The sequence below is a fragment of the Microcaecilia unicolor genome, chromosome 14 (assembly GCF_901765095.1).
Source record: "Microcaecilia unicolor chromosome 14, aMicUni1.1, whole genome shotgun sequence".
Lineage (NCBI taxonomy): Eukaryota > Metazoa > Chordata > Amphibia > Gymnophiona > Siphonopidae > Microcaecilia > Microcaecilia unicolor.
The window spans coordinates 3,786,765-3,858,853 of NC_044044.1; the positions used below are offsets into that span (position 1 = coordinate 3,786,765).

The 72,089-nt window shown below is 43.0% G+C and overlaps 2 protein-coding genes across 2 annotated transcripts; both read right to left on the minus strand.

The window, feature by feature from the left end:
* Nucleotides 1-7,972: 7,972 nt before the first annotated feature.
* Nucleotides 7,973-33,620, minus strand: LOC115458160 (extracellular calcium-sensing receptor-like). The gene is made up of 5 exons (XM_030188015.1): nucleotides 33,442-33,620; nucleotides 28,765-29,059; nucleotides 22,507-23,313; nucleotides 11,885-12,008; nucleotides 7,973-8,889 (listed from the first exon to the last, which is right to left on the minus strand). The coding sequence occupies exons 1-5, from the start codon at nucleotides 33,618-33,620 to the stop codon at nucleotides 7,973-7,975; spliced, it is 2,322 nt and encodes a 773-aa protein (XP_030043875.1).
* Nucleotides 33,621-48,908: 15,288 nt separating this feature from the next.
* LOC115458162 (olfactory receptor 5P3-like) lies at nucleotides 48,909-49,499 on the minus strand. The gene has a single exon (XM_030188016.1). The coding sequence runs from the start codon at nucleotides 49,497-49,499 to the stop codon at nucleotides 48,909-48,911; it is 591 nt and encodes a 196-aa protein (XP_030043876.1).
* Between the last annotated feature and the right edge of the window lie 22,590 nt (nucleotides 49,500-72,089).

Here is a 72,089-nt window from a genome sequence, read left to right on the forward strand (position 1 = left end):
GGAGGGGTGGGAAGCAGAGGGAAGGAGCAGGAGATGAATGGGACTGGGAGGGGTGGGAAGCAGAGGGAAGGAGCAGGAGATGAATGGGACTGGGAGGGGTGGGGAGCAGAGGGAAGGAGCAGGAGATGAATGGGACTGGGAGGGGTGGGAAGCAGAGGGAAGGAGCAGGAGATGAATGGGACTGGGAGGGGTGGGAAGCAGAGGGAAGGAGCAACAGATGGATGGGACTGGGAGGGGTGGGAAGCAGAGGGAAGGAGCAGGAGATGAATGGGACTGGGAGGGGTGGGAAGCAGAGGGAAGGAGCAACAGATGGATGGGACTGGGAGGGATGGGACTGGGAGGGGTGGGAAGCAGAGGGAAGGAGCAGGAGATGAATGGGACTGGGAGGGGTGGGAAGCAGAGGGAAGGAGCAGGAGATGAATGGGACTGGGAGGGGTGGGAAGCAGAGGGAAGGAGCAAGAGATGGATGGGACTGGGAGGGGTGGGAAGCAGAGGGAAGGAGCAGAAGATGGATGGGACTGGGAGGGGTGTGAAGCAGAGGGAAGGAGCAAGAGATGGATGGGACTGGGAGGGGTGGGAAGCAGAGGGAAGGAGCAAGAGATGGATGGGACTGGGAGGGGTGGGAAGCAGAGGGAAGGAGCAGGAGATGAATGGGACTGGGAGGGGTGGGAAGCAGAGGGAAGGAGCAAGAGATGGATGGGACTGGGAGGGGTGGGAAGCAGAGGGAAGGAGCAGGAGATGGATGGGACTGGGAGGGGTGGGAAGCAGAGGGAAGGAGCAGGAGATGGATGGGACTGCGAGGGGTGGGGAGCAGAGGGAAGCCTACTGGAAAGAAGACACTGAATAAAACAGAAGACACTGGGACCAAAGCGAATAGAAAAACTAAATGATCAGACAACAAAGGTAGATAAAAGTATTTTATTCATAATTTATTAATTGAAATGTCAGCTTTTTGAAATGTGCATCTGTGATATTTTGCCTGTAAATTCAATTCCTTCCTCCACATTAGCATATTCATTTGCATATGTATATATGCAAATGATATGCTAATATGCTCCGCCCATTCTTTGCCCCCCCAATTGAAACAGTCAAACTACGCCTATGCATAAAAGAGACCATTATAGCCAAAAGATTGTCCCTCAAAGAATGGAAAAAGGACCCCAAATGAAGAAAATAAGAAGCAACATAAGCACTGGCAAGTCAGATGGAAAGCATTAATAAAGAATGCTGAAAGAGAATATGAAGAGAAACTTGCTGCAGAAGCTAAAACTCACAAATGCAAAGTGATGCACATTGGAAAGAATAATCAGAACCATAGTTACCTGATGCTAGGGTCCACCTTGGGGGTCAGCACTCAAGAAAAAGATCTGGGTGTCATTGTAGATAATATGCTGAAATATTCTGCTCAGTGTGTGGTGGTGACCAAAAAAGCAAACAAGATGCTAGGAATTATTAGGAAAGGGATGGTGAATAAGATCGAAAATACTATAATGCCTTTGCATTATCATTCCATGGTGCGTCTGCACCTTGAGTACTGCATTCAGTTCTGGTTGCCATATCTCAAAAAAGATATAGTGGAATTAGAAAAGGTTCAAAGAAGAGTGACCAAAATGATAAAGGGGATGGAACTCCTCTTATATGAGGAAAGGTTAAAGAGGTTAGGGTTCTTCAGCTTGGAAAATAGATGGCTGAGGGGAGATATGATTGAGGTCTACAAAATCCTGAGTGGTGTAGAATGAATAGATTGATTTTTTACTCATTCTAAAAATACAAAGACTAGGGGACACTTAATGAAGTTACATAGAAATACTTTTAAAACAAAAAGGAGGAAATATTTTTTCACTCAACAAATATTTAAGCTCTGGAACTCTTTGCCGGAGGATATGGTAACAACAGTTAGCATATCTGGGTTTTAAAAAGGTTTGGACAAATTCCTGGAGGAAAAGTTCATATTCTGGTATTGAGACAGACATGGGAAGTATCTGCTTGCCCTGAGATTTGTAGTATGGAGTGTTGACACGATTTGGGTTTCTGCCAGGAACTTTTGACCTGGCTTGGCCACTGTTTGGATCCTGCCCACAGTGCTGAAAGATCTCAGATAAGTCTGCTTTGGTAGTAATTGTTTTTGGGCACTGTTTGTTTTTTTGAGTATTTCTGGTGCATTATTTGGTTTTCTGGGTACAGCTTTAGATAGATTTCCAGATAGATTTTACAGGAAACCTGGCTCACCCCCGACGACTCTGCCTCAGTCGCGGCCCTATGCCATGGACGTTATCTTTTCTCCCACTCTTCCCGCCCAGTTGGCCGCGGAGGAGGCGTCAGTTTACTACTTTTGCCCTCTTGAAGTTTTCAACCCCTCCTCCTATCGCAGTCTCACTGCTTCTCATCCTTTGAAGTTCACTCCATCCGTCTATTCTACCCGCTGCCACTCAGAGTTGCAGTCATCTACTGCCCCCCAGATAAGTCCCTCCCTTCCTTCCTTACCGACTTCGATGCCTGGCTCTCCATTTTTCTTGAACCCTCATCCCCGTCCCTCGTTCTTAGAGACTTTAACATACACGCTGATGACCCATCCGACTCTTATGCCTCTCAGTTCCTCACTCCTCCTTCAACCTCCAACTGAGCTCCACCACCCCTACTCACCAAACTGGCCATTGTCTTGACCTCATCCTCTCCTCTACCTGCTCACCCTCCAATTTCTGTGCCTCAGCTCTTCCTCTCTCAGACCATCACCTGATCACCTTCACACTTCATCACCCTCCCCCTCAGTCCCGCCTAACACTTACCACTACTTCCAGGAATCTCCAGGCTGTCGACCCCCCCATCCTATCCTCTAGTATCTCTAATCTCCTCCCTTCCATCATGTCCTCCGAGTCTGTCGACGAGGCCGTCTCCGCTTACAATGCCACTCTCTCCTCTGCTCTGGACACCCTTGCACCATCCATCTCCCATCCCACAAGGCATTCTAATCCCCAGCCCTGGCTGACCCCTTGCATCCGATACCTTCGCTCCTGCGCCCGATCGGCTGAACACCTCTGGAGGAAATCTCGCACCCATACCGATTTCATTCATTATAAATTCATGCTATCCTCCTTCCAGTCCTCCCTATTCCTTGCCAAACAGGACTGTTACACCCAATTGACTAATTCCCTCAGCTCTAACCCTCGTCATCTCTTCGCCACCCTTAACTCCCTCCTCAAAGTCCCCTCTGCTCCCCCCCCCCCACTCAATCGCTGGCTGACTACTTCCACGACAAGGTGCAGAAGATCAACCTCGAATTCGCCACCAAGCCACCTCCTCCTCTCCACCCTATAACCCACTCCCTCAACCAACCAACCCAGACCTCTTTCTCCTCTTTTCCTGATATCACCGAAGAGGAAACCGCCCACCTTCTTTCCTCCTCGAAATGTACCACCTGTTCCTCTGACCCCATCCCCACCAACTTACTAAACACCATCTCTCCTACTGTCACCCACCCCCCCATCTGTCATATCCTCAACCTGTCCCTGACACCTTCAAGCATGCTGTAGTCACACCACTCCTCAAAAAACCATCACTAGACCCTACCTGTCCCTCCAACTACCGCCCCATTTTCCTCCTACCCTTCCTTTCCAAGATACTTGAACGCGCCGTTCACAGCCGTTGCCTTCTCTCCTCTCATGCCATCCTCGATCCGCTTCAATCTGGCTTTCGCCCTCTACACTCGACAGAAACGGCATTATCTAAAGTCTGTAATAACCTGTTCCTTGCCAAATCCAAAGGTTACTACTCCATTCTCATCCTCCTCGACCTATCCGCTGCTTTTGACACTGTCAATCACAGTTTATTTCTTGCCACACTGTCATAGGCGCCCCATATAAGAGGCTTGGGGAGGCTAAGCCTCCCAAGCCAAATCGTGGACTTCCTTGGCTGCTGGCCAAGGTGGGGCGCAGGGGGAGCGGTCGCTCCCCCAAACAGATGACCGGTCTCTGCCTGCCGCCCTCGCCGCTGCAGCTCTCACCTATCAACATGGTCACTCTGTGAAGCGTTCTCCCTTGCTCCGACGCTGGCGATTCACATAGAAGCCAGTCCTAATCTGCCTGTGTTGGAGCCTCTCCCTCAGACGTGTCCCACCTCTGCGGAAGTCAGGAAGTTGTATTAGAGGAGGTGGGACGCATCTGAGGGAGAGGCTCCGACGCAGGCAGATTAGGGCTGGCTTTTATGTGAATCGCCAGCGTCGGAGCGAGGGAGAACGCGGATGGGTGAGAGCGGATGGAAAAGACAGGACTCCAGGGGGGTGGGGGTGGGGAGTGAAAGCTACGGATGGCTGGGGGGGCAGGGGAGAGAAGAGTCACTGGTGGGCAGGGAGGGCTCAGGGCAGGGGGGAGAGGAGGGCTGCTGGACATGGGTGGATGGAGGGGAGGGGAGGGCAGGGGAGAGGAGCGTTGCTGAACATAGGTGGATGGAGGGGAGGGCAGGGGGAGAGGAGGGTTGCTGGACATGGGTGGGTGGATGGAGGGGAGGGTTGCTGCGTAAGTGGGTGGATGGAAGGGAGGGGAGGGCAGGGGAGAGAAGGGTTGCTGGACATGGGTGGGCAGATGGAGAGGAGGGTTGCATTACATGGAGGAGAGGGAAGGGAGAGAGAAGAAGAAATGCTGGACATGGATGGAGGGGGAGGGAGGAGTGAGGAAGGAGATGAGATGAGGGAAAAGGAAGAGAGTAGAAAAACTGCACATGGAGGAAGGAAATAGGCAGAAGCTGCAAGACCGAGCTTATTGTCTTTCCACCCAGACCCACCTCTCCTCTCCCGCCACTCTGTATCTCAGTTGATAACATCCTCATCCTCCCCGTCTCATCTGCCCGCAACCTCGGAGTCATCTTCGACTCCTCCCTTTCCTTCTCTGCGCATATCCAGCAGATAGCCAAGGCCTGTCGTTTCTTTCTCTATAACATCAGCAAAATTTGCCCTTTCCTCTCTGAGCACACCACCCGAACTCTCGTCCACTCTCTCATTACCTCTCGCCTTGACTACTGCAACCTACTCCTCGCTGGCCTCCCACTTAGCCATCTATCCCCCTTCAATCCATTCAGAACTGTGCTGCGTGTCTTATCTTGAGTCTGGACCAATATGCTCGTATCACACCTCTCCTCAAGTCACTTCACTGGCTTCCAATCAGGTACCGCATGCAGTTCAAGCTTCTCCTACTAACCTAGAAATGCACTCGATCTACAGCCCCTCATTACCTCTCTACCCTCATCTCTCTTACGTTCCTACCCGAAACCTCCGCTCACAGGACAAATCCCTCCTCTCAGCACCCTTCTCCACCACCGCCAACTCCAGGCTCCGCCCTTTCTGCCACCCCTCACCCTATGCTTGGAATAAACTCCCTGAGCCCATACGCCAAGCCTCCTCCCTGCCCATCTTCAAATCCTTGCTCAAAGCCCACCTCTTCAATGTTGCCTTCGGCACCTTACCTTTTACCTCTACTCAGGAAATCTAGACTGCCCAGCTTGACATTTCGTCCTTTAGATTGTAAGCTCCTTTGAGCCAGTGGCGTAGCCAAAGGTGGGCCTGGGTGGGCCAGGGCCCATCCACTTAGGACTCAGGCCCACCCAACAGCACCACACATTTAGTACTAGCTAGTGGGGATCCCAAGCTCTGCCAGCTGAAGACGCCCCCTGATGATGCCAAAAACAGTGCTCTCTAGCAGTCTAAGTTTGCAAAGCTGCTGATACCGGCCTCAGCACATGCCTGCTGCACACTGCCATTTTCCCGCAAGCTGAGATATCTTTTTTAAGTTGGTGGGGGGGGGGGGGGGGAGAACTCTTGATGCCCATCCACTTCTTGACTAGGCCCACCCAAAATTTGCTGTCTGGCTTTGAGCAAGGACTATCCTTCTTTTTAAACTGTACAGTGCTGCGAACCCTAGTAGCGCTTTAGAAATGTTAAGTAGTAGTAGGATACTGGGCTAGATGGACCATTGGTCTGACCCAGTAGCTACTGTTATGTTCTTATATATGTTCTTCCCCTGAAACAGCCATGTGGTAAATTTCACTTACTGCTCAGTCTTTTCTTTTCAGCATTTTTGCAATTTGCCGATAACTCATAGGAGAGGAGGTTATAAAGACCCCTGAAGCAGGCCATTGTGCCGAAACACGGCCGTGTCGGGTCGCTGTTTATGCACATGTAATTTTTTAAGTGAATTTTTTAAGTGAATAAATATAAAACAGTTGGTATCCTCATCCATTCTCCTCACTTTTTTGTTTCATCTTCACGGTGTCGTGAGGATTTTTTACCTCCTTTTTTGCCTTCGCTTCCCCTGAAACAGCCATGTGGTAAATTTCACTTACTGCTCAGTCATTTCTTTTCCAAAACAAGAGACAGTGTTTTACCTGCTGCGGTAAAAGGGGACCTCAGCACACGACAAAAATACATTACAGCAGTTTGGTAAAAGGGACCCTAAAAGATTTGTTGTCTGAGGTAAATGTCAGAAAAGTAGTGCACAGATTTATTATGTCATTGTTTGACTATTTAAAGAAACTACTACTGCCACTCCTTTTTCATAAAAGATGCTGGTGTAGGATTATGATCAAAAAATAAATGAAATATAATTCAAAAAACAGCCTCAGATGCCCAGGGAACCTATGCATAGGACTCCACTGAATTGGCTAACATCACAGGCCCTGCCACCTTCCGAAAAAGACCACAATCATCAAAAAAAACTCCTATAAGGAGAAAACATATTGTGGCCAAAAAAACCGGAACGTGAGTCATGTATCAATTATCCAATTTTGATCAAACCACCCCCACCAAACATCTATGATTAGTGATGGAACTGTGAAAAACACAACAGTCCACTCACTAAACTATACACTTTAACTGACCGCTAACGGAACAAGATTAAATAACTGCACAGTTCTTAATTCTCAACATCTAGTGCTTGTTGTAAAACGTCACTAATCACAATATAACAAGCAAATGTTATCTTAAAACTTATCTGAATGATTCTGAGTCATATTTTCTGTTTCTTGCAGGAGTGGCGGTAGTAGTTTCTTTAGATACTTTTTCTCTCCTTGCAGTTGTTTAGATAGTGAGATTTCAGACGTATTGTTTGACTATTGCAATTCTTTACTTCTAGGAGTTCCAGTCAATTTGCAGAAACCTTTACAGTTAGCACAGAATGCTATAGCTAGCCTTCTGTCTAATACTTCGAAATATGAACATATTTCCCAGATGCTTCAAAGATTTCATTAGTTACCTATTGGATCACACATATATATACTTTAAAGCTTTGGTCCTGATTTTCAAAGCAATGAACGATGAAGTCCCCCTACCTTGGGCAACAAAGTTGACTTTTATTCTTTCATGCTTTTATTCAACAGTGTACAGTCCATCCTGAGCATTATGCTCTGCAGAGAAACTTTGACTAGATGTTCCATCTTTCAGATATATCAGACTAGATTATTACTAAGTTGTTTTCTAATCTATCTATCTATAGATATATGGGAAAGTAGAATGCAAAGGAAATGTATTATTATGATAGAAGCAAAAAAATTAGTCAGATTAGAAATACAGTTCTATCTCCTCCCACTTTTTGCAGAATCATACATATTTATGCAGGTTAAGGGCTGGTTAAAATACATGATCACATGACAGGTTATCACATAACATATCATATGACATTTCTGTTACAGGTGTCAAACCGTCATCTGTAATCTCTCTAGCTGGAGTTCTGCTGCTCCTAACCACATTGATTTCCATTAGATAATACGACAGTTAGGGACTATCTCTATCATTGCAAATCTCACATAACATGCTCTCCACACTTATACACACTTTGCACCAGTCCATGACCTTTCAGGAAATATTTACCTTCTTTTGAAAATTTGCCTCACTGTTTTCAGGCTATCATGAAAGCATTCAGATTTCAAATTTCAATCACTTTCTACAATATTGACCAGGAACACAAGATCATGATAATGAAATCCTTTTTCATGTGGCATTTTTAGGATACTTTCTTCCTATTAAGTGCTCCCTCATGTTCAGGCCAGGCCTGAGCAGAATAATGTAGCACTTGGGAGTGAATATACATCCCAGCAATCCAGCACTGGAAGCCAGGATGGCAAATATCTCCACAGCCACCATGTATTTGCCTTTGGTGCTCAGGTATGATGGAATGAAGGACACCCAAACACTGCAGAACACCAGCATGCTGAAAGTGATATTCTGAGCCTCATTAAAACTATCTGGAACCTTCCTTACTAGGAAAGCCACAATGAAACTAAGAAGAGCCAAAACGCCCATGTACCCGACCACAATATAAAATGCAACAGTGCACCCCTCATTGCACTGTAGAATCATCTTGCCAGTTACAGACTGTGTGTCATATTCAGGAAATGGAGGAGACATGATCAGCCATATAGTGCATATCACAATTTCACCAGAGGTGCAGAGAAGGACTAGATAGATTGACACTCTTGTCCCAACCCACTTTCTTAACTTGCTGCTGGGCTTGTTGGCACGGAAGGCAATGACAACTGTGACAGTTTTTGCCATCACAGACGAAACAGCAATGGTAAATATCATCCCCAAAGCAGATTGCCTGAGAAGACAGGTCACTGCTCCGGGCTGACCAATGAATACCAATGTGCAGAGGAAAGATAACATGAGGGAGATTAGGAGGATGTAACTGAGATTTCGGTTATTGGCTTTCACTACTGGTGTGTCCCGATATTTAATAAAGATTCCCAGCACTAGGCCAGTGATAATGAATAAGAGACAAGAAATAGAAGACAAAGCTGCACCGAAGGGATCATCGTAGGACAGGAAATCAATGACTCTCGGTAGACACTCATCCTTCTTCTCACTGGGCCACTGATCTTCAGGGCATTTTATGCAGTTCAGTGCATCTATGGAACATAACATATCTTAAGGATTAAATTGTAAACATTTCATTATCAACAAATCTAAACTTTTAAAAAGAAGGAAACAATAGTTCACATAGATAGGTCTAGCAGACAGGCTCTATGTACTCTTCCCCTACTTCTATAAAATAGTCCACACAAATAAAGGCTTAGCATGCACATTTGCTTGAGTTGTTACAGCATAAGGGTATTTGTGCACATAAATGAATAATTAGCTGACAATTGACATTAATGGCAAATAGGCTATTTTGATGTTAATTGGTGCTAATTTGCAGTTATGCTTGTAACTGTCTTCAGTCGCTATTCTATAAACTGCACATACAAATCTAGTGCATACATCTGCAGGGGGGCATTGATGTGGGAGGATCAGGGGTGCGCCCTACATTAGCATGTGCAGGTGATAGAACACTAGCATTTACGCACCCAACTGCCCACATGGTATAAGTGCTCACGCCTAAAGATGAGCACATAGATGCCCTTATGCATTATTCTAGAATGGCAATTATGCCTGCAATTGCTGTTATAGAATTTCCATAAGTACATAAGTATTGCCATACTGGGAAAGACCAAAGGTCCATCAAGCCCAGCATCCTGCTTCCAATGGTGGCTAATCCAGGTCATAAATACCTTGGAAGGTTCCAAAAAAGTACAAAACATTTTATACTGCTTATCCCAGAAATAGTGGATTTCCCCCAAGTCCATTTAATAATGGTCTATTGACTTTTTCTTTAGGAAGCCGTCCAAACCTTTTTTAAACTCCGCTAAGCTAACCGCCTTTATCACATTTTCTGGCAACGAATTCCTGAGTTTAATTACACATTGAGCGAAGAAACTTTTTCTCTGATTCATTTTAAATTTACTACATTGTAGCTTCATCGCATGCCCCCTAGTCCTAGTATTCCGCTTAGCATGCTCTTACAGGGCACCTAATTGTACCGTGTTTCCCCGAAAATAAGACAGTGTCTTATATTAATTTTTGCTCCCAAAGATGCGCTAGGTCTTATTTTCAGGGGATGTCTTATTCGGGAGTAGTAGGGGGACTGTGGCAGTCGGGAACAGTATTGAAGTGGGGGACGGTATCCTGCAGGAGTAGGCCGTGGCTTACAGTGACCGCAGGACTCGAGCGGAGCAGAGCCGCCCTGGCCGGGCTGAGAATGGAGGAGGGGTATGAACTAGGGAAGGTAATGGAATGTGGGGCTGGGCTGCTCTGGCTGAGGGTCTCGGGAGGTTGTGAGAGGGCTTAGGGCGCAGGATCATCCCTACCGTATTACAAACATTAAAACAAATTCTACAGTAGCTCCGTTCCCCGTTGGTGGCGCTTTATGCGCTCCTCCTGTACATTTGCTACACTTTCCATCCTTCTAGTCTGACTTAGCCCTTGGGCGATAGAGCAGCGCCAAAAGGGCTCGGTTACTCATTTTCTTTTCTTTTATTATTTCTGCAAGGGGGATGTTTCTTTTCTTTCCAGGCTCACTTACCGGTAGTTGATCTTCACAAAAGCGTGAAGGAGGATGGTAGGAGTCCGCTGGACGATAGATTTTCCACCTCAGTCTTGTTTCTTGCATTTCTTTTATGTTATTTCGTCTTTGGGTTGCAGCGAAAAAAATTAAGGTTTCTGTGTCCATGTCCCATCGGGGCCAAACAAAAACTTTGCTAGGTCTTACTTTCAGGGGAGGCCTTATATTTAGCAATTCAGCAAAACCTCTACTAGGTCTTATTTTCAGGGGATGTCTTATTTTCGGGGAAACAGGGTAGGTGTCCTTTTGAAAATTTACCCCCATCTGGAAAGGCAGAGGAATAGATTATGGGGGAAGTTGTACCTTATTGGACATTGAAGAGGAGAAGAAGGTTCCTGGATGTGAAATAAATGGGTTATCCTATATACTCAGCCAGCGGTGGCTCTACCATTACGCCAACTGAGGCGGGGGCCTCAGGTGGCAAGCTTCACAGAGTAGCATCTTGCCACTGCCACCAGCCACCCCCCTCCACTGGCTGTGGTATGGTTTCTCCCCCTTCCTTCCTCATCCCCCTTAGCCTGGTGGTTAGTGCAGCAGACTTTGATCCTGGGGAACTGGGTTTGATTCCCACTGCAGCTCCCTGTGACCATGGGCAAATCAGTTAACCCTCCATTGCCCCAGGTACAAAATAAGTACCTGTATATATGCAAATCACTTTGAATGTAGTTGCAAAATACCACAGAAAGGCAGTATATCAAGTCCCATTTCCCTTTCCCTTCCCCAAGTCTACCTTCTTCTATAAATGGCGCTCAAAATTACATGTGCAAAGTTGAATGCTTACCCAATTTGAGCACACAATTTAATTGAGTAATAAACCAATTAATACCAATAATTGGATGTTAACAATTAATTACTGGTGTTAATTAGCAACTTATTGTTTTTAAGTGCACATCTTGCTAGGTGCTATTCCATAAAGCCATATACTGAAAATTTACATCCACAACTGCAAAGCAGGTATGGCCATGAGAGGGGTATTGGTGGGCCAGGAGCATTCACTAAAGATTTGCACAGTCTTTTAGAATTTGGGGGATCAACATTAATTTAAGTGTGAGGATTTACACCAGGTTTCAATTGGTGCAAATCCTCACACCCAAATTGTGGCATGGATCCCAGTGCTAAGCGCTATTCTATAAATTGCACCCAACTCAGAGCACATCTAGAGAATACTAATCGGTGCTCAATTTTTTGGTGTCGAAAGGTGGGCACCATTCACTGAATCTAGTCCACTAAGAGGGGCATAATCGAAAGGGACACCCAAGTTAATGCTACATTGTTTCACAAGCTAAGTGATCGTAGCCAGGAAACTCCCTTTATTGCATAAACTTGAATCATTAAATATGATGTAGGATACAGGAAGTATTCAGCATCTTGCTATATCTATGTTTCCAGTACCCATAGGTGTATATCTGATTCACATTAAATATAGGTATTTCATATATAAAACACTGATGTGTTTTGTCTACCTGTGGTATTAGAATACTCCCCTTCAGAGCAGGGGACACAGTCAAAGCAGCAGACCGGCTTCTCATGATCAATAACTTTCCTGTATCCAGGTGTACAGCTCTCAGAGCACACAGAGCGGAGGACCTGAGGAGACGAAGAAATACAGAAATAGAGTCATATTCTCCAATCAGCAGTTCTCTCTCTCTCTTCGATGACATGCTAAAATTTCCCCCAGTAAATAGAGCATTTCTGAGCTATCACACAGCAGCTACATAAGAACTAATTTAAAGACAGATTTTATACTGGGAAGGTTTTCTTCCTCTGCCTTTTCTAACCTGCTCTGTTCCCACATTATAAACCCTACTATAAACAGAATAGATAGTGTCAGGCCTGGTTAGAGGGAGTTTTCCATTTGATGGCTGTAAGGTTCACAAAGAGTTGCTTGTCCTTTGGAGCTGAGGGCTTGAAACGTCCGACATGGATCCAGGCGGTTGTCAAATTAGGGAAATGAAAATACTGTGTGATATCATAGTGAACTGTAGCATGTCCTTTGTCATCAAAGAAGATCTCACCTCCCTCTGGAGTTTTAAAGTGAACCTTTTTAAGGTACTGGTTGAGCTAGAAAGATAAGTCATAATTAGAATATTGTTTTTCTTGTTTGCTTAAGTATAAATCCTTGATATGTTGTCCTAAAAAATGTGAATAATTGCACCCCTTTGCGTGTTTGCTACCTTATTTCTTTTAAATCCAGGCAAATCTTTAATACCATATAGCATAATGTAGATAGATCTGGCGAGTCCTCTAAGAGTGTAAAATGCTGCGCTATTCGTGTACTATTTTTTTAGAGAGAGCGTGTCATGGGCGGAGAATAGGCATAGTGGCATTAACTAGGTAGTGCACTCATATTAGCACTTGCTAATTGGTTAACATAGACAATGCAGGAGCCTTTAGTGCCACCAAAATAGGAGACATTAAGGGCTTCCACAGTCATTTTTTTTCAATCACTGCCTGACAATGCAAATATTAGCATAAGGCCAGAAAAAAAAATAACTTAGCACTCCGTATGCCCATTTCTTAGGGCAGCTTAGTAGAATGGTGCCTTAATCGTAACTGTAAGAGGGTATTCACACTGGTAGAGCATGGATGTGTCATGGGCATGTTGCCTAGTGATGTGCACAAATTATACTGATACTATCAGTTGTGCATGCTTAGGAAGGCCCTCTCACTCCTGATTTGAAATCTCAATAAGAGGAGTGTGGTAGCCGTGTTAGTCCACTCTTAAGGTTATCAATAGAAATCAAACAAAATAAAACATGGAAAAGAAAATAAGAAGATACCTTTTTTTATTGGACATAACTTAATACATTTCTTGATTAGCTTTCGAAGGTTGCCCTTCTTCCTCAGATCGGAAATAAGCAAGTGTGCTAGCTGACAGTGTATATAAGTGAAAACATTCAAGCATTACTATGACAGTCTGACAGGGTGGGTAGGAAGTATGCATGGGGACATCAAAGCATATCATTGATATTCTAACAGGTGTCAGACTGTCATAGTAATGCTTGAATGTTTTCATTTATATACACTGTCAGCTAGCACATTTGCTTATTTCCGATCTGAGGAAGAAGGGCAACCTTCGAAAGCTAATCAAGAAATGTATTAAGTTATGTCCAATAAAAAAGGTATCATCTTATTTTCTTTTCCATGTTTTATTTTGTTTGATTTCTATTGAAATCTCAATAAGAAACATTGCCTCAATTTCAGCATGCCAAAGAAGATTTACGTTTGTATTCTATAAGAGATTTATAGAACAGTTATGGTATCTAGATTTTGCACCAGTTTATAGAGGGGAGGGGGAGTTGTTTTTGCTTTTATTATTGATTTTGTTGTTTTTAAGTATCACACAGGTTCAGATCAATATTTCGAGGATCCCAGTATCCTGTGTCAAACAGTGAATAATTTCGGTTAACTGGATGTATTGAACAGACCCATTCCCCTCTGCTGACCTACAGAAGAGATGGGAATCCCAATGCTTGCCAGACTTGTAATTCTTAATGGACCTCACTTCAAGAAATAATACAAATGTTTTTAAAATCTAACTTTACTTACCACATAGTGTGCTGAAGCATCCAGCGATCATTTTGTCATGTGCACGCCCTATCCATCTACTAAAAAATTTATTTTTTTAGTGCTGAGGCGAGTATTGGGGCAGAGAGTGGGCGTGTTCTATCCTAATCAGTTAGCACCGTTACATTGCCACGTGCTAACCAAATAGGTTATGCTTCACGTATGAGACTTATCGCCTACATAATGAGCTCACACGCTAATCGCCACACACGAATGATAAAATTAGCACATGGCTATTAATAATAAAATAGAAGAAACAGCCATTTTACCCCTGCGTAAAATGGCCTTAGTGTGTGGGAATGACCTGCATAAGGATGCTCTAGTGTCAGTTCTTACTGCAGTTTGGTAAGAGGACCCCATAGATAAGGTCATTATAAATAGACATACAATATAATGAATGCTAATGTCAATCTTCTGAAGGATCATATGTTCTATGACAAGAGTTATAAGTACTTCAGTATTGCCATACTGAGACAGACCAAAGGAACATCAAGCCCAGCATTCTGTTTCCAACAGTGGCCAATCCAGGTCACAATACCTGGCTGGCAAGATCCCCAAAAAGTACAAAATATTTTTTACTGCTTATCCCAGAAATATTGGGTTTTCCCCAAGTCCATTTAAAAATGGTCTATGGACTTTTCCTTTAGGAAGCCATCCAAACCTTTCTTAAACTCCTCTAAACCGTTACCACATTCTCTGGCAATGAATTCCAGAGTTTAATTACACGTTGAGTGAAGAAAGATTTTCTCAGATTCATTTTAAATTTACTACATTGTAGCTTCATTGCATGCCCCCTAGTTCTAGTATTTTTGGAAATTGTAAAAAGACGCTTCACATCTACCCGTTCAACTCCACTCATTATTTTATAGACATCTATCATTTCTAGCCTTAACTGCTTTTTCTCTAAGCTGAAGAGCCCTACCCGCTTTAGTCTTTCCTCATAGGGAAGTTGTCCCATCCCCTTTATCATTTTCAACGCCCCTCTCTGTACCTTTTCTAATTCCACTATATCTTTTTTTAGATGCGGCGACCAGAATTGAACACAATATTCGAGGTGCGGTCGCACCATGGAGCGATACAACGGCATTATAATGTCCTCATTTTTGTTTTCCATTCCTTTCCTAATAATACCTAACATTTTATTTGCTTTATTAGCTGCAGCAGCACACTGAGCAGGTTTCAACGTATCATTAACAATGACACCTAGATCCCTTTCTTTATCAGTGACTCCTAATGTGGAACCTTGCATGACGTAGCTATAATTCGGGTTCCTCTTTCCCACATGCATCACTTTGCACTTGCTCACATTAAACGTCATCTGCCATTCAGATACGTCTAGTCTCCCAGTCTGTTAAAGTCCTCTTGTAATTTTTCACAATCCTCCTGCGATTTAATGACTTTGAATAACTACGTGTCATCAGCAAATTTAATTACCTCACTAGTTACTCTTATATCTAGGTCATTTATAAAAATGTTAAAAAGCAGTGGTCCCATCATAGACCCCTGGGGAATCTCACCAACTACCCTTCTCCATTGAGGATACTGACCATTTAACCCTACCCTCTGATTTTTAATCAACAGTAGAACACTACCTCCTATCCCCTGACTCTCCAATTTCCTCCAGAGTCTTTCATGAGATACTTTGTCAAACGCCTTCTGAAAATCCAGATACACAATATCAACCAGCTTACCTTTATCCACATGTTTGTTCACCCCTTCAAAGAAATGTATTAGATTGGTGAGGCAAGATTTCCCTTCACCAAATCCATGTTGACTTTCCAACTTATTTTCGAAGGAGATCACCGGCCATCTTCCGACACAAATCGGGAGATGTCCGGCGATCTCCTGAACCCGGCCAAATCGGTATAATGGAAAGCCAATTTTGACCTGTGCCAACTACTTTCCGTCGCGTAGCCGGCCAAACTTCAAGGCAGGGTACAGAAGGCGGGATGGGGTGGGACGGGGCGGGACGGGGGCGTGGTTACAAGATGGCCGGTTTCGCCCAATAATGGAAAAAAGATGGCCGGCTCTGATGAACATTTCACCGGCTTCACTTGGTCCATTTATTTTTAGGACCAAGTCTGAAAAAAGTGCCCCAATTGACCAGATGACCACCGGAGGAAAGTGGGGATCACCTCCCCTTACTCCCCCAGTGGTCACCAACCCTCTCCCTCCCTAAAAAAATAAAAACAATTTTTTTTGACAGCCTCTAGGCCAGCCTCAAATGTCATACCCAGCTCCTTGACAGCAGTATGCAGGTCCCTGGAGCAGTATTTAGTGGGTGCAGTGCACTTCAGGCAGGTGGATACAGGCTCATCCCCCCCTACCTGTTACACTTGTGGTGGTAAATGTTGAGCCCTCCAAACCCCCCCAAAACCCACCGTACCCATATCTAGGTGCCCCCTTCACCCTTTAGGGCTATGGTAATGGTGTAGAGTTGTGGCAAGTGGGTTTTGGGGGGGGGGATTTGGGGGGCTCAGCACATAAGGTAAGGGAGATATGCACCTGGGAGCAATTTTTTAAGTCCACTGCAGTGCCCCCTAGGGTGCCTGGTTGGTGTCCTGGCATGTAAGGGGTGCCAGTGCACTACAAATGCTGGCTCCTCCCATGGCCAAATGCCTTGCATTTGGCCGGATTTGAGATTGCCAGCATTAGTTTCCATTATCGCCGGAAACCGATGCCGGCCATCTCTAAAGCCAGCCCAAATGCTGACATTTGGCCGGCTCCAACCGTAATATCGAAACAAAAGATAGCCGGCTATCTTTTTTGATAATACGGTTCTGCCACTACTTTACGGCACTGGCCATATAGATGGCCAGCGCCGTTCGATTATGCCCCTCCACTTCTCATTAATCCATGCTTTTGAATTTGCTCTGTAATTTTTATAATAGCCTTTACCATTTTGTCCGGCACTGACGTCAGACTAACCAGTCTATATTTTCCCAGATCTCCTCTGGAACCTTTTTTCAAAAAATCAAGGTTACATTGGCCACCCTGCAATCTTCTGGTACCACGCTCGATTTTAAGGATAGATTACATATTACTAACAATAGCTCCACAAGTTCATTTTCAGTTCTATCAGTACTCTGGGATGAATGCCATCTGGTCCAGGAGATTTGCTACTCTTCAACTGCCCCATTACATCCTCCAGGTTTATAGAGAATTCATTCAGTTTTTCCGACTCATCTGCTTCGAATACCATTTCTGGCACTGGTATCTCGCCCAAATCTTCCTCGGTGAAGACCGAAGCAAAGAATTCATTTGATCTCTCTGCTATGGCTTTGTCTTCCCTGATCACTCCTTTTACTCCTCAGTCATCCAACGGTCCAATCAATTCTTTTGTTGGCTTCCTGCTTTTAATATACCTAAAAAAATTTTTACTATGTGTTTTTGCCTCCGACTCAATCTTTTTTTCGAAGTCCCTCTTAGCCTTCCTTATCAGAGCTTTGCATTTGACTTGACATTCCTTATGCCATTTCTTATTATGTTCAGTTGGTTCCTTCTTCCATTTTCTGAAGGATTTTCTTTTAGCTCTAATAGCTTCCTTCACCTCACTTTTTAACCATGCCGGCTGTAGTCTGGTCTTCCGTTCTCCTTTTTTAATACTCGGAATATATTTGGCCTGGGCTTCCAGGATGGTGTTTTTGAACAGCATCCACGCCTGATGTAAAGTTTTGACCCTCTCAGTCGCTCCTCTAAGTTTTTTTTCACCGTTCTCATTTTATCATAGTCTCCTTATTTAAAGTTAAACACTAACGTATTTGATTTCCTCCTATGTATACTTACTTCAAAGCTAATATCAAATCCGATCATATTATGATCACTGTTATCAAGCGGCCCCAGCACCATTATCTCCCACACCAGATTATGCACTCCACTAAGGACTAGGTGTAGGATTTTTCCTTCTCTCGTCGGCTCCTTTACCAGCTGCTTCATAAAGCAGTCCTTGATTTCGGCAAGGAATTTTACCTCATTAGTGTGCCCTAATGTTTCATTTGCCCAATCAATATCATGGTAATTGAGATCACCTATTATTATTGTGTTGCCCAGTTTGTTTGTGTCCCTAATTTCCTTTAACATTTCTGCATCCGTCTGTTCATCCTGGCCAAGCATACGGTAGTACACTCCTATCACTATCCTTTTCCCCTTTACACATGGAATTTCAATCCATAGTGATTCTAAGATGTGTTTTGTTTTCTGCAGAATTTTCAATCTATTTGATTCAAGGCTCTCGTTAATACAATGCTACCCCTCCACCAATTCGATCCACCCTATCACTACGATATAATTTGTACCCCGGTATGACAGTGTCCCCTTGGTTATCCTCTTTTCACCAGGTTTCAGAGATGCCTATTATATTTAATTTTTCATTTAGTGCAATGTATTCTAACTCTCCCATCTTAGGCTTCTGGCATTCGCATATAGACATTTCAAACTATGCTTGTTGTATTTACATCATGCTCAGTACTTGACAGTATTAATTTGCAATCTTTTGTCTGATTTTTATTTTTATTTAAGGACACCTGATCTACTAGGGTCTCTTTTGCAACCTCACTATCGGGATACCGTATCTTCCCTGTTTTGGTGATCTCTTTGAAAGATACCTTATCCCGAACCATGCGCTTTTGAGCGATTGTTGGCCTTCCCCCAGTTTCTAGTTTAAAAGCTGCTCTATCTCCTTTTTAAATGCAGATGCCAGCAGCCTGGTCCCATCCTGGTTAAGATGGAGTACATCCTTTTGGAATAGACTCCCCCTTCCCCAGAATGCTGCCCAGTTCCTAACAAATCTAAAACCCTCCTTCCCGCACTATCGTCTCATCCACACATTGAGACTCTGGAGCTCTGCCTGTCTCTTGGGCCCTGCGCGTGGAATGGGTAGCACTTCAGAAAATGCAACCCTAGAGGTTCTGGATTTGAGTATTTTACCTAAGGGCCTAAATTTGGCTTCCAGAAGCTCTTTCCCACTTTTTCCTATGTCATTGGTACCCACATGTACCAACACAGCCAGCTCCTCCCTAGCACTATCTAAAATCCTATCTAGGTGACCTTTCCCCTTTGTTTGGCCTTTGAAGGGATTCTCCACTTGGTCTCTCAGCTGTCTGCCTCTTTCCCCTCCTGCCTCTCTGAAAAGGCATCTTTTTTCTTCCTCACAGGCTGAACCCTCTGTTATACATCATTTTTTCCTATCATTGGGCTTACATTATCTGTCCCGTGTAATGGCAAAAGCCCAAACATTTTTAAGGGGCCCTTTTACTAAAGCTTGGCATTTGCTAAGAAGTCTGTTTTATACCTATGAGCTTCTTATCATTTAGCATATGATAATTTCGTCAGTGTGTGCTAAGCTTTAGTAAAAGGGCCCCTAAATTTTCTAATGGTGCCCTGATGCAATATGTCTTCTGAGGTACAAGAAGAGCTACATTTCTGTGTGATCCTATTTGATCAACAAACTACTCTCTCTGTGACAGACCCAATCACCTCCCTGGAGTGGAAATGACTGTGAGAATCCAGTTATAGTCATTATCTCTTGCTGTCTACTTCAGGGGCTCAAGCTAGAATTATCAGACTTACCTAGGGATGCACAGGTGTAGAAGACATCTATCTATCTATCTATCTATCTATCTATCTATCTATCTATCTATCTATCTATCTATCTATCTATCTATCTATCTATCTATCTATCTATCTATCTATCTATCTATCTATCTATCTATAGAGAAAGATAGATGCATTTGTCTGTACACCTGTGCACCCCTAGGTAAGTGTTATTTTTGTTTCAGTCACTAAACCATCAATAGTGCACACTGTTTTGCAATATTAAGAGTTATTTCAAAATAGTGAACACTGATTTAAAATAGTGTGTACTACTATGGAGAAATAATGCACATTATTGTGATTTAAAAAAATCATTAAAAGACTTAGGGCATGTTAATATTTTAGATCTCATTTCAGAACTAATACTGTATATACTCTGAAGATAAACCGAGATAACAGTGAAGGGCGACTAAAATGGTAGCAGGGATGGGACGACTTCCCTATGAAGAAAGACTAAGGAGGCTAGGGCGTTTCAGCTTGGAGAAGAGACGGCTGAGGGGAGACATGATAGAGGTATATAAAATAATGAGTGGAGTGGAACAGGTGGATGTGAAGCGTCTGTTCACGCTTTCCAATAATACTAGGACTAGGGGGCATGCGATGAAACTACAGTGTAGTAAATTTAAAACAAATCGGAGAAAATATTTCTACACCCAAGGCGTAATTAAACTCTGGAATTCATTGCCGGAGAATGTAGTGAAGGCGGTTAGCTTAACAGAGTTTTAAAAGGGGTTAGACGGTTTCCTAAAGAACAAGTCCATAAACCACTACTAAATGGACTTGGGAAAAATCCACAATTCCAGGAATAACATGTATAGAATGTTTGTACGTTTGGGAAGCTCACCAGGTGCCCTTGGCCTGGATTGGCCGCTGTCATGGACAGGATGCTGGGCTCGATGGACCCTTGGTCTTTTCCCAGTGTGGCATTACTTATGTACTTATTTGTCCCCTAAAAAATGGTGGGGGGGAATGTTAACTCAAATATAAACCGAGAGTTTATATTCAAGCATTCCTTCCTTCTTTCCCTCCCTCATGGGTTCCAGTTGTTCCCTTCTTTTCTCTTCCCTCCCTCCCCATGGTGTCCCTCCTCTGCCAGCACCACCAAATCAAAAGAGTTTCCATTTCCTCCCTCCCTCTTCTCATACCTCTCAACTGAGGAAGCTCCCCTCCCAGATCCATCCTTAGGCCCACTCCCGGGCCTATCATATTGTCCTGGTGGTCTAGTGGACAGTCATGGCAAGGGTGATCTCAACTCACTCCTGCCCATGCTGTCTTCCTCAGTCAAAATGTCTCCCATGACTTCCAGCAGCAGTCTCGCAAAATTGCTGCAGAAGATGGTGGCAGCCATTTTGAGATTGGAGCTGGCACAGGAAGGAATGTCCTGTCTGTACTGACTCTAATTACAATATGGCTGCCATGACTTCCTGTGGGAGAAATGCCAGACACTATGGTGGAAAGCTCAAATTTAAACTGTGATGCAAATTTGGGGAGTTTATTTAAGCCAAAAAATATCTGTTTATATCCAAGTATATACAGTACATCCATAGACTCATTCATACTTGCATCTTTTACTGCATCTTAATACTCCCACAGCTCAGTCCCTCCCAGTTCGCCATGGCTCCTTTCATCTTTTAGACATGGAGGTCAAAAAGACAGCTGTGTTCCCCAGAGCCACAGACTCCCCCATGCCCCTTCCACCAATGTGGAGAAAATGAATGGAAACAAAGCTCCAGATTAAATACAGTTTCTTCTCTATTCTCTAAGACTATTTGCAGTTTCTATATTTGATTTTCATCCTTTATTCAACCTTTACAAAATTTAAAATTCTTTTTTAGTCTTCATTTACAGCCAAGCTGAGATATTGAATTGCAATTTTCCATATGGATTTATATGAATATTATAGATTGCTTTATATTATGTACATCAAAAATCTACAATATTTAGGCTAAAATTCTATATATGGAGCCAAAACATTGGCACTGATAAAATTTTGTGCTATACTATACAGTGGTGTAGCAAGGGCAGCTGACACCCGGGGCAGGTCGTCGATGCGCACCCCCCCCCCCCCCCGGTGCAGCACGACGCACCCCCCCCCCCCCCCCCCGGTGCAGCACGACGCACCCTCCCCCCTCCGGAGCGCACCCCCACTCCGGAATGCACCATCCCCTCTGGAATGCACCCCCCCTTCTGGAGCACATACTTACTTTGAAAGCGGGGCGGGAGGGCCGAACCGCCCCGAGTGCATGTCGCTGGGAGCTGCGTCGGCTCTGCTGGCTCCCTGCTCTCTCTGCCCCGGAACAGGAAGTAACCTGTTCTGGGGCAGAGAGAGCAGCGAAGCCGACACCCCCCCAGCAGCGTGCACCCGGGGCGGACCGCCCTACCGCCCCTCTTCCTACGCCAGTGATACTATATTCTATAAATGGTGCTCAGAGTTGGGCACCATTTATAGAATAGCACTTAGTACAAGGATCCGTGCTGATGTTTGGGCATAACAATTTACACCAAGTGAAACCAGGTGTAAATCTTCACGCCTAAATTTGGTGTGTATCTCTGTTATTCTGTATTATGGTGTGCAAATTGCAGGAGCGCCCCTGATCCACCCATACTCCTCTTCTAATTCTGGTGCCTAAAGATGCATGTGCAAATTTAAATTAATGCCAATTAGCACCAATAATTGTATACTAACACCTAATTACCAGCACTAATTGGCTCATTTTGCATGTGGAAATTAGGTACAAATAAGTACCTGTATACAATATGTAAGCCGCATTGAGCCTGTCATGAGTGGGAAAGCGCGGGGTACAAATGTAACAACAACAACAAAAAATTACTTATGCAATTTTGGGCACTATATATAGCAAAAATTAATTTTTCTGTAAGGAACAAAACTATTACACTTGCAAGAAAAGTTGAACCTGCCGATTACCTGCCATGGCTTATATTCCATTTTAAGACTATTTCCAAGTTGGGACTTGGACATGTACAAGTTGTGTAAAGCATGAGCAAGGGCATAGATCATGTTATACAGACTGTAAGAGAGCTCAAAATGATCCATATCAAATAGTGAAGCATCAATGTTAGGTAGTGTCTCCAATCTTGTGCAGTTTTCATTGCCATTGAATAAATCACATTCAAATACAGGTCTCCTCAAAGGTAAGAAAGATGGTTTCAAGAATGTAGAGGAGTTGATATTTTGGAGGAAATCTTTAAAACCTGGAATATCTCCTTTTGGGATAGTAAGCCTTAGAGAGCCATTCAATGCATTACATATCAAAGGTGTGACTAAAAGAGCCTTGCTCTTAATAGAAGAGGTCTCCATAGAGAAGATAAACAGTTTTGTATCAATATTTTTATAGGAGATTAAACAGAATGTTTCTATTATGATGATCTTGGTAGTGTGGATAATAATAACATTGGCCTTTGATTTGTAGATCTTGTTCAAAATCTGTTCACTTCTTTTCTCTAGTTTTTCAGAAGAGGAACTCATAATATCTGGAATTGATTCCAAAAAATCTACACAGCCCCCACTCCTGATAATCTCCATCTTTAGTTCCTCACAGTACATTATTTCATTCTCATCAGTTGAGGTGATCATCCCCACCCAACTCCATCCAAAGTGTCTGAGAAGTGGAGTCAAACCATGGTAATGAGAATAATCACTTGGAAAACTGTGATAAAAGTATGGGAACTCAGCATGTTCATTCAGTGATGTTTCTGTCAATCCATAACTGATCTAGGATGGAAAAGGTAAAAGGATTTCATCTTTTCAGATTTTAGCACTTATTTGAGAGACTTTCGGGCTTATTTTTGAAAGAGAAGGCAGCCCATCTTTCGACATAAATCGGAAGATGGACGTCCTTCTCCCAGCGTTGTCCAAATCGGTATAATCGAAAGGGATGGCCAAAGTTCAAGGGGGAGTATTGGAGGCATAGCGAAGGCGGGACTTGGCCGTGCCTAACACTTGGACATCCTCTACCCATAATCGAAAGAAACAAGGACGTCCCTGACGAACACTTGGATGACTTTATCTGGACGTGTTTTTATTATGACCAAGGCACAAAAAGGTGCCTGAAATGACCAGATGACCACCGGAGAGAATCAGGGATGACCTCCTCTTACTCCCACATTGGTCACTAACCCCCTCCCACCCTCAAAAAATATCTTTCAAAATATTGATTGCCAGTCTCAGATGTCATACTCAGCTCCATCACAGCAGTGTGCAGGTCCCTGGAGCAGTTTCAGCGGGTGCGGTGCACTTCAGGCAGGCGGACCCAGGCCCATCCCCCCCTACCTGTTACGTTTGTGGAGGAAACAGTGAGCCCTCCAAAACCCACTAGAAACCCACTGTACCCACATCTAGGTGCCCCCTTCACCCGTAAGGGCTATGGTAGTGGTGTACAGTTGTGGGTAGTGGGTTTTGTGTTTTTTTGCGGGGGCTCAGCACACAAAGTAAGGGAACTATGTACCTGGGAGCAATTTATGAAGTCCACTGCAGTGCCCCCTAGGGTGCCCGGTTGGTGTCCTGGAATGTCAGGGGGACCAGTGCACTACAAATGCTGGCTCCTCCCATGACCAAATGGCTTGCGTTTGGTCATTTCTGAGATGGATGTCCTTGGTTTCGATTATCGCCGAAAATTAGAAATGACCAAGTCTAGGGATGACCAAATTTCATGATTTGGACGTCCCTGACTGTATTATCGAAATGAAAGATGGATGTCCATCTTGTTTCGAAAATACGGGTTTCCCAACCCCTGGATTGGGATGTTTGCAAGGACGTCCTCATCAAAACTTGGACGTCCCTTTTGAAAATGCCCCTCCACTGGACTCATTTTTGAAAGAGAAAAACATCCAAAAAGCATCATAAACCACCATTTGGATGTTTTTCTTCTAAAAAAGTCCAAATTGGTATGTTCAAAACTTATTTTGTAGACGTTTACCTATGCAATTCGTTTGCAGTGCAACCAAATCACAAGATGGCATGTCGGGGGCATTTTGAAGGTGGGATGTTTTTCGGCCGTAATGAAACAGAACAAAAATGTCCCTGAATCCCTGGAGTAGTGGAGTGGTCAGTGGAGTGCACAATGAGGGACCCAGGTCTCTATCTCCCTCTACCTGTCACACTTGTGATGGAAACTGTGACCCCTCCCAAACTCACCAAATTCCCTACTGTACCTATATATAGGTGCCCCTTCACCCATAAGGGCTATTATAGTGGTATACAGTGAGGGACAGTGTGCTTTGGGTAGGTCTTGGAGGCTCAGGGAAGCAATTTTATGAAGTGCACAGAAATGCCCATTGCTCTCCTGGGATGTCTGGGGACCAGTTTATTATAAATGTTGGTTCCTCCTTTATCCCAATAGCATGAATATCTACGTTTTGTACTTACTTGGGTTTTTTTTTCCCCGAAAATGTACCAAAAAACAAAACATCCAAAGCATGAAACCTTGTTTGAAACAGTATTTAAAAGAAAAAAAAAGATATTTTTTTTCTTTTTCAAAAATGACCTCCTTTCCTATTTGGATTTTGGATAGATATTTTGTACAAAACGTCCAAAATCGGACTTACCTTGGAAGGGAGATTCTCAGAGGGGATTTTTCGATATGACATCCACGTCCATTTGTAGGAGTTTCAGTGAAAATATCTAAAATATTCAATCTGAACATAACAGTTTTCAAACTGGAAAAACATATTTTTTGTTGCAAAAATCACTAATGTACAGGCATTTTTGTGCTCAGTACGTATTTTTGAAGGTACCATTTTCGAAAACAAAATGTTCCAGAGAAAAACAGAAAAAAGAAACAGTAGGGATGGCTGTGTGGCACCATTTCTAGTAAACTGGCCACACAGATATCACAGCAGAACAGAGGGGCAGCCTAGTGGTCAGTGCAGTGAAGTTCACATAAAGGGACCCAAGGTAAAAATCCCACCTTAACACCCTTATTTTGTATTGTGAGCCCTCCAGGAACACCTACTGTACTTAACTATACACCACTACAAAAGCCCTCAGGTCTATAGGTGTATCTATAGGTACAGTTGGTATTTTGTGGGTTTTGGAAGGCTCATAATTTCCACCACAACTGTGCTAGTTAGACTGGGTCCCTTTCTCTACAGTCCACTGCAGTGACCACTGGTCTACTCCTGGGACCAACTTGTTGCTCTAATAGGAATGGCCATAATATCTGAAGCTGTCACAGAGCCTGGTATCTACTGTTACATCTTTTTTTTGGGAGTGAGGGGTCAGTGACCAATGGGGGATTATGGAAGCTGGAGGAGTAAGCTATTTGTTAGTACAGTGGTCTGAGAACTCTGGGCAAGTCTCTTTATTAAAAAACTTGTATTCCATGTAATCCAAATGTTCTCCGCAGATAACAATACATACATTCATAATATCAAACTAACAATATACAATGACACGTACACAGGCCTCATACATATTATTCACATAAATTAGGCATTAACAAATTTTAGCATATTCAGTACCCTGAGTACATAATTTCTGTCCAATTGTCTCACTTCTCTCATCTCACCATATGCCTGTATAAACAGATAAGTCTTTAAATCCCTCCTAAACTGCTTTACATCCTGAAATTTTCTTAATCTCAATGGCAAGTTATTCCACATTCTACATAAAAAATGGATTATCTAAATTCATTCAGTCTCATTGAATGGTGTGATGGTACATCAAGTGTTTAACTGATCAGGAGATCTTAAAGATCTCAGGGATTGATATACATTTAACTTCATAGCCAGCACTTTTGAGACCTGACCCATTACCATCTTAAAGACTAAGCATAAAATCTGAAACTTGATACAAAACTCTATAGGGAGTCAACGTAAACTCTTCAGCACTGGTGATATATGTTCATATCAATTGTAACCAGCTGACTCTTGCAATAGAATTTTGTGCAATCTGTAGGGCCTTAAGGTACCAGGTATAAAATAAGTACCTGTATATAATATGTAAAGCGCTTTGATTCTAACCACAGAAAGTCAGTATATCAAATATCACCCCCCTTTCCTCTTTCATACCTTAATCCCTCCAGTGCTCAGTTGGTCAGTTAAGGCACCTTTTTGTGACTTAGTTGTGATTGAACCAGGTCTAGATAAAAAAAAATGCCCCAGTTTTTGCCCTAGATATTTTTATCTTCTTCTATTATCCCAGGAAAATTTCAAAATTCTGGGCCCATCCAAATCCCACCTAAAACATACCCCAAACACACTCCCAACATAATCAGTCTGAAATCTGTGTTTCAAAAATCGCAACTTGGATATTTCCTGTGAAAATCATCCATCTGGCCCTTTGTGCAGCTTTAGAGACATTTTTCTTTTTTGAAAATGAGCGCCTATTTATTAATTTCCTTCAATAAATGCGATCCAATTCAGTGCTATAGAAAAACAATGCTTTCTTCCAATATAATACTATCTGGCTGATATTGAACTGGGATGGTCAGAGTTGAGGCAAAATGTGGACTTTGGATACAATAGAACCCAATAGTCAGTACCGGTAGGTTGATGCGAGCTGGCAGTGATATTCTGTTAGCGACCCCTTTCAGACTACGATAGCAAATTGGATAACATTGGGAATGTGTTTTTACTTTCCTATCAGTTTCACTATCTGGTTAATGGTCTGAATATGGCAGCTAACTGGATAATCTCCAGCAGTGGCGTTCCTAGCGTCGACGACACCCGGGGCGGATCGCCGATGCGCCCCCCCCCGGTGAAATGACACCCCCCAGGTGCACACCGCTAGGGGGGGTGCCGTGGTGTGCGCCTGTCGGCTGTGAGTTCGAATCGCTACGCTAAATTCTCTCGTTCGCTGCAGCTCCCTCCCTCTGCCCCGGAACAGGAAGTAACCTGTTCCGGGGCAGAGGGGGGGAGCTGCAGCAAACGAGAGAATTTAGCGTAGCAATTCAAACTCGCAGCTGACAGGTGCACGCCGCGGCACCCCCCAGCGGCATGCACCCGGGACGGACCGCACCCACCGCCCCCCCCCCCCCCTTGGTACGCCACTGACCTCCAGTGATGTTCACGCTCTGCTGTGTACTGCCCCAGCATTGTCTGGATACTGCGAAGGTGGTCAGAGGAAACTTTCAGCGGCATCATCTGTTCAGTGCCTGTGAATATCCATCTTTCTGGCACTTATCCGGTTATCAGAACCTTTGAATATCAGCTCCTAGAACTAACATTCCATACAGTATGGAATTCTATATATGGTGAATAATATTATGCGCTACTTCTGCGTTTTGTTTTTTTTGGTATGGAAAAGCATTAGAACAAAAGCAAGGCACCAAAATGGGCCAAAAATGGCAGATCAATGCAAAGCTTCACATATGCAACCAGTTATATAATAGTGCCTAAGTGCGGATCTGAACAGGGGGTGTAATGATGGAAGGGACATGGGTAGGACAGGGGCATTCCCTTAAAATGTGCACAGTGTTATAGAATTAGGGGGATCCACACTCAGTTTTCACATTGGGATTTACACCTGGTTTCAGCTGGTGTAAATCCTTGTGCCCAAAGTTGGCCGTGGATTCTGGCACTATGTGCTATGCTTTCAAGGGAGTCCATCCTTAGGCACCCTTTATAGAATACTGTTTAACGCTAACTTTATTCAGTGCCAATTTTTGGGTGCCATATAAAGAATTTAGCCCATAATGTAGATAATGGGCAAGAAAGGTCTACATCCACATATCTCAGAAGAAATTGACTGAGTTATTAATGCTATCTTGGTCTATCTTAATTCCCTTTTGGGGTCTATAAATGACACAACAAAAGAAAATAAGCAAAGATACATGTACTATATTTTTCTCAGTGTTATTAAGAGATGTTTGCAGTAAAATTAAAAAGAATAATTCACTATAGCTGTAATACAACTATATATTGGTGATTTCTAGTCTACTCCCTACAAACAAATTTAGGTTATTCCTGACAGTTTCTTCTGAAGCATTGTGACTTATCAAAGGCATACTTTTCCGTAAGGAATTTCCTGTGAATACTGCTTAGAGATTAATGAGAATTTTACAAATAAGTGGTGAATTATTACAATAGTTGTAATATGCCAGCGAGATATTACACCAATAAACCACCATCAATAATCCAGACCAATAAGAGACAGGCAAGGGAAAATAAAAACTATCACAGCAAAATTTTAGAGATTATAAACTGAGACTGGTTGTTTCTATACCTGTGGGTATCCATAGATCCCGGTGAGTCTGGCAATTGCATGCAATGCCAATGAAGGGAGTCTTCCAATGAAACCTGCAACATGGCTCTTCAGATGACATGTATAGCCAGGCACTATTTCTTCATTTCCTGATAATATGCTTAGAACACCACACAGTGAAAACGAAGCATCAGAGCAGGAGCCAATGACATGGAAACCCAGGGTGATATTGGGTAAGATTTCTGCATTTTGGTTGGTCTCCTCAATGGCAAAATAAAAGGTTAAGTAATGCCGAATGTAGTACAAGGATTCATCTCTGTGAGCAAGCAAACACATCATTAGATGCATAAACTATACATAAATGATGCAACTGTAGTATTGCATCTTACCTTATGCTATGAGTTTACCTTGTTGAGAAGACTAGGTAGACCATACAGGTCTTTATCTGCTGTCATCTACTATGTTACTATGCAACTTTATACTAATTCACTATAATCCAACTCCTACTTCTCAACTACCAAAATATACCCAGCAATCTGCCACTGAATCTTAGCTCAACCCTGCAAGACCATATGTATGGAACTGAGATCCTCCAAAGATCTGCTGAAGCATATTAATCCTGAACTGCTTAACCACTGAATATTTTCTTATTTCTTATTTATTAGGATTTATTTACCGCCTTTTTGAAGGAATTCATTCAAGGCGTACAGTAAGATAACTCATATGCAAGCACACATTCAATCCTAACTTGCAGTACCACTCTTTATTTCCATGAAGGACTATAAACCAGTCTTTGTTTTACCACTCACTGCTCTATTGCCTTCAGTATGATATCAAGTATTAGGCAGTTTTGGTATTTGGGGTTTAGAAACAGGGCTGCATCTCATGAAAGCTTAAAGCAACCCAAGTGTTCCAATATGATTGTAAGAGGATGGAGCTATGCAAAGCAGAACGATCTGATTATGAAATATAGAGAGTACAATGGTTTACAAAGACTTGAGAGATCAGGTAGAGATATTTAGGAATCAATTTTATAAAGTTATTTTTTAGTAGGTGGGTAACATCTGCATAAATGGAATGTTGTAATGTCCTGACAGGAGTAAAGGATTGTGCATTGACATGATGGCTTGTCTCTGGTAGATGAATACAGAAGTGGAGTTTTGAAAGAGTGTGGTCAGAGTTTTCAAGTATATACATGCAGATTTAAAAAACTGCTATGTATGTGCTTAAAACATTCTAGGGACAGACATTTACTCCAGCATTCAAGCAGCTGCAAATGTCCACATCTCCAACACAGGTGAGATTTCTGCCTCATGAGAGCCTGATAAACCTGTAGCTGCTTCTGAGACAGTTTATAATTCAGGCAACTTTAGCAAGGTAAATATATACTTAAAAAGGGTAAATGGCTTGGAATTATCCTTCCTATACAGCTCTTCTGGCTATCATTAAGTAAAGAACACCAAATAACTGACAAAGCAATTTAATAAATGGATTTGTGCTATAGTAATTTTAGTACAGACTATACCTATCTCCTGGTTATACCGTAGAGCAAGGAAAGCCAAGGTCAATGTTTTCTTATAACAATCTAAACAATGGCTATTTACTTTTCACCCAGTTCTTTTTTTTTTAATTTCTTTATTTATAATTTCAAATATAATACATTCATTCAACATAAATGCTGGCAAAATAGGAAAAAAAAGTTTACAAAGAAAAGTATAAATTTTCCTCCAAATATTTAAGGAGAAAAAAAAGAAAGAAAAAAATATTTTAATACTTAGTCCACTAGTTATAGTCAAGATACAAGGCAATATTTATAAAGCAAATACAGAGCATTAAACTCTTAAACCATTAATTGAGAGGGAAGAATCTAAGGTCTCTGCCAGCACCAACACCACCGCTTTCTTTAGCAATAACTAGTTGCCTCAATTTATCCGGGTCAAAAAATACGTACTGATTCCTATTTAACGAGATAAGACATCAACATGCAAATTTAAGTCTAAAGGTGCCCCAAGAGAAAGAATTCGGGGCCGCAACCCCCAAAATTCTTTTCTTCTTTTTTGAGTTGCTTTACTAATGTCCGTAAAGACTTGAATTTTTGCATTGTAAAATTGAGCTGCAATTGATCTGAAGTACAGTCTCAGTATGTTGTTACGATCAGATTCAAAGGCGAAAGACACAAGAAGAGTTGTACGCTCAGTGATAGATTCTATAGAAGTTTCAAGCAATTGGGTCAGATTTAGTTCTGGTGTCTCCACTGAGAGGGTTTTTGCTCCGGTAATATAGTATGCTTTTATTATTGATGGTATAGCTTCAGTAGGAATTTTTAATATGTCAGAAAAGTATTTCTTCAACATTTCTACTAGAGGTATCAAGGGCGTCTTTGGGAAATTTAGAAATCTTAGGTTATTGCGTCTAAGTTGATTGTCCAAATATTCAAATTTCCTTTGAGCAATGTCTCTTTCTATAACTATATTACCGACAGCTAATTGTAATTTTTTAATCTCAAGTAAATTAGACTCACTTTTGTCTTCCTGTGCTTGCATCTTCGTTTCCAGCGTCTGTTGATGTATTTTCAAATCCTGTACTTCCGTTTTAAACAAAGAAGAAAGTTGAAGCAGGGTCGTGTTTGTGGTTTGAATAACCTCCCAGAGGGTCTCTACTGTTACGACCGCCGGTTTCACAGTCACTCCGGGAACCGCTGGGGGAGACGCCAGGGTGAGGGAAGAGAAAGAGTTAACCTCTCTCTCCCTCCGTTGTGTTTTCATGTCCTCCGGCATCGAGAATCCGATTGGTCCGCTATCAGCCTCAAGCAATCCTGAAAGAAGCTCTCCAGTCGGGTCCGCAACTCCTCCCGGTCTCGGAGGGGCAGTCTGGTTGGGCGGGCTCAGTGACACCGCCTCCCCCTGCGTGCCAAGATCTCCCGAATGTGCTGGGGATCCAACCTGGCCCAGTTCTTATGATATTGTGTTTCTTGCTTTAATTATGTTTGGCCATTTGATATATTGCCAAATACTAATCAGTGATTCAGAAATAGAGAAGTTGAATAGTTCAGCAAGGCTCATGGAAGGTTCATTTTGCAGCTCCTACTTTACAAAATTATCTCCCAGCTGATGCTGTTTTCTGTTAGAATGATCTGAACTTTCATAAACGAGTTCAGATTTGGTTAGTTTTGATTGTAATTTTGGAATATCTGTTGGACAAGTATGTAGGGTTTATCTTTGCATGAATCCTAAAAGTGGGGGAGTTGGCTATAAGCTAAAATATACTTGATCACTACTGATTTGAAGAAGCTATTGGGAGACCACGGTCACTACCACCAGTTGCATTTTCTGCAATGCTTACAAATGGTCAAGGCCATGAAGTTGGTAACTTCATAGGCAAGAGCCAGATCCTATTTTGTTGAATACAACAAGAAGTTACAGAAAATGTATGATGATATCCGTATTTATGAAAGATTAAAATGCTGTTCTCTAAAACAGTTTTTAATGAAGAGAACAGTTAACATAGGTTTATTGAATATTGGTGATCTGATGACTCTGTAGGAGTATACTTTCCAGCTTATTTTAGAAAGTGAAAGACAACCATATTTCCACCCAAATCGGGAGATGGGCGTCTTTCTCCCGTGGGCGCCCAAATCGGTATAATCGAAAGCCGATTTTGGGCGTCTTCAACTGCACTCCATCGCGGGAACGAACAAAGTTGACGGGGGCATGTCAGAGGCACGGTGAAGGCGGGACTGGGGCGTGTTTATCGGCCGAGGAGAGCTGGATGCCCTTGGCCAATAATCGAAAAAAGAGCGAATTTGGGTCACTTTTTTTGGACCCTTTTTTCACGAGCAAGTCCCTAAAAAGGGCCCCAACTGACCAGATGACCACCGGAGGGAATCAGGGATGACCTCCCCTGACTCCCCCAGGGGTTACTAACCAGTCGCCCACCGGGTTGTCAAACAGGATGCCCACACATGCGCATGTGTGGGCGTCCTGTGTGACGACCCGGTGGGCGACTGGTTTCGAGAACCCAATAGCCTGCGATAGCCGACTTTGACCCCTGAAGACGCTTGGAGGAGCAAAACACGTGCGTGTAGGGTCTTGTTAAAGAAGAGAGTATATCGCTATAGACTCAGACCAGTGACGTCTTCAGCTATGAAGAACAGTGTAATCAGTTAATGGCAACAGCTGATTGAAAATAGATGGTGGAAATCTTATGAACTTTATGAGATGAATACAATTTTGAAGTGAAGAGATTTATGGTGATAATCTTGCCTATTGTGAAATAACAGTGGATCTTCTGTAAACTGAACAAGATTATATGCAGTAAAACGATATAAGTTCCTGGATGATCTCGAGTGTGATCGGGCACTTGGAAGAACTTTTAATACTATTTAGTATTATTTTTGTATACAACTGAATTACGTTTGCTGCTACAGGGTCAGATTGACCATTGTTGTCCTTGATGACAAGTTATGAAAAATATGATATTATAAGGGTAATTTAAGATGGTTTAAAAGTATGGGGAAATGTGTGTAGGTAGTGTATGAGTGAGTGAAGAGTGATTGGTGCAAGTAAGCAAAGTTTTACAATGATTAATAAACAACAATGTAGATATGTAAATGTAATGATTAAATAAAGATTTATAAGTAACAACAGTTGTTTTAGAATTTGCATATATATATATATATATAAGTAAATTAATACTTACAGTTTGCAGGATTCAGTTGTATTGATATTTGTAAAGCTTAATGGTATGTTCAATATAGGGTAACTATTTGTAAATATTCCACCCAAGATCAGATCACCTTTCTTAAAGAATGTCTTGCCCTTATCATAACTTCCAAAACGGAAGGTTGTCTGGCATCGGCTAACTACTGCATAAACCATCGTCAAGACCTCACTCAATCCTAGAAATAAGGGACATAAAATCATTCTCTCAATAAAAAGTCTTCTGTACCAGCTCTAGTTTTACCTGTATCACAGTTTTCTCATAGCTTTGCCTTGACGCAGACGTAGTCATCCGTTAGTGAGGGCAGAAGCTTCGCCTTAAAATAACTTGCTCTTCTGCTGTCTCCCTTGACTCCAGGGATTTGTTGCTTGAATCGAATGGACGTCTATTTCAGGAAACTGCTATTAGTGCCTTTGCCCTTGATCTGTGCTGCACTCTAATTGCAGGCTAGATATAAATAATATAGGCAGCTGTGATAATACTTTGGTCCATCTCTCCTGTGGAGTGGTTTAAGACAAATTCAATAAAGGGAAACATGAACTTCAAAACATGTCTTTGCTTTCCCTCATATACATTCAGTCACATCTGCCACTTACACTTTTACAAACAGCTCCATCTCTCAGTAACATTTTAAACACTTTTTTTTCATATTCCAGAATAACATTAATGTTCCAAATTCAGCCATATCCAAATAAGTTGAATTTTAGCTGCCCCAAAGTCCCCACACTGAAAGCATGCTTCTAACTTGCATAACTTACATTATTGTGTTCTAAAAGGCAGGAAGACACCTGCATTCTTATATGAACAAAATGCCTGATATTTATATGCAAATAGCTTGACACCAATGTTCAAAAACCTTTTAAGAGCAGAAGTTGACCAGATAGAGTTATGTGCATTGCTTTTTCGTTGTAGTCAACAGGACTTATACAACTTATAGGACTGGTGCTAGGGTCTGTGGTGCCCCCCTGCAAACTATCAGTTGGCACCCCCCCCCCTCCCGGGGTCCAGCATCTCCTTTCTCTCTTCTCCCTCCCCCTTCTCCCAGCCTGCCCCCTTTTTCAGCCCAGTGCCTTAAAAGGTAAAGAACAAAAGGTTTTTTTTTAACTCGACAGCTTTTTAATGTATTAGAAAGCTTCCCATATGTAGATATTAATATCATGAAATAAAATTGAATATCACTAAAACTGCTTAAAAAATTATTGTAGCTGCTGGACACAGAACTAATAAAGGCTGTATTTTGTGCTCCTTTTTCTACACTGTTCAATACAATACAGTAATACATGGCTAAATTTCAGTGAGGATATCCTGTTTGCTGATGAGTTCATCTTAACTGTTGCTGTAATCTGCTTTGGGAAGCCTGGTGTTATAAAGATTGGAAATAAAATTAAGCTCTTCTTTAATTGGGGCCCACGGAATCACATCTTTACCTCATCTTTCTTGTACAAATGAATTATTCTGTTTTGAACATGTTTCATGGACAAGTGGTTTTCAGAAGTCAAAATAATAAAAATAAATATTTTCTTTCACGCAGATCTCTCATTTGTTAAACATAACTAAATGGGCTACAAGCCCCTAAAGTAATCCATTGGTTTTCTTATATTTTGTCCTTGTAATGACTTATACTGTGTCAAAACCTGCCCCCCGCTGCAGTAATGCCACCATCCCCCTCCTGCATACTACAACCCCACTCTCCCACACACTACACTCCTACCTTGAAGGGCCCACTCACCTTGGTGGTGTAGTGGCCTCTGCGGCTACAGGGGTAGGAAGGAAATCCACTCTTTACTGCCCGCTGCCACTATTCCATCTCCTCTTTGCTCTTCTGTGCCATTGGTGGTGCCACCACGTTTTCAAAATGACTGCCGAGACTTCAACTCATTCATGCCCCTCTCACGCCCCAACTGTGACCCTCCCATACCCCCTCCCATACCCTTCCCATATCCCACCCATCCCCTCCATGCCCCGACCTACAGCTCATCCATGCCCCTCACATGCCCCACCTATAACCCACCCATGCCCCTCCCATATGCCTCCCATGCTCCACCTATAACCTGCCCATGTCCCTCCCATACCCCATCAATGCCCCTCCCATAGGCACACCCCCTTTCAGTTGCATGCTAAAGCTTATAAGCAATAGTTTATAGACTAACAACTAAACTGTTGCTTATTCCCATTTTAGCACCTAAGGTAAGACACTCGATTGGCACCTAACTTGTAGAATTATGGGATGTATATGTGTTTAAAATACTACAGTTTAAAGTTGGTTAGATAAAAGGAGACATTTTTTTCTCTTCTGTGTCAGGAAAGCACTTCCTGTGATGCCTGCAGGGTGGTTGTGGATACAGAGGGGAGAGAGTGGTACCTGACAGGCGCTGTTCCCACTAAGCAGAGCAGCAGTTTCTCTACCTACAGTTCTACCAGAGGCTTAGTGACCCCAGCATAGCATCCCCTATATTCCCCCAAAACACCAGTACAAGTGATGATGAAGTTTTTATAGGAGATGAGAAGATCCAACATACATCTCCTGCCTCTCACAAAAAGAACAAGATCTCAGCAGCCCCAACATAATATCACCCAATCCCACAAAAACATCATGATCAGTTCACGAAGCAGAGTCAAAGCTAAATTGACAACAACATATCAGACTCATTCCTAAGGGTGCCTGAATCCAGGAACAAAAGCTGCGGCAGTGCTAGATGCAGGAGAAAGGTGTACAAAACAAGAAGGAGCCAGAGAAGGCTCTAAACAGTTACATAAGTACATAAGTATTGCCATACTGGGAAAGACCAAAGGTCCATTGAGCCCAGTATCCTGTTTCCAACAGTGGCCAATCCGGGTCACAGATACCCGGCAAGATCCCAAAAATGTACAAACATTTTATACTGCTTATCACAGAAATAGTGGATTTTCCCCAAGTCCATTTAATAACGGTCTATGGACTTTTCCTTTAGGAAGCTGGCCAAACCTTTTTTAAACTCCGCTAAGCTAACTGCCTTTACCACATTCTCTGGCAACGAATTCCAAAGTTTAATTACACGTTGAGTGAAAAAACAATTTCTCTGATTCGTTTTAAATTTACTACATTGTAGTATTAATACTCATCCCAGAGTATTAATAGAACTAAAAAATGAACTTGCGGAGCTACTGTTAGAAATATGCAATCTGTCCCTAAAATCGAGTGTAATACCGGAAGACTGGAGGGTAGCCAATGTTACTCCGATTTTTAAGAAGGGTTCCAGAGGAGATCCGGGAAATTATAGACCGGTGAGTCTGACGTCGGTGCCGGGCAAGATGGTGGAGGCTATTATTAAGAATAAAATTGCAGAGCATATACAAAAACATGGACTGATGAGACAAAGTCAGCACGGATTTAGTGAAGGGAAGTCTTGCCTCACCAATCTAATGCATTTTTTTGAGGGGGTAAGCAAACATGTGGACAATGGGGAGCCGGTTGATATTGTATATCTGGATTTTCAGAAGGCGTTTGACAAAGTGCCGCACGAAAGACTCCTGAAGAAATTGCAGAGTCATGGAATCGGAGGTAGGGTACTATTATGGATTAAGAACTGGTTGAAAGATAGGAAGCAGAGAGTAGGATTGCGTGGCCAGTATTCTCAGTGGAGGAGGGTAGTTAGTGGGGTCCCGCAGGGGTCTGTGCTGGGTCCGTTGCTTTTTAATGTATTTATAAATGACCTAGAGATGGGAATAACTAGTGAGGTAATTAAATTCGCCGATGACACAAAATTATTCAGGGTCGTCAAGTCGCAGGAGGAATGTGAACGATTACAGGAGGACCTTGCGAGACTGGGAGAATGGGCGTGCAAGTGGCAGATGAAGTTCAATGTTGACAAGTGCAAAGTGATGCATGTGGGTAAGAGGAACCCGAATTATAGCTACGTCTTGCAAGGTTCCACGTTAGGAGTTACGGATCAAGAAAGGGATCTGGGTGTCGTCATCGATGATACGCTGAAACCTTCTGCTCAGTGTGCTGCTGCGGCTAGGAAAGCGAATAGAATGTTGGGTGTTATTAGGAAGGGTATGGAGTCCAGGTGTGCGGATGTTATAATGCCGTTGTATCGCTCCATGGTGCGACCGCACCTGGAGTATTGTGTTCAGTACTGGTCTCCGTATCTCAAAAAAGATATAGTAGAATTGGAAAAGGTACAGCGAAGGGCGACGAAAATGATAGTGGGGATGGGACGACTTTCCTATGAAGAGAGGCTGAGAAGGCTAGGGCTTTTCAGCTTGGAGAAGAGACGGCTGAGGGGAGATATGATAGAAGTGTATAAAATAATGAGTGGAATGGATCGGGTGGATGTGAAGCGACTGTTCACACTATCCAAAAATACTAGGACTAGAGGGCATGAGTTGAAGCTACAGTGTGGTAAATTTAAAACGAATCGGAGAAAATTTTTCTTCACCCAACGTGTAATTAGACTCTGGAATTCGTTGCCGGAGAACGTGGTACGGGCGGTTAGCTTGACGGAGTTTAAAAAGGGGTTAGATAGATTCCTAAAGGACAAGTCCATAGACCGCTATTAAATGGACTTGGAAAAATTCCGCATTTTTAGGTATAACTTGTCTGGAATGTTTTTACGTTTAGGGAGCGTGCCAGGTGCCCTTGACCTGGATTGGCCACTGTCGGTGACAGGATGCTGGGCTAGATGGACCTTTGGTCTTTCCCAGTATGGCACTACTTATGTACTTATGTACTTATGTAGCTTCATCGCATGCCCCTAGTCCCAGTATTTTTGGAAAGCGTGAACAGATGCTTCACATCTACCACTCCACTCATTATTTTATAGACCTCTATCATATCTCCCCTCAGCCGCCTTTTCTCCAAGATGAAGAGCAGTTCCCCCTGCATGTGTCTTCTACCCAGTACATTTGTTTTAGTGAAAAAGGTGCCGATACTCAAATGCCAGGCCACCCTTCAGGGGTGGGGTGATCACTGAGGGACCCACCTCACAATAGCCAGGCCCCTTGCAACCAGTCACAGAATCTATGACAAGGCAGAATTTGTGTGTAGAGCCTGAGCTCTTTCTTTAAAACTTGGGGACCATGGGTCAATTTTAGAAGACAATGGAAAAGGTGCCGGTACTCAGTACCCCTCGAGTACCCCCTCAAAAAAAGCCCTGCTTCTAGCTCTTCCTTGCAGCTTTTGCACCTGATTGTGGCTTCCTGTCCTGCAGCAAGACACAAAACAATTTGCAAAACTTCTTCCTGTGTATTCTTTCTGTATCACACACCATGGGTTGAGAGAAGCTGCCCTAAGGTTTGGCCATTGATATTCACAGCTGGTAGAAATTCTCCAAATATAAAAAAGGTTATTTTTGTGCATTGTGTCTTGTAATATTTGTCCTTTTAATAAATACATTTATATGCATCTTGCAGAGTGGCAGCAGCAACAGAGACAAGAACACCTATGAGGTATTTCGCTAAGGTGTGCTAGCATTTTTAGCTCCTGCTAAAAATCAGCTGGTGCTATTTAATGGCTGTTTCAGCATTTAGCGCAAGCTAATTTTTAGTGTGAGCTAAAATCACTACTGCACCTTAGTAAAAGACCCCCCTAATAAGCAAAGAAAAGAACAAAGATACCGGAGGAAAGGCATCAACACCACAAGGCTGAGGGAGTTTCGCTCAGGTCAATATTTAGCCAGCAGGGGTCAGCATTTTTTAATTGTTAAGTATTGTCAGCTAAATTAGACCTAGACAATCAAAGTTGGGCCACAAAGATATATGACTGAATTTAGGGGGATGTTTTCAAACTGTGGGTTTTGTAATGCAGAAGCTATAACCTTGGCCTATGCCAATAGGTACCATACACTAAAACCAGCCAACATAGGTAGGTGTGAAATTTGGGCAGGACATTACAGCAGCAAAATATGGCTGGCAGTCATAGCTAGCTGGGTTAATGCCATCTGCTGTCGCAGCTGCCAATACAGTGGCTGCACTTAATTCCACCTCAGGTGGTGATGATAGGTGCAGTAGTCTGTTACTGCAACCATAGCCCAAATAATGCACACCCTCATGTTCCCCATCAGGCAATCTCCTCAATCATGCCAAAACCCACTGTACCCACATGTAGGTGCCCCCCTTCACCCCTAAGGGCTATGGTAGTGGTGTACAGTTGAGGGGAGTGGGTTTTGGGGGTGGGGATTTGGGGGGATCAGCACCCATGGTAAGGGAGGTATGCACCTGGGAGCAATATTTGAAGTCCATTGCAGTGCCCCTTAGGGTGCCCAGTTGATGTCTTGGCATGTCAGGGGGACCAGTGCACTACAAATGCTGGCCCCTCCCATGACCAAATGCCTTGGATTTGGCTGAGTTTGCGATGGCCGGCCTTGGTTTCCATTATTGGCAAAAACCGATTCTGGCCATCTCAAACCCGGCCATCTCTGACATTTGGCCGGCCCAAACCGTATTATCGAAACGAAAGATGGCCGGCCATCTTTTTCGATAATACGGTTCGGGACCGCTGTTTGCGGCGCCGGCCATATAGATGGCCGCCCATATAGATGGCTGGCACTGTTCGATTATGCCCCTCCACATCACTAACCAGATAGTCACAGCTGGTTTGAATCATGATTTAGAATGGACCACATTACTATAATAGTTGCATCTATATTTAAGAGTGTAAAGATTTTTCAATATTTTCACAAGATCAGATATTTAGTTCCATCCAAGAGCGAATATGACATATGTGTGATGGATCTTTAAAGCGCTCAAAGTTGACGTCTGATGCACACAGTGCCATTTTGGAGACATGAAGTGGTCTCCGATCTATATACAGGTTTTCCAAGTAAGTACATTTTTTCTAAAAGAATTTATAAATTGGGAGGTATAGTATTGGCTAATGGAGTATTTCTTTGAATTTTAGATCTGAAGCCTGTATTGTAATTATATTTGACCCTGACGAAGCTGTTTAAGGTGGCAAAACGGGTCCCGTCGACTGAGTTCGAGCATGGATTATAATCATCACATGTTCAACATTACTATGGCTTAAGCAGACGCTTTCAAGATTCATCTTAATTTTTGAATTTTTGGCGGGTAGGTGAATATGAATGGGAGGGGAGGATGGGGGCAAAGGAGAATCGCTGGACATAGATGGGAGCGGGATGGGAGGGCATAGGAGAGAGGAGAATCGCTGGGTATGGATGGATGGAGGGGGGCAGGGGAGAGAAGAGAATCGCTGGGTATGGATGGCTGGGGGGGGCAGGGGAGAGAAGAGAATCACTGGGTATGGATGGCTGGAGGGGGGCAGGGGAGAGAAGAGAATCACTGGGTATGGATGGATGGAGGGGGCAGGGGAAAGGAGAGAATCGCTGGGTATGGATGGCTGGAGGGGGGCAGGGGAGAGAAGAGAATCACTGGGTATGGATGGATGGAGGGGGCAGGGGAGAGAAGAGAATTGCTGGGTATGGATGGATAGAGAGGGTTAGGGGAGAGAAGTGAATTGCTGGATATGGATGGATAGAGGGGGCAGGGGAGAGAAGAGAATTGCTGGGTTTGGATGGAGGGAGGGAGGCAGGGGAGAGAAGAGAATTGCTGGGTATGGATGGATGGGGGGGCAGGGGAGACAAGAGAATTGCTGGGTATGGATGGATGGATGGGGGGGCAGGGGAGACAAGAGAATTGCTGGATATGGATGGATGGAGGGGAGGGAAGGGGAGAGGAGAGTTGCTGGACATGGGTGGATGGAGGGGAGGGCAGGGGAGAGGAGTGTTGCTGGATATGGATAGAGGAGGAGGAAGGAGAGAGAAGAAATGCTGGACATGGATAGAGGGGAGGGAAGAGTGAGGAAGGAGATGAGATGAGGGAAAAGGAAAAGAGGAGAAAAACTGCACATGGATGAAGAAAATAGGCAGAAGCTGGATCCACTGGACAGTCAAGTCTTCGGAGGACCCAGCTTTTGCTTACAGATGTAGGGCAAGAAATGAAGAAGAAAGGTAGAAAGTAAAGAAATAAATGGAACAGAAGCCCTGGAAACGGAGTTAAGAGGACAGATAGCAGCAGAATCAGATACTGAGCCAGCATGATCAAAAAAACAAAGTCACCAGACAACAAAGGTAGAAAAAAAATCATTTTATTTTCATTATAGTGTTTGGAATATGTCCACTTTGAGAATCAGGTGCTCAACTTTAAAAGTTTATATTTATTTACTTATTTATGGCATTTTATCCCACATTAAACATGAATTAGATTAGAACCTGGGATCATTTAATTTTTTTTTCCTGGAGAGAGTAATGCATTGCCCCCCCCCCCCAGGCTCTCTCCCCGGCTATAGCCAGCTCTGCAATTTGGGGGGGGGGGGGGGCGCATAGGTGGAGGGGGGCGCAGAGGTGGAGGGGTGCAGAAGTGGACAGGGGGCGCAGAGGTGGACGAGGGGCGCAGAGTGGACCGGGGAGAGAGCCTGTTGTTAAACATTTACCAGCACACCACTGCCTGGACCTCTCCCTTTCTGCTGTCCACCTGAATGATTCTCTCGGCATCCCTATTCTTGCCTCTCCGTGTAAGTTCTGCCAGCCACCTGCACCTGGGGTTTCAACCTCTGGGGAATGGCGGTCACTGCAGGTAAACCCCGGGGTTGCTCGACCGCCAAGCAGAACTCGGGTTCACTTCACCGGACTCTGCAGTGCTCTACTTGGTACAAGAACTCATGAGTCTGACAACTAGAAATATCTCAGCTATGTAGCTCCACAATGCAATAATATTCCTTCTAAGTAAAAGTGGAATTTGGCCATATCATTGTACAATCAATTTTGAGTTATACTACCATATTGCCTGTCAACAAGAGTTCACGTTTGGAGAGCATGCAAATTGTCAAGGCTTTGTGAGCAACAGAAGCTCATAGGAATGAGTGTCAGTCATCTGGAAGAGCAATGTGTATTCAATGGGAAAGAAAAATTCCCACAGATTGATTTTTTTTTAAGCAAGCCTATGATGAACTAATGAAGGCCAGGCAAGAGCTGAGGGGCCCTTTTACTAAGCCGCCTAGGCATATATGCGCGTCCTATACATGTCAATTATGAACTACCACCTGGCTACCGCATGGACCGGGCGGGAATTTCATTTTTTATGCATGTCCACTAGGCTTGCCAGAAACTTTCCAGCACACGGCGCTAACTGGGTGGTAATAGGCATTGTATGAGCGTAGACCGTTATCGCCTGGTTAACGCGTGAGACTTTACCACTAGGTCAATGGGTAGTGGTAAGGTCTCAGGCCCAAAATGGATGTGCTCCAATTTTTATTTTGCCGTATGTTCATTCTTGGCCAAAAAAAGGCCTTTTTTGCAGGTGCGCTGAAAAATGGACCTGCGTGTGTCTAATACACGTGTCTATACCAGCGCAGGCCATTTTTCGGCGCACCTTAGTAAAAGGACCCCTGAGTTTGTAATATTGTGAGATGTGGAAGGTTATGATGGTGAATGTTGATTTGTTTCTTGTTGATGTCTTCCATAACTTTATTTAGTCAAAAGAAACCTAGTTGTACAGGGTCAGTAAGAGTGCTTCCCCTTATTTGTTGTTACAGTGACATGAAGATTTTACTTGCAATCTTGCTTCAGAATGATGACAGCACAGTAATAAAATAAATAATATAATGTTAATCCCCAATAAAATATTAAAATTAGATTATGGGAAGAAATATTACACTGATATAAGATGCAAATCAAAACACACTTTTATTGCACACAAAGGTAGTATTAAATAAATATTATGTTTTAAAATCTTCAAGTTAAAATTGCTACAGATAAAATTACTTTAAAATTAATACAGCTGTGTAACTTATCCCACTGTCAGTTGGTGTACCTCAGGGATCTGTCCTTGGACTGCTTCTTTTCTCCTTCTATACTTTTTCCCTTGGTACTCTGATCTCACCCCATGGTTTTTAGTATCACCTTTATGCTGATGACTCCCAGATTTACCTCTGCACAACAGAAATTTCAGCAGGAATCCAGGCCAAAGTATTAGCCTGATAAGTAGTAGTAGTAGTAGTAAGTGCAAGTTAACATTACTTCCACAACCAGTCACAGAATCTATGACAAGGCGAAATAGGTGTGTAGAGCCTGAGATCTTTCATTAAAATTTGGGCACCATGGGTCGATTTTAGCAGACAGTGGAAAAGGTGCCGGTACTCAGTACCCCCAAGTACCCTCTCAAAAAAAGTCCTGTAACTAATACTTTCAACTTCTCTAACTGTATGTAAATTCTAGAGTGAGTTATTTTTAAAAAAAACTTTCTTTCTTGGATCCTCAGAAGCTTAGCTACAATTGGGTGGCAGAGCAGGTGGGGGGAAGAGGGGTTGGTGGTTGGGAGGCGAGGATAGGGGAGGGCAGACTTTTATACGGTCTGTGCCGGAGCCGGTGATGGAAGGCGGGACAGGTGGTTGGGAGGCAGGAAAAACTGCTGGACAGACTTATACGGTCTGTGCCCTGAGAAAGACAGGTACAAATCAAGGTAAGGTATCCACATGAGTTTATCTTGGGCAGACTGGATGGACCGTGCAGGTCTTTTTCTGCTGTCATCTACTATGTTACTATGTTTACAGGTAATAAGCATCACCACTGAACCCAGGATTCTACCTCTCATGTAAGTACTCATGTGTGTCTATCTATGTCCTATCTGTATGTCTATCTCCCCCCCCCCCCCCATTTAGAAAGCTGTGCTAGCAGCTGCCGCATGGCATTGCTGACACCAGTGCCGTAGCGAGGGTGCCTGACACCTGGGGCGGGTCGCCGCTGCGCCCCCCCCTTCGGGTGCAGGGCACAGCGCCCCCCCCCTCTGGAGCGCACCCTCCAAAACGCACCCTACCTTGCAGCGGGGGGGGGGGGGGGCAGGCGGGAGGGCCGATCCGCCCCCAGTGGACGTCACTGGGAGCTGCGTTGGCTCTGCTGCTTCCCTGCTTTCTCTGCCCCGGAACAGGAAGTAACCTGTTCCGGGGCAGAAAGAGCAGAGAACCAGCGAGCCGAAACCCCCCCCCCCCCCAGCGCGTGCACCCGGGGCGGACCGCCCCACCCCCCCTTCCTACGCCACTGGCTGACACAGCCCATTCAAAGTGAATAGGCTGTGTCAGCAGTACCACACTGTCAGCCGCTAGCATGGCTTTGTAAACAGGGAGGTCTGTGTGTTTATGATTTATGAACTTATCTTCACCAACATCACTGTTTGCATGTGGTGGGTACCAGCATTGATTATCCACAGGTCTCTTTCCAGATGAAGTATTCTTTATCTTAGGAATCAGGAACCAGACATCAAGAACCTAATATTTGACTTGATTCTGTTATTCCAATTTCCAACAGTCTGCGGCTCTTGGGAGTGAATCTGGACAAGCACCTGCAATTAGACGATCATGTGCATTTGGTCTCCAAAAGAATGTTTAGTGCTATGTGGAGGCTTCGGCGCATAAGGTATTTCCTTACCAGAGAGCTATTCCGTACCCTTGTGCATTGGTTGGTCCTGTCCCACCTTGACTATTGCAGCGGGATTTATGTGGGCTGCAAGGTCTCTCTATTAAAAAAAGTTCCAGACAGTCCAGAATACTGCCGCGAGACTGATCCTGGGAAAGCGACGATTTGCACATGCTGAGCCTCTGCGTTACAACTTACATTGGCTGCCTGTAAAGGAACGCATTCTTTTTAAAATCTGCTCCATAACCCACAAAATCATCTATGGTCTTGCCCCAGACTATATTCTTAACTTGATTGATCTTCCACCAAGGAATGCCACGCCTGCTGCTCGGTCATATCTCCAACTACACTTCCCGAACTGTAAGGGCGTAAAATATAAGTTGATTTTCACCTCTTCTTTCCGCTACTGGTCCTAAATACTGGAATGCACTTCCGCAGCACGTGAAAACGCAAACGGACCACATCCTCTTCAAGAAATTGCTAAAAAACTACTTCTTTGCTAAAACGCACTCCCCTGATTACTCAGCTGATTGATATTCCCAATATGACCCCCACCCTGCTTAGTTTTCTATGGTTAGCAACTGCTCCCCTTGTTTATTCTTTGTTAGCTTTACACTGTTTTCTAAACTGTACATTTTCCTAATTTTTCTGTACGCCACATTGTGCCTGCATGTGTGGGAAAATGTGGGATACAAATGAACCGCAAATAAATAAATAAATAAAATCAACAAGAGAAACTGTCTCCCTATTCTCTTGTGTATGTTACTATACTTAGTGTTCCTTTTATCTTTATTTTTGTGATCCTATCTATAGAAAACAAAAGCATAGTTTTGCCACCCTTAATGGAAAAACCTATCCTTTACTAAAAGTACTTGAACTATTTTGTTCTGTAGTGCTACCTGTATCTCAGTTCTGTGTTGTTTCTCCTTTAGATAGAACAGTCACAAAAAAGTGGAGGAACATCAATCCCTACGATCGTAGCAATGCAAACCAAGGAGTAGGGTGAAGAAACAGCACTTCCAAAAACTACAAGGGAGATGTACCAGTCCTTGTCAATGATGTTTGATGTGCTTTTGATGAAGTTGTTGCTCCTTTATGAATATTCACAGCAACTGTCTCCTTTAAAACTGCACAACTGCTCAGGGCGAATCCAAAATACAAATACTCAGTTTTCCAGCAAATGGATGCCTTTTGATAATTGTTGCCTAAGGAGCTTAGCCGAGATTGGGTGGCAGAGCCAGTGGCGGGAGGCGGGGATGGTGCTGGGCAGACTTATAAGGTCTGTGCCAGAGCCGGTGGTGGGAGGCAGGACTGGTGGTTGGGAGGCGGGGATAGTGCTGGGCAGACTTATACGGTCTGTGCCAGAGCCGGTGGTGGGACGCGGGACTGGTGGTTGGGAGGCGGGGCTAGTGCTGGGCAGACTTATACGGTCTGTGCCAGAACCGGTGGTGGGAGGTGGGGCTGGTGGTTGGGAGGCGGGGATAGTGCTGGGCAGACTTATACGGTCTGTGCCCTGAAAAGGACAGGTACAAATCAAGATAAGGTATACACAAAAAGTAGCACATATGAGTTTATCTTGTTGGGCAGACTGGATGGACCGTGCAGGTCTTTTTCTGCCGTCATCTACTATGTTACTATGTTACTATGTTATCAGCTTAGTACACAACTGAAATAGGGTACAGAGCAGCATGCATTCATTTACCTCTGCTAATAGAATAGTGTTCTTATCATTTCCATTTCTTAGGTTTCCCCCTTTATCCTCAAGCAGTTATTTTTCTTGTCTTATTTTATAGTGCAATTCAGAGGTGCCATTTTACAAAGGCACATAAGGGCCTACATATATCCTCTACATGCCAAATCTATGTTACTGCCTAGCTACTGCGTCCCCGGGCGGGAATTCTAAATTTGTCATGCGCCAAAAACACGCAGTAGAAAATATTTTCTATTTTCCAACGCGTGGTTATTACCCAGTGGTAAATATCAGTGGGAATGTGTTGCATGCCTACTTTCCAGGTAGAGAGTGAGACCTTACCGCTAAGTCAATGGGTGGCGGTAAGGTCTCTAGTCAAAAATGGAGATGCGCTGGTTTTTATTTTGCCGCAAGTCCATTTTCCCGCCCCTTAAAAAAAGCCCTTTTTCCAGGACACAGTAAAAACTGGCCCGGAGCATGCTCAAAAGACACGCTCATACTTCCACAGGCTACTTTTTTCTGTGGCTTAGTAATAGGGCCCCAGAATTTTTTACTACTAGTGCTGAAATTACATTTCTGTAGGAAGTTACAATCAGGCAAACTAAATTTCAGGTCTGAAGTCTGTTGCAAAGCTGTACTAGAGCACTACTCTGTTAACATTCTGTGATGGACAGTTGGTCACAGTAAACTACATTTCGAAAATAATTCTATTTTACTCAGAAATTGTTCGAAATGTGTTTATCAGTTTCTATTGAAAATTAGTTACTCTGAAATTTCTAGCTGTTTTTTTTTTTACTCTTTTCTTGGTACCTTTATTGACTAGGGCTTCTACACGGTTAGTGCACGCTAATTTTTAGCGCATGCTAAAAATGCTAGTGCACATTTGTAAAAGGAGCTCTAAATAAATAAATTCAGCTGCTTTGATTTGACAACTACTCATCTAAAACCTTTAATCACATATAATTGTCTATACAATTACACCAAAATTTTAAAAGGAAGATAACTTTTCATGAGTCCCATAAAAGGAGGAAATAAATCAGACATCTTGGAACAAATTACAACAAAATCTAATGTAAACAATCAATAAATCTCTGCTGATTACTTCTCCCTTTTTAGGAAGTCTTATTAATCTGTTAGGAGTTAGCTCCTTTCATTTATACCTACCTGTCTAATCTTCTTGGCTAACAATTAGATTCAGAGACCCAAATCTAAATTTTAACAGAAAGGGACCTTGGCTTAGCTCTGGATCCTTTTCTGAGCTCTGATTGGGACAAGAGTCACTTCTGGAGCTAAAATGTAGTTAAACCTCCTTGACATCATCATGAATGCCAGTCCTGAGGTTAAATACATACAAGAGTGTGGGAAACCCTAGAATTCAGAAGGCCTAGGATAGGGATCCTTTTCACCTGAAATAATTATAATAGGAATTCTCCTTCTGGTCAAGACTCATAAAGGGGCATTTCATAGGAAAAGATTTCTCATTATACTTGAAAACCAAAATAGTTCTTTTTTAAACACTTTGGGGTATTTTATTCTACGTCCTTTGTCTAGAATTATCTTTGCTTTACTTTACTGGACTTGATAGCTCACCTCACCAAATTAACGCAAGACAAGAGACCATTCTCATGTTTTCCCAGAGACAGAGAACTGGAAGGAATCCTTCAGAAATGAGAAATGAGTGTAATAAGGCATGGGAAAGAGGTCAGATTAAAAAATACATCCTCAATTAAAACAACCCCCCAAGTAAAAAGATAGGAAATTAGAAACTGAGAATATGGTCTTTTTGCCTAAGGTCCTTATTCCTAAATATACCCTGTTAATTTAGGACATCCTTATTCCTGTCTTTTTTTACAGGGGTAACTATCTGGCTACCTGTAGTAAAATCTGCGGTTCCTGGATAGCTACTAGCTCTACCAAGTGTCTACCTCCAGACCACCTTGGCACTGTGCGGATAGTGTTGAGGTAAGTGATGATTTTTTGGTATTATTGATATAATGCCACTGAAAATACAGGTATGGCCCCAGCAAGCATCTTTTATCTGGGTAGGAGCCATTGTTAAATGAATAAGTGGTGCTGAATATTAGGCCCTGGGACAGTGGTTCCTAAACCTGATCTTGGAGGCACCCCAGCCATCTAGATGCATACAGTTGAAGCAGTGTATGCAAATCTCTCTCGTGAATGTTCATTGTGGATATTTGAAAACCTGACTGGCTGGGGTGCTTCCAGGACCAGGTTCAGAACCACTGGCCTAGGATTTTATTAGTTTTATACTAGGTCTTTCCTCCATCACATGAATAACTAAGAAAAAAAGACTGTTGGGTCCACTTGTAGATGGCAGTGAAACTGTCTTATTTTCTTTCATATTGTTTTCCAAAGATGAGATTTTTCAGGGCATTTTTTATTTCTTGATTTCTCAGGGTATAAATTAAGGGGTTTAACATGGGAATGAACACTGTATACAGAAGGGCAAACATTTTGTCTTGCTCTGGTGAATTCATTGAGTTTGGCTTCATGTAGATGCATGCAATGCTCCCAAAGAACAGAAGAACAATAGTGAGATGGGAGGAACAGGTGGAGAAAGCCTTGCGTCTCCCTTCAGAAGAGTGGATTTTCAATATGGTGGAAATGATATAGATGTAGGATAACAGGATTAATAGAAAGGGGGCGAGAACCGCAAATGGTCCTTCAGAAAGTACTACTATTTCAAAGTTATGGGTATCACTGCAAGAGAGTTCTATCAGTGACTTGGGGTCACAGTAGAAATGATTAATCTCATTTGAGCCACAAAAGGAGTACTGGGATATAACATCTACTATGGGAACTTCATCCAGACACCCACATATCCAGGACGCAGCCACCAGAGAGATGCAAATCTTTTTGTTCATGATGAGTGGGTAATGAAGGGGTTTACATATTGCCACATAACGATCATATGCCATAGAAGTGAGAAGATAGAATTCCGTACTTACTGAAATTGCGAAAAAGTACATCTGTGTCATACACAGAGAAAAGGAAATAAAGGCTTTTCCATTTATAAGGCTTTGCACCATTGTAGAGAGCGTGAATGTGGTATTACAGATATCTAGGAAGGACAAGTTGCTGAGGAGAAAGTACATGGGTTTATGGAGATGATGGTTAGAGAACATTAGTATTAAGAACACAATATTTCCCATAACAGAGATAATATAGGCTGGTAAAACTATAGTATAAATGAAGACATGCTGGTGAGACTGGTTAGAGAAGCCCAGAATGATGAATCCTGTGGACAATGTCTTATTCTCTTTCTCCATGGCTTCAGTGTACAAGATCTGTTAGGATATAAAGAAAGAAGCATAAACTGTAAAGTTTATGTAAAGCATATACTGGTGATCCAAGTGATACAGTACATATGGCTACCAGTGGTTTAAGCAAGGAACTCATTCAATTTATTTCAATATCCATAGGAATAATGGCTACCAGTTTAAAATTGTCTATCATCCAAAGTTCACTTACCTAACAGGGGAATGGGACTTGATATATCACATTTCTGTGGTTACAATCAAAGCAGTTTACATATAGGTACTTATTTTGTACCTGTGGCAATGGAGGGTTAAGTAACTTACTATTAACTACTTATCATTTCTGTAGCGCTACTAGATGTATGCAGCGCTGAACACTTGAACATGAAGAGACAGTCCCTGCTCGATAGAGCTTACAATCTAATTAGGACAGACAAACAGGACAAGTAAGAGATAAGGGAATTACTAAGGTGGGGATGATAAAATAAGGGTACTGAACAAGTGAGTAATGGTTAGGAGTTAAAAGCAGCATCAAAAAGGTGGGCTTTTAGATTAGATTTGAAGATGGCCAGAGATGGAGTTTGATGTACCGGCTCAGGAAGTTTATTCCAGGCATATGGTGCAGCAAGATAAAAGGAATGGAGTCTGGAGTTAGCGGTGGAGGAGAAGGGGGCAGATAAGAGAGATTTACCCAGTGAACAGATTTCCCAGGGAGGAGTGTAGAGAGAGATGAGAGTGGAGAGGTACTGAGGAAATGCAGAATGAATGCACTTATAAGTCAATAAGAGAAGTTTGAACTGTACGCGGAAGCGGATAGGTAGCCAGTGAAGTGACTTGAGGAGAGCACTAATAGGAGCATAACGACACTGTGGAATATAAGTCATGCAGCAGAATTTTGAACAGATTGAAGAGGAGAGAGATGGCTAAGTGGGAGACCGGTGAGAAGCAAGTTGCAGTTTTCTAATCGAGAAGTGATAAGAGTGTGGATAAGGGTTCTGGTAGTGTGCTCAGAAAGGAAAGGGTGAATGTTGGTGATATTATAGAGAAAGAAACAATAGGTTTTAGCACTCTGCTGAATATGTGCAGAGAAGGAGAGAGAAGAGTCAAAAATGACCCCAAGGTTACGAGTTGATGAGACAGGAAGCATGAGAGTGTTATCCACAGAAATAGAGAGTGAGGGAAGAGGAGACGTGGGTTTAGGGGAAAAGATAAGAAGCTCAGTCTTGGTCATGTTTAGTTTCAGATGGCGGTGAGACATCCAGGCAGCAATGTCAGACAGGCAAGCTGACACTTTGGCCTGGATTCCTGCTGAGATTTCTGGTGTGGAGAGGTAGATCTGGGAGGTATCAGCGTAAAGATGATACTGAAAACCATGGGATGAGATCAGAGTACCAAAGGAAGAAGTATAGATGGAGAAAAGAAGAGGTCCAAGGACAAATCCCTGAGGTACACCAACTGACAGTGGGATAGAAGTGGAGGAGGATCCACCAGAGTATACACTAAAAGTACAATGGAAAAGATAAGAAGAAAACCAGGAAAGAACAGAGCCCTGAAATCCAAGTTAGGGCAGCGTATCAAGGAGTAGGCTGTGATCAACAGTGTCAAAAGCAGCAGATAGATCGAGAAGGATGAGAATAGAATAGAGACCTTTGGATCTGGCCAGGAATAGGTCATTGGAGACTTAGCAAGCACTGTTTCAGTTAAATGAAGGGGGTGAAAGCCAGATTAAAGTGGATCAAGAATAGCTTAAGATGAAAGAAAGTCAAGACAATGGCAGTGAACCACACGTTCAAGTATCTTGGATAGGAAAGGGAGGAGGGAGATGGGGAGATAGTTGGAAGGACAGGTAGGGTCCAACGAAGGTTTTTTAAGGAGTGGTGTGACTATGGCATTTTTGAAGGCATCAGGAACAGTCGCAGTGGACAGTGAAAGATTGAGGATATGACAGATAAAAGGGATGACAGTAGGAGAGATAGTGTTAAGTAGATGGGTGACAATAGGATCAGAGGAACAGATAATTAGTTTGAAGGAGGAAAGAAGATGTGTAGTTTCCTCTTCAGTGATTTCAGAAAAGGAAGAAAAGGAGACAGGGGTTGGGGGGTTGAAAGAATGGACTAAGGGAAGGAGAGGTGGAGGTGACTTGGTTGAGAATTCAAGGTTAATCTTCTGAACCTTATCATGAAAATTCTCAGCCAGAGTCTGGGGAGAAAGTGAAGGGGGAGTTGGAGATGAAGGCACTTTGAGGAGAGAGTTCAGTGTGGCAAAGAGACGTCGAGGGTTTGAGCCAAGAGAATTTGTCAACTGTATGTAATTGTCCTGTTTGGCAAGTAAAAGAGCAGACTGGAAGGAGGTTAGCAAGAATTTGAAATGTATGAAGTCAGCATGGGCATGGAAATTCAGCCAAAGACATTTGGCAGAGTGGGCAAAGGAACGTAGTGTCAGACTTGTGAGTTCTTGTATCAAGTAGAGCGCTGCTGAGCCCGGTACATGGACCAGGTTCTGCTTGGTGGCTGGACAACCCCAGGTTTCACCTGCACTGACTGCCGTTCCCCAGACGTTGAGCCCCTAGGTTCGGGTGGCCTGCAGGACTTACGAGACGGAGATGGAAGCGGGGTGGTGAATGTATTGGCCAGGCAGGCAGCAGGTCAAGAGAGTAATCCAGGTACAGGCAAAGTTGGTAGGCAGGCAGCAGGCAAGAGAGTAATCCAGGCACAGGTAAAGTCAATAGGCAGGCATCAGGTCAAGAGAGTAATCCAGGTACAGGCAAGTCAGTAGGCAGGCAGCAGGCAAGAGAATAATCCAGGCACAGGTAAAGTCAATAGGCAGGCAGCAGGTTAAGAGAGTAATCCAGGTACAGGCAAAGTCAGTAGGCAAGCAGCAGGCAAGAGAGTAATCCAGGTACAGGCAAAGTCAGCAACGAGGGACAAAAGAGAAAAAGCAAACTACTGAGCAAGTAACACCTACCAAAGTAGAAGCCGAAGCATGGAGTCCAGGAAGAGCTCAGCTGATAAAGTGCTGGCATCTGACATCAGCAGGGACCATCAGGGAGAAGGAACACAGCCATAGGACAAGAGCAGGGGAAGGAGGAACCAGGAGAGAAACAAGGGAAGCCAGGCACAGAGAGAGAGCGGACTCAGGTGCGTGGAAGCAAAGCAATCAAGGAGCCTGGAAGCCAGGCAGAGAGAGAGAGAGCAGAGCACCTCCCCTTTGAAGCCGGACTTACCCTTCCGAGAAGTTGGTCTAATCTGGTTGCTTAATCTCAGCTCCTGGTTCTGCTAACTTCTTGCAGTGTGATAGGTGTCGTTCACCAATTTTTGCAGCACGTTGGATACTCAGGAATACTTACTATGGACCTTTTCAGCGAGGTGAAACCCAATTTTCCCTCTTGATAACCTTGATTAGGATCCAGTCTCCTGCTTGGACCTTGTCGAGCTCAATAGGTGCAGAATCTGTAGGCACTACTGATCAATAACAGAAAATGAAAAACAGTCAGAATGGAAACAGTAAAGGGATGGTAAAGTAAGATTATAGAACTAGGCAGTGTTATCAACTCAAAGTTAAAAGGTTAGTAAGGCAGTGAAAAAAATGAGAAAAATGAAATAACTGAAAAATCTAGAACCATTAGTAGTATGAAGTATAGCTGAGTCAAGTTTAGTTAAATGACATACAGTTGCAGCCAGGGTTGCATGTGGGAAATAGCCTGCCGCTTCTGGATGAAGTCAACTTAAAATAAGAATAGGGTGAACCTGCAACATGACTCAAAGGAAAGGTATGTAAATATAGTACTTTTGATACCACAATAAAAGAAGAGTAATACAGAGAAAACCAAATACTAAGCAGAGACAGAAGAAAAGTAAGAAAAAGTACATAATTGTTCACTTATAGAAAGCAGCCCAAGAAGTGTCACTTAAAAAACTCATTGCAGACTTCAGATATCTGTAGCAGGAAGTAAGGGCTTTTCAGTTTCACAGCAGCAGCTAGGATCTTTAAACTGATCTGGAATGACATTAGACAGATAAACATTTTGTTAGGTAGCGTTATATTCAGATATGTTGCTAGTGATTTCTACATACTGTCTAACAAACAAAATTGAAAAGGGAGTCAATCCTGTTCTCCCTGGAGCACAGAGCAGACACTATGAACAAAGAAAACTAGAGTATAGGATACATGAATTAAGGAATAAGCAGACAGGAAGCATTATAACAGAAAAGATAACATAAATTACTTAAAAGCAAAAATAGCAACAATGTAATCACTGGGGTAGAGTTCAACAGTTCATGCAGTAGATCAAGTTCCAGACAAAAACAAATTAGAGCAGGTAAGAAATTATACTAATGAGTCCAATGAAATTTTCCTTCCAGCAATGCAGCAGTAGGTGGCACTGTTAGGAGACTAGTTTCATAGCATGCTTCAGAAGGATGCCAACTTAAAGTAAATAAGGGAAAAATAAAGCAGAGAAGTAGGACCGAATTGGTGTCTATAATGGGCAAATCTAGTTGAGGTTAATTTGGAATAATAAATCTATTACTATTCTAGCCTATTAAAAAAAGAGTGTACCATAATTCATATACATTTCCATTGATAAACACTTCAACATACGTAAACTCACTACAGTTCAAAACATAACTGGAAATCTTTATCATGGTAGCCCCCTCTGATGGCTAAAAGTAGAAAAACAGGTTTAATATAAAAACGTGGAAAAATTTGCAAGCAGATAGTGGGAACAAGTCATCTCGTTTGCAGTGGAAGAGAATGTAATTTAAGCAATTGAGGGGTCGCCAGAGCATGACAAAACAGTTGTAGGCAAAACACATAAAAAGTAAACAATTTCATAAGGTAAAAGCTCCTGGGAGGTATGTCCGTGAAAGCTCAGTTACAGAGGGTACAGATGCATGGCTCTCTCATGGGAACTAAGAAAGAAACACATTTAAAGACAGGAAGCAAGAACCTGCAGGAAACCACTATTGCAGAAAATGCAGAACAAGCAATAACAAGATTTGAACCCAAACTGAGCTGTTAAAAAAGTAGTGAAGAGGGAGGAAAACCAGTTAATTTTAAAGCAAAGGTCTGCGTACAATAAATTTCACAGGCAGCTGACTTTTCTCTGAAAGAAAAACAAAACTGGAAGGTTACAGTCATGCCCATACATCAAGAAAAAGGAGAAAAGAAAAAAACAGAGCTGCAGTTTTAACCACCACTGCCAGGAAGTAGTAAAAGGAAAAACAAACACAGCTGTTTTTAAATGTTAGGTATTAGGACATGAAAACAGTTCTCGGTGATAACACAGACTTTATGTAAATATAAAAATTTATTGAATATATATAACTTTCATCCTCTGCTACCATATGTTTATAGTGGAGCCTTAGGGAAGGCCATAATATGGTCCTCCCCTGATAACTACCCAGTCCCAGAGTAGGTCGTGATATTCATCTCTCTTATCCTTCCACCTGTCATATGGAACATAATAGTTTGGACAGGTGAAGCAATAGGGTTTCTGTCTCCTAACACTTACCCCAAGATACAATGGACCAGCCATTCCCAAGATATAGTATGACAGAGAGATCAGAAAGAACAGAGAAATTAGAGAGGATGGAGACTATGTTCTTCTAAAGGGAAAGTCTTTATTACTTACCAATTATAAATGATAATAAGACAATAAGGCAATAAAGCAATTAGGCAAAATAAATCAGACAAAGTAATTAGAGTAATCAGACAGTGTAAGAGTAATTAGAGTAATCAGAATAATCAGACAAAGTAATCAGGTAATAACAAAGCAATCAGGGAGGTAACAAATAGTAAAGAAATCAGGCATCAGCAATTTATCACAAGAGGGAGAGAGGGAGACCTCTGTGATGAAGAGTCACTTAATTGATCATCTCAGCTCTCCGACTAGATATAGAACAGCAGTGTCTTATATACAGTGGATTGAGCATCAATCCCCCTCTCATCCAGTCCACAAGTTGCAATAACAGCCAATTTTATTGTAACATTAGCTAATTTTGGTTTTACCCTATTGTTTACATAGATTGGTACATACTATCTGAATGTTATGGAACACAGAACATTTGTTTATAGAACACAGCATTTCCAAGGTTCTTTTACAGAAGATTATAGATGCCATTATGTTATAGGAATTTCCCCAGTACCCATGTTTACCATAGTGCTTATCTAAGACCAAAAAAACATCTTCGCTTCCAAACTATGTATGCTCTCTCAGTGTCCTTGCGAATATAGAATTAGTGGCACCATTTCTGCCAGGGCGGGAGAAGAGCACTCCTTGCTGGAACAGCGTGACCTCGAAGTACAGAAAGATGAAACTGTCAGTTTGAGCCTTTAGACAGAAAGATGCAGCTTTAAGCATAAAGTACAGAAAATGCAGTGCTCAGACATTTTAAGTCTGAGCTTTTAACTTATGCATTTCATGGGTCACTACTGACCTGTCAGTGGTCAGAAAAAGAGCAAATCAATTCAAAGCAAAGAAATCAAGGAGCCTGAAGCCAGTGAAGAACTACACACACATGGCTCAGGGCTGTGCCAGTCAAGTGTGCGTGTCGACGGGACCCCGCACAGCCCGAGGACGCCGCTTACATTGAGGTAGGGGACATGATAGTACTCCCTCTTTAAGGACCCCCCTCTGTCTAGGTCTGGGTTTGGATGGGTAGCGGGTTTGGAACTCCCGGATCTATTCAGGTGCATGGACGTTGGCAGCGGACTCCCAGGAATTATCCTCGGGACCAAAGTGCTTCCTGGATATCAAATAGAACAGCCGTTCCCTTTGATGTTTGGAGTCCAGAACCTCATCTACTTTGAATTCAGGATCAGGCTCAGAGTCAGGAACAATGATCTTCTTCGGCTCTGGGTGCCATTTAGAGGTTAAGAATGGCTTTAGCAGGGACACATGAAAGGCATTGTGGACCTTGAGGTTAGCTGGTAACTAGAGACGATAAGTGATAACTCCCACCCGAGATCAAACTGAGAAGGGTCCAATGTATTGGGGAGCAAACTTGAAGGAGGGTAAATGGAGCCTCAAATATTTGGTACTGAGCCAAACCTTTTGTCCAGGTTTAAAAATCGGAGCACACTGCCTTTTATGATCTGTGAAAAGCTTGTATCTAGCAGTGACTTGCTGAAGATGTTATTGGACCCTGTTCTAAATGTCCCGGATATCGGTGAGGGTCTGCTGGAGCAGAGGCGAGGCTTGAGTCTGAGGGATCGGAAGTGGTAGTTGTGGGTGGCGCCCATACACAGTAAAACTGGTGACGTATGAGAGGCAGTGTGGAGGCCGTTGTTATAGGCGAATTTGGCCCATGGGAGTAATGTAGACCAGTCATCCTGACAGTTATTAGTGTACATTCGCGGGAAGGTCTTGAGAGTTTGATTGACCCGTTCCACCAGTCCATTGGTCTGTGGGTGGTATGCAGATGAGAAATGGGTGGTGATGCCAACAGCAGAACACAGAGCTCTCTAGAACCTAGAAATGAATTGCAATCCTTGATCACTTATGATTCAGAGAGGGAGGCCATGTAAACGGAAAATATGCTGGATGAAAGCCTTGGCAAGAGTGGCGGCCGAAGGGAGAGATCTCATGGGAATAAAATGGACCATTCAAGAAAATTGGTCCACAACGACCCAAATGACCGTGTGACCTTGGGAAGGTGGTAAATCCGTAACAAAATCCATAGATACTTCCTGCCAAGGCAGCTGTGGAACTGGCAGTGGCTGTAAAAATCCCCAAGGCTTGCCAGGAGAGGATTTGTTTCAGGCGCAGGTGGGACAGGTGGAAACAAATTGTAAGACATCCTGCGCCATGCGTGGCCACCGATAGTATTGAGAGATCAAGTGAAAGGTCTTGCGGAATCCAGAGTGACCGGCAAATGTGGAGGAGTGTCCCCATTTGAAAACCTTTTTCCTAGACTGGAGTGGTACAGAAGTCTTCGTGATTGTGGGAGTGAACACGGTAGTGGCGGCGACACAGGCAGGACTAAGCATGGGGTTCTTTGCATCCGGCATAGATTGCATTGCAGTAGTCTAGCCAGCTTATAATCGAACGAGAATAACGCCCAAGTTCCGACCTAAATCGGGAGATGGGCGTTCTTCTCACAAAAACAAATAAAGCGGTATAATCGAAAGCCGAACTTTGGACGCTTTCAACTGCACTCCGTCGCGGATGCGGACAAAGTTGACGGGGGCGTATCGAAGGCGTGTCGAAGGCGGAACTGGGGCGTGGTTATCGGGCGAACAGAGATGGGCGCCCTTCGCCGATAATGGAACAGTTTTGAGCTAGAATTTAGGACACTTTTCCTGGACCCTGTTTTTTGACGAATAAGGCCCCCAAAAGTGCCCTAAATGACCAGATGACCCCCAGAGGGAGTCGGGGATGACCTCCCCTGACTCCCCCAGTGGTCACTAACCCCCTCCCACCACAACAAATGATGTTTCACAACTTTTTACTTTCACCCTCAAATGTCATACCCTCCTCCCAAGCAGCAGTATGCAGGTCCCTGGAGCAGTTGTTAGGGGGTGCAGTGGACGTCAGGCAGGTGGACCCAGGCCCATCCCCCCCCCTACCTGTTACAATTGTGCTGCTTAATGCTACTAGTCGTCCAACCCCCCCAAACCCACTGTACCCACATGTAGGTGCCCCCCTTCACCTCTTAGGGCTATAGTAATGATGTAGACTTGTGGGCAGTGGGTTTTGAGGGGGATTTGGGGGGCTCAACACCCAAGGGAAGGGTGCTATGCACCTGGGAGCTCTTTTACCTTTTATTTGGTTTTTGTAAAAGTGCCCCCTAGGGTGCCCGGTTGGTGTCCTGGCATGTGAGGGGGACCGGTGCACTATGAATCCTGGCCCCTCCCACGAACAAATGCCTTGGATTTATTCGTTTTTGAGCTGGGCGATTTCATATTCCATTATCGCTGAAAAGCAAAAACGCCCAGCTCACACCTTGACGAATAAAACATGGGCGTCTTTTTCTTTTAAAAAATACGATCCGCCCCGCCCCTTCACGGACCCGTTCTCGGAGATAAACGCCCATGGAGATAGGCGTTTCTGTTCCATTATGCCCCTCTAGGTGACTTAGTACCATTGATTGTACCAGGCTGTGGAATATTTCCCTTGGGAGGAAAGATTTTATTCGTTTGAGTTTCCACATTGTAATGTGCAGATGAGTGGATTATTTTGTGCTGAGATGTCCAAAGATATGTCCAAGGAAAGGCAGGAACCGTCTTTAACCTCTGTCTCCCTGATTTTTATTTAAAGTATCAGAAGTAGACTGGAAATTTTCTGCCTTATAAAGCAATATAACATGTCTTAACAGTAGCCCATGTTGATAACTTCCCCACTAAGATGTGTTCTTTTACTGTTAACCCCAGATATTAGTAACTAGGTCTCATTGCATAAAATGAGACCTGTGCTAAAATAGCATGAATTAGGGTAAAATAGACCTGTTAATAATAGCTCACATTGAGGACTGCATCCCTAAGGGGGGAAGTAATCAAGTTGCGTTAGTACTATAAGTCACATTTTTTGCCCCTTAACATGACTTAAAGGACACTAACATAGTTTGTGCTGCCATAATGCGGTAATGTTTGAGTCACTATCAAGCTCATTTTCGAAAGAGGTGGATGTCCAAAAAGTGACATAAATCGGCATTTGGACATTCATCTCACATAAACGTCCCAATCGGTATAATTGAAACCTAATTTTGGACGTCTTTCTCTGAAGTCCGTCAGAAGTCCGTCCAAATCTCAAGGAGGCATATTAGGGGCATGTTCGAGGTGGGACTTGGGCGTTCCTAAGACTTGGATGTCTTTCAGCCATAATGAAACAAAGCAAAAACATCCAGGACTAATACTTCGATATTTTGAGCTAGACCTGTTTTTATTACGAATAAGGCACAAAAAAAGGTGCCCCAAATGACCAGATGACCACTGGAAGGAATCAGGGATGACCTCCCTTTACTCCCCCAGTGGTCACTAACCCCCTCCAACCCCCAAAAAGTGTGTTGAAGAACATTACTTTCCAGCCTCAGATGTCATATTGAGGTCCATGACAGCAGCATGCAGGTCCCTGGAGTAGTTTAGTAGTAGGTGCAGTGCACTTCAGCCAGGTGTACCCACGCCCATACCCCCACTACCTATTATACTTGTGGAGGAAACTGCGAGTCCTCCAAAACTCACCAGAAACCCACTATACCCACATATAGGTGCCCCCTTCACCCGTAAAGGCTATGGTAGTGATGCACAGTTGGGGTTAGTGAGTTTGGGGGGGGGATTGGGGGGCTTAGCAGACAAGGTAAGAGAGCAATGGTGAGATGTGTACCTGGGAGCATTTTATGAAGTCCATTGCAGTGCCCCCTAGGGTGCCCTATTGCTTTCCTGGGATGTCAGGGGGACCAGTCTACTAAAAATGCTGGCTCCTCCTATGTCCCAATGGCTTGATTTTGGACGGGGTTTTTTTTTCCCCGAAAATAGCTGAAAATCAAAGATGTCCAAATTGCAAAACATCCAAAACACAGGACGTCCATGGTATTTTCGAACACAAAAGATGGACGTCCATCTTTGTAAAAAATGACCTTCTTCCGGTTCGGAATTTGGACGTCTTTGTAAAACGTCCAAATTCTGATTTAGATGTTTCTTTCCAAAATTCCCCTTCATGGGTTACAAAGCAGTGAGATGCAAAACATGTAAATGCATGTAAAGCAGCTCATTACTATGTAAATTCCAAAATGTGACTTGCATTGAATATTGAAAATCCACAGCAAGTTGCATTATGGCCCTTAAATTAAGGTATCTGAGGTTATTATTACCGCCCAGATGCATTGGGCTGACAATTCACAGCCTGATGCTTCTGGGTAATCTCTTAAATTGGCAGCACATATTTATTTATTTATTGTGAACATTTATATCCCACATATTCCCACCAAGGTGGGCTCTATGGAGGACGGAGAAGGCAAGGCAGGAGAAAGTACAACAAATAACAGTAGCGTGAAGAGAAGAGAGAGAAAAGAAAAAAGAAAAAAAAAGGAGAGCAGGGGAGGGAGGGAAAACTGAAGGGTAAAGGAAGGAGGGGATGTAAGGATCAAGCTGCTAAGGAGAATGAATGATCACATAGGTAGGTCTTCAGGGATTTCTTGAATAGGCTGTGATCCGTTGGTCTCTTTTAACGATGATGGGAGAGCATTCCAATAACGGGGACACTGGAAGCAAAATGAAGATGCAAAGAGCAGCTTGTAACGTAAGTTCTTGCAGGAAGGAAAGTGGAGGTTGAGGTAGGTGTGGGAGGATTGCACGGCGTTCCTAGGTGGGAGGTCGACCAGGCTGTACATGTAGGAAGGAGCGTCCCCATGAATAATCTTGTGTGTAAGATATAGCACTAGTCCCATGTGAGATCCTTCTCATCAAGGCACCCCCCTCCCGTAGTTCCCCCAATACACCCCTCAAGTATATCCCTCATCTCTCACTTGTGCTCTTTTGCTGCAGGTCCCATTTTATGCAATCAGACCTAGCTATTAATAACTGGGTTTACAGTACAATAACTAGTCTTAACAGTAGACAACTCCTTAATGGTAGTCCACATTGATAGCGTCCCATAAAGTATGCACCACGTATAAACTGGATTTATTTCTTGGGCAAGGCTTCTGTTCCCCATGCAGGCTGGGGCAAGATATTCTGATAAGGGGTATTCTCAGTCAACTGTGGAAGGAGTCTATTTAATTGTGCAACAGTGATATATTCTTTCCAGATCTAAAGGCCTAAATGCTATTTATAGTGGTGAAATAACATTGCCCCCCAAAATGAATGCTAAGTGCTATTCTATAAACGGTGCTCCAAGTTGGGTGCCGTTAATAGAATAGCGCCTAGCTCTGGGATCTGCACCTAGCTTTTTGGCTCAAGGATTTACATCAAATGAAACCTGGTAAAAATGCCTGCATGCAAATTCTTGGAACACAAATGCCCCACCCATGCCCCTCTCATGGCCATGTCCTCTTTCCAGATCCATGTTCAAGAACTTAAAGGTGCATCTTTATAGAATATGCCTAGTACGATATGCATGCAAATTCTAATTGTGGCCAATTAGTGCCAATAATTGATTATTCATGCCCAATTATTGGCACTATTCTGCATATACCTGATTAAAATACATACCGGCCACTATTCACCCCTCAGTAGCCAGTGTTTTTTTAAATGCTGACTACAACAGCACCAGCATTGAATATCTGGGGTGAAATACATTTAAGGAAGCCATCAAGATTAACAGTCTGATGCTAGAATTGTTGAAATTCAGAAAGTCTTTCTAGTCTGCTAATCAACCCTTTCACTAAAGTGTTGCCATGCAAAAACCCAAAACTACCACTGGGCCAACGTGGGTGCCGGTGGTAGTCCTGCCCCCAGTGCCCACCATTTCCGGTGCTACAGCATATCAGATCTGATTTTCTAGTGCAGGGGTTACCCGGCGGTAATTGAGCAGTGCTATATGCTGCCTGGTTATCACCGGGTTAGCGCAGGAGCCCTTACCGCCACCTCAATGGGTGGCGGTAAGTGCTCCTCCTGAAATGGCTGCAGGAAAAGTGCAAACTTACCACACGGCCATTTCTTTTTTCCACCTTTTTACCCACTGTGGTGAAAGAGGACTGTGTGCAGCAAAAATTCATGCTTCCGCTAGTGCAGGGCCCCTTTGACCGCAGTTTAGTAAAATGAACTGTGTAGGAGTCCTTTGCTGCCAGTAGGAAGTGGTGCTATGATATCTCAATTGTGATAGGCTAGCAGTTTTCAAGGGACTCCGTTAAGCAGAAATTAGAAGGCATGCACTTTCTGAAGCAATAGGAAGAGTACAACAAACCGAAAGCCTTGAGTCAATTGGGTCGTTTTGTGATGTATTTTGTTATCAGGCATCACAACCTGGATCATTCATTTCAGTTTCTATATTAATTCTGGCAGAAAGCAAGGGATTCTTACTTGATAGAGACTTCTTCTCTGTATTTTATTGAATACATCGATTTTGAATTAATGATCTTTGTTTTTGATCACAGTAGAAGTTTAAAGTCAATAACAAATAAAATCCATAACTAATCATATGGCGTGGGTCCTGGTTATCTTCTGAATTTTATTAGTTTGTATCAAACCAAAAGAACCCTTAGGTCAAAATGATACTAGATTAATAATCCCTACAAAGTCTACATGTTGATTGAAAAAGACTTTTAATTCGACTTTATTGGGAAAAGGCTCTGAACTGTAGAACTGTTTGCCATCTAATATTAGAGTTGTAACAAACTATGGGGCCCTTTTACTAAGCTGTGGTAAAAGGTGGCCTCAGTGCACCCTTGCGTGGGTCTCTCCAATGTGCTAAGACCAGCGGCGTAGCAAGGGCGGCTGCCACCCGGGATGGTTCGCCGCTGCGCACCCCCCCCCCCCCGGGTGCAGCATGATACCCACCCTCGGCGCATCACCCAAGCCCCCCCCCCCCCCCTCCGAGTGCATTCTTGCCTGCCGTGTGCACGCCGCTGGGGGGTGTCGGTTCCGCTGGTTCCCTGCTCCCTCTGCCCCGGAACAGGAAGTAACCTGTTCCGAGGGAGCAGGGAACCATTGGAGCTGACACCGCCCCGCCCTTGCTACGCCACTGGCTAAGACCATTTTTACCGCAGCAGTAAAATGCTCAGATTTTTGTATTTTTTTCAATAATGACCATGTGCTAATTTACGCATTAGCATATGGTCATTAGCGAGTGAGCCCTTGCTCCCATCTGTTTTGGTGGTAGTAAGGGCTCACGCGCTAATCGTTTAATGTGCAGCAATGTTCATGCACTAAGGGGCCCTTTCACTAAGCCATGGCAAAAAGTGACCTGTGGCAGTGCTAGCATTCTTTTTATCGTGGGATGCGTGCGCTGATCCTAGAATTACCACGGGATGCCTGAGTATGTCCTGTGGTAGTGCCTTTTAGTGTGTAGTAAGCACACTGCTTAGTAAAATGGTCCCTTTATTTTTTAGGACATGAGTACAGTGCAAATGTGCAAAATCTACTGTGGGTGCCTGAGTGTGCCCCGCAGTAATTAATTTTAAGCTGCAGTAAGCATGCATTAGTGTTTTCCACAGCTTATTAAAAGGACTCCTATAGGAGTTTTAGATGTGACATCAAAACATGGTTATTTAGATGGAGTTCAAAATGGCTGCCAAGTGAATCGGATGTACGTATGAGCTCTCGCAAAAAATTTCTTCTTTATCTCAAATATGCCTAAGAGAAGGGGAAGAGCCGCTGCCTCAGCCTCCCAACGGCTGAACCCCCCAACTCTTACTGGCCCGATGGATACTTTTTTGCAGAGAACTCCAGATCCTAGAGCATTGGCGGGCGGTCAGCGGAGGACTTCCGGGGTTGTTGAAGGCCTACAGGAAAGCCCAGGACTGGAAGTTTCGCTGAGCCCGGACGACAGAGCACCTCCCCCTCCTCCTTTCCCACGTGGAACTAGCTCTCCCGAACCTGAGTTCCAAAGTGGTCACAGGAGTAGGAAGACGAGAGGCGAGAATAGATCAAGTGGAAGCTATGATAACCACAGCGGTTGCAACAACTTTGACGGAGGAAAGTGCCTCAAGTCTGGCAGGTATTGCTGCACAACAGACAGAGGTAGAAACTATTTCATTTGCAATATTACAGGCAACTAAACCTCCCGAGGTAACATTAAATAATCTTTGGCCATTGATTGTTGACTTAGGGAAGGCGTTAGTCCCCCAGATTCAGAAGATAAAACAAGACTTTGGACAATTAGAGGAGAAAGTTAAAATACTGAATTTGCAAGTCCAAAAGCAAGAGAAAGATATTCAACAAGTGCAAGGTGTGCAAAATACTATGCTTAAAGACTTAACAAATTTAAGAAGGAAGACAGAAATTTTGGAGAATTACTCTAGAAACAACAACCTACGATTCATAAACTTTCCTTACTTATTTTCAGTTGCTCCAAGAGAGATGTTAAAATCCTACTTTAAAGACATTATTCAAATAGGGGAGGAAAATATCCCCCCCTTTGCTCAAGCCTACTATCTTCCTCCTAAGAGTCCATTAATACAGGATAATCAACCCTTAGATGTAACAAGTTTATTAGAAACTTCTCATACTGAACAAATGAGTCCAGCTACTTTGGTAGTGACGGTGGCTTTAGCACTGGACAAAATATGGATACTAAAGATGTTTTATAAAAATCGAGAAAAAATATTTAAGGGTTTAAAGATTTGCGTTTATCGAGATGTCTCGAGGGAGACACAGATACGCCGGAAAAAATTTCTTCAAAAGAAACAAGAAATGATTCAGTTGGGAGCATCTTTTTTTCATAAATTTCTTTGCAAATGTTTAGTTAACTACCATTCTGTAAAATTTATATTTTATGATCCCTCCCAACTTGAGTCATTTCTTACTGCTAGAAGAGCAGTTGTAGTAGTAGTTCCAACAATAAGTAGCTCATAAAATATTGTATATGGATCAGGCGTACATCCGTTAACTCTCTTTAATTTTATATTTGTTTATTCTTCAACAATGTGTGATTTTGAACTCCAATTAGTGGACTTAAATGTGGTTAAACTATAAAAAGGAAATATGTATTATTATAATTCTTGAAGAAGTTATATTTTGACTTTAATTAACCAATTCTCTGTACAAGTTTGTCAGTGGCGTTCCTAGGGGGGCTGGCACCCGAGACGGATCGCCGATGCGCCCCGCCCCCCGGGTGCAGCGCCCCCCCCGATAGGACACCCCCGCGAAGGAACACCCCCCGGCAGGGGTGCACGCCACCGGGGGGGTGCCGCGCGCGCCTAGCCTCTGTTCTTCGATGCTTCTTCTCTGCCCCGGAACAGGAAATAACCTGTTCCGGGGCAGAGAAGAAGCATGGAACAACGGAGGACAGGTGCGCGTGGCACCCCCCCGGCGGCGTGCACCCGGGGTGGACCGCACCCACCGCCCCCCCTTAGGAACGCCACTGAAGTTTGTAATGCTTGTATATATATTTGAAAAATCTAATTAAAAAACATGGTTATTTAGAAAGTAATTTTGTACTGGGTTCAATTATTTTATTTTAAAATGAACGTCTGCTCTGATTTTATCTAGGAAACTGCATATTGTATTTATGTATTCATTATTATTATTATTGTTATTGTTGTAATCCACCTAGAACTGTTATTGGTTAAGCAGAATACAAATGCTCAAATTAAATTAAATATCTTATCAATCTTGGGACAATAGGAAACAGTTTAAATATAAGAACTTAAGAATTGCTATACTGGATCATACTGAAGGTCCATCTAGTCTGGTATGCAGCTTTCAACAGTAGCCAATCCAGATCCAAAGTACCTGACATTAATATGTAAATAATTGAGGAGTCCTTTTACAAAGGCAAGCTAGTGGTTTTAGCGCATGCTAAAAATAAGCATGTGCTAAACGCTGGAGACACCCACATATTCCTATAGGCATCTCTAGTATTTAACGCACGCTGAAAACACTACCATGCCTTGTAAAAGGATCCCTTAGTAAGAAGGTACGTGGGCAGTTTTGAACCAAGTTAAGTTTAGCAAATTTTCAAAGAGAAATTTCCTACCCAGTTTTCATTTGAAAACTCATTCAACTCATGCATCATAATACCTACTCTGTGGTGGATAGGATAACATTGGAAAGATATGTGAATATATTTGAAAATTCAATATATATAAATGGCTTACTATTTTCATTCAAACTACCCCATGGAAAGCACATCTTTTATGAGGCTAAAGATATTTGCAATTGTTAGTTCTAATTGCTTAACTCACTTTTAATACATCCATCTTTAGTACAAATGTTACTTTAAGTTTTGCTGTATATAACTATAAAATCTCATAATTGATATTTCTTATAAGTACATTACATTTCATACGCATTATCATGGAGTATAAGAAGTAATTTCTTACTTTAATTTTCCTACATTCCTTCTTCTTGATCTCTGTAGCTAAATGAAATCCATATATATATAATTTATAAGGAAATAAGTAATAAACCAAAAGATGGGTTTGAACTGACTTACGGTTTGAATTCCAGAGACAAGCAACTAATTCTTCCAGAATGACCGCTATATTTCACATTGTCCAATTTACAGAGTTTGTCAAACCTTCTGGGACCTGATAGATATATCAGGAGGGAATTCACAGAGAACAGTACTCTGACGACTGCCAACTAACTTTCTGAGTTATCACTAACTTGTTTTTTTCTTGTGACAAATGTTTAGTTTTAAAGATCTGAACTTGATTTGGACTTTTAGGTAAGTCAAAAGTTGAAGAAAGTACATAAGTATTGCCACACTGGGACAGACCAGAGCACTTGTTGAAAGTTTGAAGTTCAGATTTCTTTAACAAAAATATTTATTTTTTACTAGCACTACAGACATACAAAATAATTTATGTAGCCCGAGTTAGTGGATTGAGTTTAACTGAACAGCACTGGATATCTGCACTGTGGGGGAGATTCTATTTATGGTGTCTAAAAAATGGACGCTGAAATCAGTGCCGACTAAGCGTATTCTATAATCGGCACCTAGAGTTAGGCTACTTGACCCCCGGGCCCTACTGGTAATCTTATGGGTGAAGAAGCCAAAAAGGGGGTGTACCAGCTACAGATCATCAAACTGGTATCTATAGTAGAATAACCCAGATTGATTATAAACAACACCATGATCAAATGGGCTGACACCATTTACTAAAGAGGCTTTATTTAAACATAACTGATGAGCTGGGCTATATCACTGCAGTCTATTTGTGAGCTAGGAAGGTCTACCTTTAAAATGCAAAATATAAAAAGAAAAGGGCTGCATTTTGGTTTAGTTCATTCTTTTCTCAGTAGTGAAGTGGAAGAGTAACCTAATGGGTACAGCAATGGACTGAAAACCAGGGAAACCTGGTTTCAAATCCCACTGCTACTCTTCATAATCTTTGGGTGTCATTTAACCCTCAATTACAAACTCAAAGGCCCTTTTACAAAAGGGTGTTAAACCCTAACATGCAATTAGCATATCTAAAAGAGGCTACAGTTCAAGAGTTTTGTGGAATTATGCCTGTTAGTGTGTGCTGACTGCACTTTAATTTTTTTTTCTAATTTTTTTGGGAAGAGGCTTGGCAAGAGCAGAAAATGGGCATGGAAGCATTAACTAGCTCGTGCATTTGCATTAGTACATTCTGATCACCCAGATCCCTTTTTTGGTCCGTAACTCCTAATGTGGAACCTTGCATGACGTAGCTATAATTCGGGTTCTTTTTTCCCACGTGCATCACTTTGCACTTGCTCACATTAAACGTCATTTGCCATTTAGCTGCCCAGTCTCCCAGTCTCGTAAGGTCCTTCTGTAATTTTTCACAATCCTCTCGCGAGTTAATGACTTTGAATAACTTTGTGTCATCAGCAAATTTAATTACCTCGCTAGTTACTCCCATCTCTAAATCATTTATAAATATATTAAAAAGCAGCAGTCCTACCACAGACCCCTGGGGAACCCCACTAACTACCCTTCTCCATTGTGAATACTGCCCATTTAACCCCACTCTGTTTCCTATCCTTCAACCAGTTTTTAATCCACAATAGGACATTTCCTCCTATCCCATGACCCTCCAATTTCCTCTTTAGCCTTTCATGAGGTACCTTGTCAAACGCCTTTTGAAAATGCAGATACACAATATCAACTGGCTCCCCTTTGTCCACATGTTTGTTTACTCCTTCAAAGAATTGAAGTAAATTGGTCAGGCAAGATTTCCCCACACAAAAGCCGTGCTGACTTGGTCTCAGTAATCCATGTCCTTGGATGTGCTCTGTAATTTTGTTGTTGATAATAGCCTCTACCATTTTCCCCAGCACCGATGTCAGACTCACTGGTCTATAATTTCCTGGATCTCCCCTGGAACCTTTTTTAAAAATTGGCATTACATTGGCCACCCTCCAATCTGCTGGTACTATGCTCGATTAAAGATAAATTGCATATCACTAACAGTAACTCCGCAAGCTCATTTTTCAGTTCTATCAGTACTCTAGGATGAATAACATCTGGTCCAGGAGATTTGCTACTCTTCAGTTTGCTGAACTGCCCCATTACGTCCTCCAGGTTTACCGTGAAGTCAGTAAGTTTCTCCGACTCGTCTGCTTGAAATACCATTTCCAACACCGGTATCCCACCCAAATCTTCCTCGGTGAAGACCGAAGCAAAGAATTCATTCAATCTCTCCGCTACGTCTTTATCTTCCTTGATCGCCCCTTTTACCCCTCGGTCATCCAGCGGCCCAACCGATTCTTTTGCCGGCTTCCTGCTTTTAATATACCGAAAAAAAATTTTGCTATGTTTTTTTTTGCCTCTAATGCTACCCTTTTTTTGTAATCCCTCTTAGCCTTCTTTATCTGCGCCTCAAAATGGACGTGCAGCAATTTTCATTTTTCAGCAAAAAAAAAAGGCATTTTTTGTAGGTGCGCTAAAAAATAATTCTGTGAGCACCCAAAACACGTATCTACACTACCAAAGGCCATTTCTCAGTGCACCTTAGTAAAAGGTCCCCTCAGTGATTGAAAGCCAATTCTGCTTAGTCAATAGATTGTAAGCTCCTTGAGCAGGGACTGTCCTTCTATGTTAAACTGTACAGCGCTGCGTAACCCTAGTAGCGCTTTAGAAATGTTAAGTAGTAGTAGTAGTAGTAATATTAGATGAACACTATACCATATTGAAGTCACCTGAACATCTAGAATGGAGTATGTTGGAACTTCTTCAGAAATCTTAGCTGAGAGTTCAGAGATCAGATGACAGTAATGTAGTTCCCTGAGGACCATAGCATGTATGCCTGAGTGAATATTTTCTGATCTAACCACTGGAGCCTAATAGCATGAACTCTTGCTCCAAAACATCATATTCACAGGATACCTAAAATAATGACAGGAGTGATTTAGTGCCACAAAGATTATCATAGTAATCATTTTTATCAACTTTGATTCTCATCCTTGATGTAGTTTAGATGAGAATCCAAATCCATGTAGTTATGTTTCTCAATTTTAGTTCTGCTCATGACTCTGCCTCTTAAGTTGGAAGCTCATGATAGACCCATTACTATAAACTCACTGGAGAAATCAAGAGATGGGTATCGACATTATATAAGTCACAAAAAATATTTCCCATTTTCTTCTCTTTCTTTTCTTCTATCTAGTTCAAGAAACAGTTATACAATATTGATGTTTCCTTACTTTGCATTGTGCTGAAACAATAGGACTATTAATGGTCAACCAGTGTAACAATGGAACTGGTTGGGTGGTTACTGGAAAGCAATCACCACCATTCTCCAAAGAACAGAGTCTGCATATTGACAACAATCAAAAAGGATGGATTTAACAAAAGAAAGCCTATCTACCAGACTATCAGGCTTATTTTTGAAAGAGAAAGACGCCTATATTTTGACCCAAATCAGGAGATGGGCATCCGTTTCCCATGGGTATAATCGAAACCCGATTTTTGGCATCCTCAACTGCAGTCCGTCACGGAGACGAACAAAGATCACAGGGGCATGTCGGAGGCGTGGCGAAGGTGGGACTGGGGTGTGGTTATTGGCCGAGGAGAGATGCACGTCTTTAGCTGATGATCGTAACAAGAAGGGCGTTTTTGACGAGAATTTGGTCCGCTTTATTTGGAGCCTTATTTTTCAGGTTCAAGTCCCAAAAAACTGCCCCAACTGACCAGCTGACCACCGGAGGGAATCGGGGATCACCTCCCCTGACTCCCCCAGTGGTCACTAACCCCCTTCCACCAAAAGAAACCCACTTTACAAACTTTTTTTTCCCAGCCTGTATGCCAGCCTCAAATGCCATACCCACCTCCATGACAGCAGAATGTGTTCTATCCTCTGACAGCCTTTCCCTGGTTCTGATGTGGGTCTCGGGTGAATGTGACACCTTTTCTGTTAAGGGCACTGCAGAGTCACATCAGCAATGCATTGTGGTGGGTGTAGGGTATTGGGCTCCGTGATTCCACTAGCTTGTGTTAAATGCTCACGATGTTGGTAGTTGGTAGGTTCTACTCCCATGGTGCTTTTCCCTCTGCTTACTGGGTCAGAGTGTGTCCTGTTTTGTTTCCGGTAGTCCATGAGGTAGTGGCCATTTGTGTAAGACACTTTTAGATCCCTTTCACGTGTTAGCTACATTACAGCACTTAGTTCTTATCTTGAATGCTGCTGAAAGAGGGCATTGTACACCATTCTGCCAGCTCTGACCTACTGCTAATCTCAGTACCAACGAGACTCGTTGCCAGTGGGGCACAACCTCTGATCTGCAGTTAACTATGAGTAAAGGTGCTTATTCAAATAAAGGACGTTTTCAGCGAGATTAGTCTTCAGGTGTGAATTGCTGTGCCAAGGTTATACACCAGCAACAAGTCCTGTCCCTGGAGCACTTTTAGTGCGTACTGCACTGCACTTCAGGCAGGCAGACCCAGGCCCCCCCACCCTTAACATTTGTGGTGGTAAATGGGAGGTCTCTAAAACCCATTGTACACACATGTAGTTGCCCCCTTCACCCCTAAGAGCTATGGTAGTGTTGTACATTTGTCCCTCCCACGACCAAATGGCTTGGATTGGGACGTTTCTGAGCTGGGCGTTTTTAGTTTCCATTATCGCAAAAAAAACAAACCCCGCCCATCTCAGAAGGGACGAAATCCATGGCATTTGGTCTGTCCAAACCGTATTTTCGAAATGAAAGATGGACGCCCATCTTTTTCGATAATACGGTCTGTCCCGCCTCTTCACATACCCGTTTTCGGACTTAGACGCCCATGGAGATGGGCGTTCGCGTTCGATTATGCCCCTCCACGACTCACCTAATCCTGTCAAGTACATTCTGGGGGTGTATACCACTGTAATTGGTTAGCCAGGAAAAAATATGTCCAGCCACCATGCGCCATTTCAGAAACCAGATAGAACCTATCCCTGAGTTTTCATTTGATCAATACATTCCACCTGACTTCAGCCTATGGCCCAAACAGAAATTAAAAAAAAAACTGGAACACTTTCAGTTGGCCATCTTTACCTCTCTGGACCTGCATCTCTCTGGACCTGTGCCTTTCCTGGGACCCTGCCTGCCTGACAATCTGCACCTTTCTGGACCTTCACTGAATCTCTCTGGGGCAAGCCAGGTTCCAGCATTATCTCTGCAAATAGAAGATTTATTTCTCCAACATAGGATCCGCCATCCAGCTACAGAGAAAAGACCTCCTTCACCACTCCAGCCAGCAGC

Coding starts and splice junctions, on each gene's coding strand:
- LOC115458162 (XM_030188016.1), bottom strand. CDS start 49,499: ATGGCATATGATCGTTATGTGGCAATATGTAAACCCCTTCATTACCCA.
- LOC115458160 (XM_030188015.1), bottom strand. CDS start 33,620: ATGGTTTATGCAGTAGTTAGCCGATGCCAGACAACCTTCCGTTTTGGA. Junction 23,314..28,764: donor GGATCTATGGATACCCACAG/GTATAGAAACAA, acceptor TTTCCATCCTAG/ATCAGTTATGGATTGACAGA. Junction 12,009..22,506: donor TGGAATATAAGCCATGGCAG/GTAATCGGCAGG, acceptor TCGTCTCCTCAG/GTCCTCCGCTCTGTGTGCTC.